General features: G+C 38.3%; 3 protein-coding genes across 8 annotated transcripts in view; 1 reads left to right on the top strand and 2 right to left on the bottom strand.

Moving 5' to 3' along the window:
* The window catches only part of LOC124409990 (5'-nucleotidase domain-containing protein 3), a 10,421-nt gene extending 10,118 nt beyond the window's left edge, over positions 1-303 (bottom strand). Inside the window, exon 1 of one of the 2 annotated variants that reach the window (XM_046888051.1) lies at positions 1-303. This exon is cut by the window's left edge and continues 170 nt beyond it. In XM_046888051.1, the coding sequence (XP_046744007.1) occupies positions 1-2 (2 nt within the window). In that variant the 5' untranslated portion in view covers positions 3-303. The other variant, XM_046888050.1, reaches the window with a different exon arrangement.
* Positions 304-26,372: 26,069 nt separating this feature from the next.
* Positions 26,373-47,969, top strand: LOC124409988 (cuticlin-4). Of its 5 annotated transcripts, none has more exons than XM_046888044.1 (6): positions 26,373-26,600; positions 37,278-37,358; positions 45,172-45,953; positions 46,080-46,406; positions 46,495-46,816; positions 47,494-47,969. In XM_046888044.1, exons 2-6 carry the CDS (start codon positions 37,293-37,295, stop codon positions 47,878-47,880), a joined length of 1,884 nt encoding a protein of 627 aa, XP_046744000.1. In that variant the 5' UTR covers positions 26,373-26,600; positions 37,278-37,292; the 3' UTR covers positions 47,881-47,969. The 5 variants fall into 5 exon arrangements, with proteins under 5 accessions (XP_046744000.1, XP_046744001.1, XP_046744004.1 ...); XM_046888045.1 differs by lacking the exon at positions 26,373-26,600 and adding an exon at positions 36,456-36,583; XM_046888048.1 differs by lacking the exon at positions 26,373-26,600 and adding an exon at positions 36,465-36,606.
* A 1,658-nt stretch (positions 47,970-49,627) lies between these two features.
* LOC124409060 lies at positions 49,628-56,721 on the bottom strand. Its single transcript, XM_046886454.1, has 10 exons — positions 56,493-56,721; positions 55,124-55,259; positions 54,663-54,808; positions 53,137-53,263; positions 52,131-52,242; positions 51,252-51,298; positions 50,910-51,020; positions 50,574-50,717; positions 50,387-50,473; positions 49,628-49,787 (listed from the first exon to the last, which is right to left on the bottom strand). Exons 1-10 carry the CDS (start codon positions 56,719-56,721, stop codon positions 49,628-49,630), a joined length of 1,299 nt encoding a protein of 432 aa, XP_046742410.1.
* Positions 56,722-62,038: the final 5,317 nt, after the last annotated feature.

The raw sequence follows: 62,038 nt of genomic DNA, 5'->3' as shown, positions 1-62,038 counted from the left end.
ATGGTGGACCGATGACGCTGCCGGGCCAACTGGTCCGATTGCTAGGGAGCTCTCTGTTCATTCGTGACGTTGAACAGAAATACGCGCGGAATACCTGCCCGGCCGGTATTCGTCCGGCGTAATGCCCTTCATTTCTCGTTGCGCAATTTTCGCCAATTCTTACCGCGGCCTTGATTTGTCAACGCTTATCGTTACGGATCTATAAAACGCGAATGCCACTCTATCTGCGATGGATATTCACTCGCGCACATGCCTCGCGATATTATTCGAAACGCTCTGCGCCGTTGCGGTGCGTGATTCTTATTTCCGGTATTTCACGTTATGTTGGCGCCTTTGCCCGCGGCGCCGTTTTCAACGATCAATCTTTCCTAATTTGTATCGGGGTTTAGAACATTTTATCAGTAAACTCAACATCGATGAGACTGTATTGTAAATAGGTGCCATGGAAGAAAATTTTTTACTTCTTTATTTCTGGCAAAAATTAATTGATCTAATCTGTGTATTATCTGATCTGACCATGTGTAATTCATACCACTAACCACATCTAATTAGTTATATAAATATATATCGTTGAACTAGATATATAATTCATAGTTATAAATAGATTTTTATATTATACATGCAGTAGATTGGACTAGATGAACAATATTTGTATGTTATAATTAGAAGTATTAACCTTTTTTTCTCAGGTTTATTCTACAGTTTTCTACCTTATTAATTACCGCGTCACGTGACCTGAATATTAGGATCGTATTACTTTCGTTCCACAGAATTTAACCGTTTCCGAACGTTCTATCACATACGAGCAAAATATTCTTTAAATGAATAAAAACTAATGTTAGTACGCGAAAAAACATAACTTAATTAATAATTTTTTTTCTTGACCTCACTTGCTACTTTGCTGTGCATGTCACATGTTCAATGAAGACATTAATGATTTTGATTCATCATCGGTTGCAAAGCACAATTCCCCTCCAAGTTGAAATTTTCTACACGGAGAGTAATTTCTAGTTATGGTTACTATACAGTCCTATAATAACTATAATAACTATAATATTCATATTTTTTTTACCAGGAAATGTGGCATAACGTATGTTACTGCTTCTTTTGATTATAGTCACACTCAATAATTACTTACTTAATTTGGAAGAATACTTAAACCTTTCTTACACCAATATCCATTTTATTAGAATTTCAGAGTAATTATAATAAATGCAATTTTTGTCAGTGCATACCATAAATACTTTCCCAAATTTCACTTTACACTGTTATACACCAGAAACTAAAGTGATTTGAGTTGGCCTGCTTTCAGAATCAATTCCGCTTACAAACTCTAACGTTTACATATTTATCAAGCAGTGTATCAAATTGATGTATAAACAAAAAGTGCTGAAAAAAATCATGGAATACGTAACAATTAACGTGATTCAGAGATTTGTGCAACAATGTAACAAATACTGAAGTATGCATGAGGCGATTTGAGCCAATGTGTGTTTAAGCATCTATTTCTCTACTTACGAAAGAGAGAACTGGACCGAGTGTTACTTACTCCGCGTGGGGGGCAACGTGCAGGAACGTAGAAAGTCACGGAAATAGAGTGAATATAGTCTTGAAGGAATTTGGCGCGAGGCACAGTCTGCCAAATAACCGCGTCTGTCAAGAAATTTAAATTCCTCGAGCAAACCCTGCTTAATTTGAGCTTGTAAACGCCTCGCTAGCAATGAATTGTCGCAATCATATTTGCGTTGCTGAATATTTCATCACACCAAATGAGCGTCACTCTAGAATGCAGATTAGCCACACAGAGTAAACCAACATCACGATCAGTGCTGTCGTTTAATTTTTTCGCGCAACGTGATCTTGACTGAAATTTTTATCCGCTACTACATTCTTCATTTTCCTTATTCCCGAAGAGAAATAAATGACTACTGATGTATAAGAGGAAATGTAAATTAATAATGTCTAATTGTTTTCAGATCATCTCAAAGTCGAGCACTTTGTGAATTTTTTAAAACACATTCGGATAAAAAATAGTCGTCTTTTGTCACGTGAAAATTGTATATATATATGTTATTGAATACGAAACTTATTACACATTTTATACCAGCTTCGTTTTCAGAATTAAAGAAAATGCCTACAAATCTACCGATCACTGCATAGCATTTGACGAAGATTATTCGTTTATTAAAAATAATGCTACATGTAGTGTTCATTCCGCAGTTTGATTCTCAGAAAATACTTACAACGCTGTCGTCTCGAAGAGTAGACATGTGCCGATGTCTCGTGCGAGAAAGCAGTGCTTTTTCGTCCTTATTTCTGGTATAATAATACACATCTACCGGGTGGAGTATTGTATGCAGAGTTCTGTAGGAGGCGTCTTCTTCGTCTTTCTAAAATTTAACTAAACGTTAACGTCCCAGCAAGTCCACTTTATATTTGTGTTATTTTTTACATTTCTGTTAGTGAATATGACACAAATTTTTTTTAATTTTAACATTTAAGTTGTCATATCAACATTGTATTTGTATTTTTTACTTTTTGTTTACTTGGCAGTGCATTAAAAAATGGTTAAATCGACCCAAATCTTTTAGTGAACCTGTTGGGACATTTTTTTTCTAATCGTGTATAGTGCCATGTAAAAAAATATTGTATTTGTGTAGTTAGAATTTCTGAATTATTCTGTGTTGTTGTTTTTTCTTACTTTGTTTTTTAACTGCCCACATTTCCCTTTTTTTTAGATTTTGTTTTATTGCAAATCTTTTCTCTTTCGAAATTGTAGTTTTGTGTACTTGGCACGTCAAGACAAAATTTACAGTACTATTCGACGGTGCTACTCTTGGAATGAAAATATCGTATGTCAGATACCATTGCATGAATTACGATTGAGAAGAGTGACGTAGAAGCTCGTTGCTGTCAGTCCGCACAAGCTTCAGCTACTCGTCTCGCTTTTCTTGATAAGTACATATCTTTAAAGTCATCAAGATATCGCGCGAACTCTCAAGGCTGGCGATGAAACATATCACGTGTCATTTTCTACCACATGGATTTCTCGATGATTTATAGTGTAATGTTATACCGAGTTTGGAGGAGTAACAATTACGTAAAGGCAAATTATGACAGCATATTTCAATTTGAATGTACAAGTTGAATATGAAAAAAAAACTGGAAAAATTATTGTATGCTAATAAAACATGTGTACCTGGAAAAAATCCTGTTCAAAAATAATTATTTCCCTTTTTTTATCAGCCAAAAGCTCAATACATTTTTTGAAGCGTGGGGCTATCAATTTATATTAGATATTTGTAGTTCACGAATGTAATGATTTGATGGATACTCAAAGCGTGTCTATATTGTGATGAGATAATTAAAAAGTATCGATTTTCGGTCAACCAACCTCTTTGAGGGTGGGCTTTGGTGAAATTCTCGTAATATCGCGTTTTTGTTTTTGAAATGACTGAAGGAGATAGAATCAAAAAATTATAGTACACGTGTTCTGAAAAAGAAAATTTCAATCTGTTGCGACGAAAGTCCATGCGCAAAAAAATATTTGGTAGCAAATGCGCAGGAAATCTTCCGCCGAAAATTCTTTGCGCAGAAGGTAATAATTTTTTTTACACGAAACACACTACCATAAGATCCAAATCTTGTAGGACGGAATTTTGGATTCCCTCTTTTGACGAAAACATCGTTTTCATCAAAATTTTACAGAAATCTCCCCTCAAGGGCATTGAGCATAGTGTCGCGTGACCGATTCAAGATGTTTAACAAAAATCTATCTCATTCGTTCGTAAAACGTAGTTGATTCAAAACATAACCTCAAAGTCTGTACGTCTCGCGACGAAATAAATAGATAAGAAATCCGCACGACATTCATTCAGCGTTAACTGACCAGAGCACACTTTCGGACAATAGCACGATCATTTTGCGAAAAATTCCAAATCGATTCAGAGTTTTACGAATGAATGAGATGGATTCCCGATGAAACTCTTAAATCGGTCACGTGACACCACGCTTAAAAAACCTTAAAAGAGTCTTCAAAGATTAAATAGCGCGTCAAGCTTATTATACGAAGTGTTGCACGTCAGCTGGGGATGGCAACTAATGATTGACGAGCGCTCTCGCAGAGAAAGAGAGAGAGGGAGAGAAAGAGAGAGAGAGATTCGGTGGTTATACACGTCTCGTCGGCATGCCGCTGCTCTCGAAGGAAGGCACGCTATGTATGTTATACGTATCTGATCATTCGTCGATCCATCGGGCTCGACAGCCACTGCGTCTCACATTAGATGAGCTGCTGACCCGGTTGTCTTCTTCTGCACATTAATCCACGTTACAAGTACCGCATTTATGCCGCCCCGCTGAACCGCAGTCGTGAAAATCTACGGGAAGAATCTCAGCTGTCATCAGTCCTCGTCGTCGTTCTTTAGCTGCACGTCTTCATATGTACCTACGCTTGCATTATTATACACTGCACTTCGTCTTATCTGACGGTTATTCACTCGGGGGAAATCAGTCAGTTTGAAATTTCCGCGTTCAAATTTACAGCCACAAATCAAACTCAATGACAACGTTTATGATTGCTGCAGGATCGAAATCCTGTTTTCTAGGTACAGGACAGCAATGAAATTCATTGTAAAAATTATACGATCACGTGGGAAATTTTGTCAATTTGAAATCATGAAATCACTGAAATATGGGAAAAAGAGTTGAGGCATTAGGAAGTTACGTTCTATATAGATTTTATCACGATCTCAGCGTTCTTTACTGTGCAATATTTCAAAATGTTTTGCCTAATTTGTCATTGGAAAGCTAAGAAACAATACAGGGTTTTATTAGCTCTGATCACAAGTTATCATTAGAATAAGTGAATTCGGATAAAATACAGAAAAGACCTAGAAAGTTTACGAGCGATGATCGTTTGAGTTATCAATTTCGTCAGCGTTGATGTGTATGTGTATTATACTTAATAAAGAAAAATGATGACAGAGCGATTAGCATTTACTGTGGTCCTTAATAAAAATTTTACGGCATAGGGTGACAATTGCGTGTTTGGAGCCTGTAATGTGCAATGAAGTAATAATGCTAATTGTGGGACCGATTAGTCTAACTGATAGACTAATGTCAGACGGATCAATAATCGTGGTTGGTTTTGACTAAAATTGAATTTCAAACATACATGAAACTTGTGAAGTAGCCGAAGAGTTATTTCACATCCTCACGTGAATCGCCAAGTATTATACAGCGTCCAGCTTAATCGACTTGCGCAATATGTGAATTCATAATATTATTAAACTGCAAAGAAAAAAAGAAGAAAAATTTAAATTGCCATGACAAAATGCAATCTTTTTTCTAAGAGTCTTTTGCATGGTCGAAACGGCCATTTTAAGATAAATGGCTTATTACGTCAGGAACTTTATACGTCCGAATTTGAAAGTGCAAAAACCCGAGAATTTTCACGATCTTATATTGTTCATACTTCAGGAATCCGATGTCTGACAAAATTCACTTTTTTGTGAAAAGTTGTTTTATTAAATATTCTTTTTCTGTTCGTCGAATGTAGAGACCGTAGAAAAGAGCGATATACTTTTCATTGGAGTTGAATTGAGAATGTATCCAGTATACATGGCATACATCCTATTTTGTACGCACACAGTTATTGGATTATCGATATATATATAAGTTTTTGTGGTTGCTGATTACGAAGCTGAGATCAGATTTTGAAAATTCATTAACGCGAATCCAATCAGCGACACCGAAAACCCCTGCATACAGTTTTTACATCGTATTCGATCAAATTTGAAATTTTCGTGCACCTTTGAGATCCGCCATTTTGAATTTTGGAAATTCGATTTCACATGCGTAATCACCGATCCCAAAAACCATGAAACAGTATGTTATTACAACATTTGAGCATAAATTTCAGCATAATAATGTGTAAGTCTCAGGGTTAATATGGTCATCGAGATACGCGTGTTCGATTTGACAGAGGCACGTGCATGCACGCGGAGATGCCGCAGTGCAGAAGCGGAACTAAGTAGGTCGGCGTCTTTGGAACTGTAACATATCGACGCTTCTCATCGGCGTTTTTCTCGCGGGAAAGCTACGCGATGTTCGGATATGGAAGTGATCACCTGATTGGCAGCTCAATTCCTGCCTCGTCGTTTCCATGCTCGTTCCGTTTTCCTGGAACGTCTGCAATGCACCGACCCGGGTCGTTGGCCCCTTCTGCAGGGCTTGAGCCACCGGTTTCCTTGCTACAATTTGCCCGCTGCTCTTGTTTACCATGGACAATGGCCCGTTACAGATTAGTACAGTGGTATTTTAGTTTTGGCAAGAAAAGATTTTTAAACATTTCTTTTTGCCGAGTCTTACCGATCAAGTGTAGAACTCTTAGCTCAAGCTTGATAGGCGCATCACAGCATCTGAATTTTACCCGAAAAAAATAACAATAATCATCCCAACTCTTTGGCAGAATTTTTCAAAATAGAAAAAAACGAATTCAAAGATAGAATCTGAACCATTGTAACGGACAATTGTCTATGTATATTTACATATATCTATGTCCTACTTCTGAAGCAATCGTAACCTAATCGCTTCCTCACTTTTCTCTCGTTCCCAAAAATTTCCCCACACGTTAACCCTGAAATACGAAACGAAGCAAATTAGGGGTTATTTACTTTGTAAAATGATCGTCTGTTGTTTATATAACTCGAAGAAGTACCGCACGAAACTATTCTGGAAGATTGGGATGAAAATCGTTTGGAACTATCGTAATCATGTGTAATCCTACAGTTGATATTTTATCATTTATAGATGCAAAAGTACCAAACCTATAAATGTTTCCTGTACAGGATGGAAATAATCAGACTTCCAGTTCAAATATAGGTATATATATTATTTAGCAGCTGAAACTATTTTTGCTTGATCTGAAAATAACATATCATTGAGAACGTTTATAGCTTTCTCAAAATCGAATCAGTAACCGCGGAAATTTCAAATAGTCGCTCACTTAAAATTGGAGCTGAAAAAGTAACGTTAGCTTGTGACAAACACGGTCACAATTCCGGGCAACAGGTATATTAAATTCTAAACTTCGCCTTTAACTTGTATCTCATTTTCATAGCAGTGGTAATCTATCAGAGTTCAAAAATACAAGTTCAGAAACACGTAGCTCGAGCTGTAAATTGGGGGGGGGGGGGGGGGGGGGGGGGCAAGAAATTGGGGACGCAGCACATCTATAGCTCTCAAGTGCCACTGGTATTAATCAACTTTATATCCGCAATCTATAATTCAAAGTAAAATAAGTATAAGCATCCATCAGTTCTCGTCTCTGCAGGTACATTTTGGCCAAATAATTCCATGCGAAACAAGCCGCAGAATCAGAGATTATCAACGGCGAATAATTTGCTAGCGATTGAAACCAGAATCAGGGTTTCGCAATTATCTGTTTTCATACGATTGAGCGTTTTTCGCGTGTCTATTGAAGGCACAGGCGTGTCGTTGTATCGTTAATAAATCGAACCTTACCCATAAGTTATAGATATCGAAGGATGCTGGGGACACGGCCGCGGCGAGATGCGAACGAACAAGGAACGCAGATTGCTCTGGGCAGTGTTCCCCTGACCCACTCTACGATTATCACAGATGTTGTGTGCTCGGCGCAGCATCCCGCCTACTGCCTCGGCTGTAGTCATAGGCATGCTCGTTCGGCGAGGATAACTAATAACGGTGGAAAAAAGGGTGGATGTAATGAAGTAGAATGGTTACACGTCAGACGGGTTATACAATTAAATTTTCAAATAGGTGGTCGTTTAGGTTGTAGAATTTTGAAAAGTGGAACCTCGTCATAGTGAAAAGTCGAAGTACAGAATTCTGGTAGATTAAATCTAAAACGTGTGCAAATATAGAATGATCGAAATAAATGTAGAAATATCTTAAAATATAGATATTTAGGTAAAAGTAGCAGAATTCATAAATTCAGGTATAAGAATATAAAACGAAACTCTAAAATCGTCGGAATGAATTTAGAAAGATAGAAAAATCTGTAAACTCAGACCGTTCTACATTTGGAGTTCGTAAATTTTCACTTTCCTACATTTTGGAATTTTACGAATAAGGTTTTTGCCTTTAAGAACATGTGATATTGCGATTCTGCCGCAGTTGTGAGCATTCTACTTTTGAACCTCTACCCGTAAAAAAGAAACTGAATTATATATAAAGACGTGAATAATCGAAAACCCGCAGCTGCTTGTACTGTTTCACCAAAACCACGCCACCGAATTATCGCGTTCGGTGCAGGGCTCGTTTTTGCGCCGAAGATTGATGGATCGCTCAGTGTGTTTTGCCCGAAGTGAATCTGTAATTTCTTCCCGCTAGAGATTGTTAGCCAAATCTCTATACTCTTGTCGATAAATCCAATGCTCCGGACAGGTCTAAGTGGGCCGAGAAACCGAGGGACGAACGGCTCGAGGCTGCTGGGATTCCATTTGGGAGTAATCCGATTTAGTTGGAGCTGATACGGATAGATTGGTACAAAATATGTGAAAGCGGAGCTGCACCAGAGTCCGGTCTAATGCCATCGCACTGATCGGTCCGGTGATATTCCAACGAACTTGAACGCGGGGAAAGGTTACAAGAATCTTGAAGGAATTGTAAAAATCGATACCTGAACTTCGCATTAACGGGTATATCTTCCACATCTGCATCGAAATCTTCGAAACACTGCTCAAAATCATTTACCGAGAGGAAATTGTGAAACTTAGCAGATTGAGCGTCTCATCGCGCATGCGCGAGATTTTGTCATTTTGTTTTACAGGCTGGCCAACTCAAGCTGCAGCAAGCTATTAAACGCCGGTTTAGGAGGTTATGAAGTGACGCGATTCTTTTAGGTTAACTACGTCTCGAATAGTTTATGCGGTGATTCAAGAAGGCTTGGTAAAATCTTATTGCTAATTCACTGACGACTGATGACTGCTACGAGTTGCGTAAAACGTAATTTCAATTCGCCACTCGAAGCGGGAGATTTTGACAACTTACGCATCGTTTCGAGTAAGTTGGCACCCCTGCCTTGTGGACGAAAATCCTCTAGGCATTGTACAGGTAATGAGAAAAATCTTTTTGCGAAACCTCCACCTTATTTTGAATGTCATTTCATTCAAGACAAAGTTTGCAGGTTGAAATTTTCACACGATTTCTGTATTATTAGTGATAATGTATAGTTTTTGTTGAATGACATTTTAGAAATGTTTCGATTGATAATATTTAAGATCTTTATGTTCCGTCATGGAATCAGCAACGTTTTTTTCTCTGCAAAATTATTGTGTCTCCCCATTTTTATACGGACATTCCCTGTGATCAAAAATTGTGAAAAAAAGGAAAAATATGGAGCAATGAACTATAGTCGATTTCAAAAAATATTACACCGCTGTGAATATCGATAAAATTCGGCCAATAAATCTGCCGAAACGATGACATTACCCAAAACGAAATGCGCTTTCTTTGCTAAAAGTGTGTCGATGGACGAGTACGAGATTCTTTTTATTCCTCCTCTATTTCATATGATTGGTTTTTTATACAACATTTGCATTAGAGACACGCGTTTTGGGTAGTTTCTACCACATATTTACCTATCTCAGTTTCATTACGATTAATTTTGATAGTCGAAAAGGGTGTAAATATATAAGTAAGTATGTGTGCCGTAAAAATCTTTAAGGAATCTGTTTGATCGACCGAAAAGTCAATTTTTATCCGCATTTTAAAATAGTGTCAAAATGTACATTGCTTCCGTTTTTCTGTGAATTTTTTCCCATTACCATTACCAGCCAACATCAGTTAACGAGTCTACCATCACCGCCGAGCTGAAAGGAGAAAAGAGAAATTAATTCAATCGCTTCGTCTGCTGCTAAGAACGTGTGCAGGATTCGAGTTAGAAAGATTATGAAGAAATTCAACGCGCTGATTGTAAAACTTCTGATTCGATTACCTTACTTCAAATTCATGACGCTGCGTTTGTACGATTCCTTTTTACAATATCCCAGCCTCCGTATCTTCTTATGTATCATACACTGATTTATTTTGAACAATTTGAAAATAAAAAAATTACAACGAGCTCAAAGTTTTCTTAAAAATGAATCTGTCTAGTCTGAATGTTTTTACACGCTCATGTATTGAAGGTTCAGAATCCTAGAGATCCAGAGTCAGCTTTGAATTCTGGATTCCTCTACAATTTTCAGATAATGATAACACGCTGTGCTTTTCACTGATACTTAATTCTTGAATAAAAAAAAGACCCACAGTGAAATTAAAAAAAATTGAATTATCGCCGTTTTCAGAGACATAATATTCTGATCGGATTAATATTTGTAAATTACAACTTTGACACATGTTCTCGAATTGAATTGACTGTGATCGCATTATACACTTTGGTAAAATTGATCACTTCCTTTTTGGCAATCGTACCATACATCTAAACATAGTAAATATAACAGCAGCTTAACTAATCAGCTCTTACTCTCAGATCGTTACATTAACAATGAAATCATACAACGACATGCGAGGATTATTAGATCACGTATGGTTGTATCTACGTGCAAACGATTATAGCATAATATCGTTACGCTAATCAAGGAGGAGAGATCTGCATTACCGAAGGTACCCGCAAGAGAGGATGAGTCACGCATCTGGTAAAACGAGGAGCTTCTGAACAGGTCTGTACAATTCGAATTAATCTGCAGAGATCTGCGATTCCGATTTCTTCGCCACTGAGAACCCGAGGTTGAACAACACTCAATTTTCATTATTTTGATCGCAGTTTGTTAATAATTTTATATGACTCGGTTGCTACACTAATTCTGAAATTTACAAACATCTCCATTCATCAGGACTTTTGCTGGCACAAACTTCTGTGAATTTTGATTTTAATTTGAAGAAGGAAAGTTGCTGTATAATTTGTGATCTTCGTGGGATTTACTAAAAAATAAGGTGTATTCGATTTAAACCAGGTGAGGTTAAATTTAATGTGTTTGTGCTTTGATTCAAATCAATACTTAATTCGTCTAATAATAACTATTCTAATCGTCAGACAATTTTTAAATCCAAAGCAGGTATTTCGATCGATCTAATAATCAGCACTTTCAATTCTTCATTTATCCGATCAATCGATTATTCGTCTTTTTCAATCAATCACATTCTCGTCAAATCGATAAATCGATCGATCAGACATTCAACAAATCGTAGTTAACGATTAATCGATTATAATTATCACACAGCCTGAATTTTCGAGGGCTTCCGAACTACAGACCAACAGATAAAGCTTTTCACGTTACACACAACGTAATAGGAATACCGAGCGATCAGCGAAGCTTATAAAAAGGTTCGTGACTCGATGTATCTATGGAAGAGATTTTCGAGCCGTTCCCTATCTAGGTTAAGGAACAGCCTTGACCCGGTGAAGCGAGGCGCACGTGCACCAGCCGGACCTCGTACCAGGAAGTGGACAGGCGATGTGCTTCTTAGGATCCTCGATAATCGAGGAACCTGCGTGGGAAGAATAAACGAGATCCGAACATTGCTGAAAACATTTTAGGAATCCTTGGAAAATTTTTTTCTTCGCTTTCCTTATCCTTTTTGTTTTTATTTGTTTTTCAGAACAGTTGTTGGAGAGTCTTAGAAAATATTCTGTTAAGACCCCACACACAATTGAATATTTTAAATAGATAAAAAATTTACTTATTTGAAAAAGATGAATTTTAGAAAATTTAACGTTCTAATTTTTGACGAATATTGATTATTTATGGAAAATTCCACGTGGAATAGACTCCAAAAATTAGGAATTCACGAAAATATTTTCCGACGCTTTCAGCAAAATTTCGTAGTCCTTTTTTTTATCACCGTCTTGTATATTGAGTTGAAAAAATTTCCAAGAGTTTAAAAGATTGCTGTTCCACAACCGAAAGTATATAAACAGAAACTTTAAAAAATTGTTGAACATGGCATTTTTCTCCAGAAATTTCTTTTTTCATAAAAATTTCACGCCGATTATCGGAGCGGGATTTCCTTCAGAATTCAGAAATCCAAACCGTTTCCAATTCATAAACAGACCAACAAATCGAGGAATACAATGGGAAGTGGGGGAGCATTTCCTCCCGAGTAGCTAAGCGGCGTTGACGGACCTTGTGCGCGGTCAAAGTCGTGGCCTACTTCACTTCCTGCCTCCAAGACTTTCTCCACGCGGTGCTCGCCCCTTCGTTCTGTTTAGCCTTTCCCACAAGTATTCGTTATTATTCACGCACACGCCAGCAGCTGCAGGCATCTACGACATCATTATAGATGTTCCAATCTCACGAATGCCTGTCTGATATAATCCGCGGTTTGAAACGCGATAAGGAGACTCTGTCGTTTACTAGGACTATTCGCAACATTCGAGTCGCTTCAAGTAGAGAATGGGAAGACTCTGTTTTATTTTATGATGAAAAAAATGCACTATGCGGAGAACCGTCTCGTATTTAATTATAAAAAATGTTTTTCAACCTGTATTTCACTGCATATCGACCTAGTGTACCTAAATAATGATCTAACCGTTTGCGCGAAGTTTTCTGTCACCTTTGATCCATCTAACTTTGCTAAAACTGTGAAGGAAACGATCAGCTGATCGCTTCCTGTGACGCCATATTGATCAACCACGAGCAGAATTTGGATCTTGAAATATCATGTTGAATGCTTCTTCAATCACACTAAAATATCTCTGACAAACAGCAAAAGGAATTCACATGAATTTCTGTACCCATTCCACAAAGTGTGAACTTTTTTCTTCTGTTGTTCGAATATTCTTATTTTTTGGAGAGTTGCAGACGCCTAAAATTAAAACGAGTTTACATCACTAATTTTTCAACGCAGTATAAAAAGCGTAAGTGTTTTTTTTTCTAGGAATAAACATGTATCGTTTTTGTGTTTCTATTTTCTTATTTGGAAACTTGACTATTCGTTTCATCAAAATCTTTACCTTGAGGATGTAAAAGATATTAATTATGGGTAAAAATTGATTACTCCAAAAAATTGTGAAACTGATAATCTAAAATCTTTAGAAATTGGAATTTTATGTTTATAAGTTTATCGAACTAATTTTTTTCATATTGAGGAAATAATGTTTTAATTGAATTCAACTTGATTGATTTCAGTCGTAACTGCTTTCGAACTTTTCTCGTGTCGTTTTTTGTACAGATTTTGTACATCCAGTAGTGCCGAATGAATATTTTGTGAAATCAATCATTTGTCGATCATTACAAACATCAATCACTTGATTTTCGATAGACCTTTCAATTGCTATTTTCAACGAATCGAATCACCAATCGTGCGCGATAATAATCAGTGGTTTCGAATAATCGTTCTTCTGATAAATTTCATTCAGTCTTGGCATAAAAAAATACGGAGCAGCAATCTCAGCTTACACATAATTAAGTTTTATGTGGCATGCAGACAGGGGCTAACTAGAGCAAAAAATTTGATACGGGCTACTGAATGCATAGAGATATCTTCTTTACACTTACACACATGCAGCGCGGATTAGTTACACGCTCGCTTATTTTTTTCTGTCTCTCCTTCTCCTCAGCTGCAGATTAATTTCCCGCTTTAAAGGAGCTCCAGCAGCGATTTGTTCAATCAACTTGTACTAGTCGAGCGCTGCACTGCCACGAAATTAATTTACTGGGTCAATACAATTGTGCCGCGGTCTTAACTTAAATGGGATTCTCAATATACAAGCCGCGTCTGCCTACGCAGAGAATAAAATCACGGTAGCTGCCTTGGCTGTAAATAAATGTTTATAAGCTGTCTTTGGCATCGTTTTATACGCATTTAATGTGCGCGTAGCCACGATCACTTCGAGTATGTATCATACGTGACCCCGATACGAAAGCGCTGCGCTGCCTGTCCAACCTGCAGGCGACACTTCCGCGTGCTCGTTAAAAAGTTGAGTAAAATTAGGAGAGGAAAATTCGCGGAGGTGAAAACTCAAGTTTATTCTTTCCTGTCTTTCGAGCTTGGGCTATAAAGACAATCAAATTATAGGACGAAGAAATAAAAGTTCTCGCGAATCATCGAATCAGCGAATCTATTATTAAGCGAATTTCTTCTATTCTAATTCAAGATCTAAGAACAGCTGGGCTAAATTTTTTCCATGAAGATATTTGAATGGAGATATGAAAATTCTATTCCTCGCTAGTTACGGTGTTCAAAATACTTAATGCAAACTTGCAGCTTGTATTTTGAACGAGTAATTATTTGAAACGTCAAATTGGTTTTGACACTGAAAATCTAGCTAGATATTGAAATTAGCTCGCATATCAATTGGCTCGAACGAAATATTGTTCTTTAATCTTTCATCATCCTGAGATACTAACCAGAGTCGAACCACATTCAGAGGTTCTTAATGTTTCTTTCTGTGATTCTGAGATTTTTTCAAAAGTATTTTTAATTCTTCGAATCTCGACGCAAGTTTTAAATTATCTGAAATCTTATTAGAGACATTTACAAAGATTTTGGAACCATATTTTAGTTTCAGTTATTTCACATTTATTAATTTCACTCATTCAAATTCATTACAGAAAATCCAGTTTGAAGCAAACTAATAACTGCTTTGAAATACAATATAATAATTTTAAAGGAATTCAGTTTCAAACATTCAAGTACATATTTTTCTTCGTAGTATTGGTTTAATGAAATTCTGATATGTTGATGTAACAATTATTGTTAAAAAATTCATCGTTACATCAAAGTTAAGAATTTCAGCCACATAATGATTAGTAGCACAAGTCGATTTGAAAACATTTGTGAATAAATTTGTTCAAAATTTTGGTAACTTCTACCTTTAACGACCCACGTGCAGTCGGATCAGCGACCTCAAAATTATACACTTTACGATTACAAAATTATGATAACTTATATAACACGACCTCAGCTTCACGTCGACTGTAACCATGACGTGAAACGTTAAACACGGTAATTCGTTCCATCCCGTTCAATTTGATTTCAATTATTATACGTATACTTGAATATGGGTTAGAAGCGAAATGGTTTTTGCGGTTCGCGAGTTCCACGAGGCAGCGCGACAGGCTCAATTTTCGTGAAAGCAATCATCAAGTAATTTGGACTCCATTGTTGTACTGCAATTTCTTATTATATTGCCTTCAAATTTATCATCATCGTGAATGATTTGTCTAGAAATTCCGCCAGGCTTATGATAAGAAAAGGGATAAATACACAGACCCTGACGTATCTGGGACGTTCCGGTGACTGGTTTTTAGAAAAAAAAAACGATTACGAGTTCCCCGAAAGACTGTTGACGGGCCCAGAGGTTGGTTTTTGGTGAAAACAAGTATTACTTCGTTGAGAATTTCATATCGAATTTATTCGGACGTGCGTAATACGTCCGAAAATATTTGGCACGTTGCTAGTTGTGAAATTCGAAATCCAGACGAGTGGACCACATGACGATCGGTATAAATGCCGGAATGAAACCGTTTCAGGCGGAATCTCGCGGTTTTACCGTAATCGCGTATTAACACAGTCTGTAAAAAATGTTCGATTTCATGAAATATTCATATTTTGTCAACTGCATCGAACTTCCTCGACTTTTTCTTGCACCGCTTCTTACACAAAAATTAGTATCCTCGATATTTCGAGTACCCATTCTATTAATTTGCTTGTTCCATATTGTAAAAATGGTGTATACCAAAAAGATATGTAAATAGAAAAGAAAAGTAAAATGTATAGCTTTGTTACGAATTAAAAAAGTGCTGTATTTTACATCGTATTGTTATTAATTTAACCACTTACTTTGGGTTTGATTTTTCAGAAACTGGGACGTATGCAAACGTTCAAGGGCTGCAGATGCTGATGACAAAGTTCACTCGGTTTTCTTTAATTTCCACTCAACATCTAAGATGTGCCTGAACACTTTTTCAAGCAATATTTGAAATCCGTTTCATCACGGCTTTAGTTTATAATTGAAAAAATTGGTTTTTACCGTTTCGTCGACAAATGTCACTCACCATGATTGACATACTATGTATAATGATGAAGTGATTCATCATACTCAAAGTATCCAATAAAAATTTTACTCTGCTAAAAAATTTTCTTACTACCAAGTCTGTCGCATCGACTATCCAAACTTACTATAACATTACCATTTTCCTAATTGCGTTTGTATAACTGAAAAATAAAAAATGACCAATTTCTGGTTTTTTTTTTTTTTTTTTTTTTAAATCCAATTTTTTTTCTTCACTGACAAGATACTCACAAATTGTATGAAAAGAATTCGACACATATTAAATCGTACAAGTACATTTATATCGCGTAAATGCAATTTTTGTCGAACATTCGTTGTACTCAGAAAAACTAATTTTCATCCATGATATGTAAAAATTTTCCAAGACCCAAAAGTAAGCCCTCAAGCATTAGAATCGGTCATAAAACAGTAACGCTCAATCATTTCCACGGTTCGAATTATAAAGCCTTTTCTGCACACTGATAAATTTTTCAAGCGGTTCTTTCTCTCCTCTCCTTAACTTTCGATTCATTGTCATACCGTCCGGCCGATTCATTCTCAAAGCTTCCAATTTCTTTTCCGTCTACCCGTATCCGGCAACCGCTACATGTATAGAGGCAAGGAGTCACGGTGCATAAGGCGAGCGGTCACACTCGACTTCTCACTTTCACCTCCCACGCGTGTCAGCGTCAAGGATACACTTTATGCTGCGAGGGAATAGGAGTGTGCGAGTAGGTACGCCATCGCCATCGCCATCGCCATCGCCATCGCCATGCCAGGTTGCCACGGGAAGTCTGCGTGTACCAACTGCCCGAGAACTCTGCCGTCTCTGAAAGAAGCTCAGGGTCACTCGAGAGCCAAGGCAGCCTTAATTCCGGGCGTTTGAGTCACTCACTTTCACCTCTGTATTGTGAGGATCCGGATTGGTCGTCGACCCTTTGTTTTTACGCTTGAATCAACTCGAGGAACCCTGATTAGAATCTATTCTTAGCCCCCTTCCGCTGCCGCCTGCAGCCTGAGTTGCACTGGTCGCTTAATTTCTTCTTTCACCATTTGAAGAAAATGAATTTTGATAAAATATTTAAGCTTTTAATTACGGATGGATTTTTTTTTTCTTACCACGAAATAACGATTTTTCGTTAAATTAAGAAAAAAATATACCCTGACGAATGAAGAAAGAATTAGAAAAGGCAAATTCGATGAATCGTTGCGATTTTTTTCTCACTCTAAATATTTAGTATTGCGTAGAATTAATGAAAATTGGTTAGTTTGAAAGAAGAAATTTCATCGGGTGCTTTCTTATTTTTCTTTCTTCAACTCGCTGCAAGTGGATTGCGCTGGATTCTCTGTAAATGGAACGAAACCGCAGTCAGCAAGGAATTCGCGCGTCTCGACACGTGTAATGGGGCACTTCAAGACTGCACGAACAATTTTTATTAACGTCCTCGAGAGAAATTCTGTTTTGGCATAGATTCAGTTGTTTCAGACTTTTCACAGTCTGAGGTCCTGGGGATGTGAAGAAAATTTCCGTCATGAGATTTTATAAAGCCGAAACGATATCTTGAAAAGAAATTTTCTGAGGTTATTGTTCAGCAGCATTTCAGTGAATTCCGGGTTCCGCAATTCAGAATATTTTTGTCAATTTCCAATCCACTATTAAAAGAAAAAACCATTCCAAAGAATCCTTTCATTGAAATACATCCGTGGTTTCTATATGATTGCTTCGATACTTCCCGATTTTTTGAAATTTGCAGACAAAATGTAATTTCAAGTACAAAATGAAACGATTAAAAAATTAAGAACTTTTATGTCTTCAATTTCCCGTTCACTCCATTTGGGGTAAAATTAGACACTGAAATATGCCAACCTGACGAAAAAAAAGTATTGCAGAAAATTTGTGGCAAATAGTCTTCTGAATAAAATAGAGTAAAATCGTACGAATTTTATAGATTTTCAATAATTTTGAAGCGATTTGAAATTACGCATCGATATTTAAGCTTTAATTTAGATTTCCAGTGTCTTCTATTACAGTGTTATCGAAAAAAACTCTCGCAGTTTAAGATTATAATAATTTGATAAACACTGACGATAACGGAGACTATCTGGTATAAACAAAATAACTAAAATTGGCGATTCTTGGCCAATCAACCTCCTTAAAAATTATTTTCAAAGTGTTCAAGCGTGTCGCGGGTTCCTCGAGCATCATGGATCTACTTTTACAATGACGCGGTTAATCCGCACGCGAGGGTATATAAATATAACGTATCCAACGTATACCTACATTGCATCGTGGCCCAGATCGGGACGATCGCACCAACGTCGGTATGTCCACCAATTAACGCCAAGTATGTACAATATAACACATACATACATTCATACATACATACATACATACATACATACATACATTAAAGTGGCAGCCGCGTCGAGTCTGTGAGAAATATACGTTGGAAGTTCGAGGTTCTCCTCGTCGTTAATTTTCTGCTAAATGTTTGACTAGCGAAAATGTACGGCTGGCATTCTGCGTGTATGCGCAGGATATATATGGTCAGGATCATTATCCTGATAGTCAGGATAATATCTGCACGACACAATGGCTACAGGGCTTTTAGCAGCTGGATCGTTGCTTCGAGTTGTACATACAGAGCTTTATTATTAATGAGTCTACTTATCGTTAATGACAGCATTGGCACATGAATAGATAGAAGAATGATCATTATAAGTCAGTAGCTCTATGTTTCTTTTTTTTTTTGTTTTTACCCAAACGAATATCATTGCATTTAATAGTATATCGTTTCAAATAAGAATAAAACGTATCAATTTGCTTAATTTTCGATCCTTCTTTGTTTCTCAAATTATTAAAATGGCTGTTTCCTAAAATTAAATTTTTTATTTGATTAACACAAATTCACACAGTTTCGAAAGAACACACCGAATTGTCTTAATTTTATTTCGAGTTTCGCTAGGTTCCATATTGTGTCTGTAAAAATAGTCAATAAAATTTATGTACAGAATACCGCAACGTTGCATTTGCTGACATATTTTTCCCTCTCCTTTCTTCAGATCTTGCAAAGCTGTGTTCACTTGTTACAGTAAATCTGAAATTTAAATTTGCCCACGATCCTGCATCTAGTAAACTAAAGCTGTATAATAAAGACGCTGAGAATTAGTGTGAAAAATTTCTATTTACACTGCACTGTCGGCAGAATGTTCCTTACCTAGCACCTAGAAGAATGCAGTGCTGGAGGCAACTGAAATTTAAGTTATACTTGTATGAACCTGCTAAAGGCTTTGTGGCAGGAAATAAGTTTAATACAATCGGAAGAAACCTTTGCTTTCTGATAAATTTGACTAAAGTTGTCAATTGCACACAAATTTCTAAGAATAAAATATTTTCATCGATTCACGTAAACGATATTTGTCTATAATAGATACAATTTGTATAAGAGCAAGCTGACTTGAAACTGAATGATTTAATTGCTCCCAACATTTAATTTCACTATATTCGAAAAAAGTAAAAAATACCCGAGTTCAAATTTTGAAACTCGTTTGAACTTCATAATCCTCTATTATTTTGTAACTCAGCTATGCCGATTCAAAGTTAGGTCTCATTTACACCCTCCAGATCCTCATAGTTCAATTTGACTCATCAGATTCTTGAATACGCGAAACTCTTGAAAAGAAAACTTCAAGGTTTTATTGAGGTCTAAAACTACCTGGAGTAGGTATTACCTGAGGGTCCAATGAATCCAAATTTTGTTTCTCATCAGAATCTAGACTTGTGCACCGTACACTTTCGAGGTTTAAATGAGTAATCTTTCATTCAGAATTCACATAAGTCTAGAAGACCTTGGAATTTTCTTAAGTTCAAAACGAGGTCCAAAATTTCGTCTAGATCATTCTACTGGATAATTCGTCGAATAGCACGTGAGGCTTTATTGACTGATGCCTCCGAAGACCTTGCCCGGTAAGGAATTCATGGCGTTCTTGACCCTGGAGTATAAAGCTATAAGAAACTCCGAAATACAGTCGACTCCATGGTCGCTAGGTTACCCGTTATGGCGCATCCATATACCGATACGCCGAAGGCAACTACACCCGAAATATCAAACTACTTTCTATACTCACGATCAATGATCGCCTTTTACCGTTAGCCTAGGTGTGCGGATACGAAGCGTAGCTTCGCGGATCTTCGACCATTCTCACACCGCCATGGATGTAGGCACGCCAATTTGCGAACGCTGACGCGTTCATCACAACTGATTAGCATATAGGCACACTGACACACTAAGATCACCAATCGATACCCCTGCCTTCTCTTTTTCTTCTGTTTTCCTTCTTCTTGACACTATATTTTCGACCGTCCCTCTGTCACTGCGTGTTGTCACCCAACTGACCTTCATTACGACAGAATCATTCGACATTAGAATTCACCTTCGTAACAACAGTTACGCCGCTTGGCGTGCGGACTATTTGGCGAATTCTAAAGAGGTTGGGTGTCCAAAGTTGTTATATGCTCGTTTCAAATTATTCAAGGGACATGAATTTTTTTGTAACAGCTGATGCCGAAGAAGAAGAAGAAGAAAGCGATGTAGCCTTACGCACGCCAATTTTACAACGGAACACAAATTGTGAAACGAGAGACAGAAAGGAGACACTGTTGATGCTGCAATTTCACACTGTACTTGTCGAACCCGATTTCACAGGCTAAATTCTCAATTTTCAGGCTTTCGTCGAAGGTGAAATCATGACCAAAATATTCTTGCCGTAATTTTGTTTGGCGTGAAACGGTGCGCGGTGATCGGTAAATGCTGGGAATTTCCGTACAGGAGAATTAAAATCGCTAGTGACACAATAGCGGCCATGTTGGTCTTATGGCGGTGTTTAGGTCAAGTTAGGTAAAGATTTTTCGCGTTCTTAGTCTAGTTTATAATTGATCTATGCTAAACATTTAGAGCTTAAATGACCAGTTCCTCGTTACAAATTTAACAAAAACTTTTTCGACCTCGAAAAATAATTTTAACGTTGATAATACGAATACTTGACAGATAATAATTACTAAGTCTATATATGCATTTACCAGAGAAGAAAACCGGAAACTTTGTATTGACTTGCACAGATTTGACCATGAAAATTCCTGATTCAATTAATATTTTACAGCATGGACGGCATCCATCGATGTTTGTTTTGAAATTCACGCACCTATAAATTGTCGACCTAGTTTGACCCGTTAAGTTATTCGCAAGTTTCAATCGCTTCCAGTAGACAGTAAATTGCCTTTGGGATTTTAGTTGTTGATATTTTCTTTTTGCCAAAAGTAAATTCTCCACGTTCCGCATTGAGAATGTCACTTGACACAAGTAGGCTTGTTAACCTGTCTTGAATATTGGTTAAAACGTGCTTCAATCTTCTCAAATTTTCCTCACACAAGTTTATAGGTATAATAATATATACATATACATAATATATAGTATATTATATGCTTTTATAATGTGTCACGTAAGATCTGGAACGTCGATGCCATTTCTCTTGTAAGAGTTGAGAGGATAGTTTATTCTCTATAACGACGTTGCAGATTTACTGTGTTTCCAGAAGATAAGAATTAACGATACACGGATCATCCATTCCGGGAGAAACTCAACCAAGGTCGAAAAGTCCATTTATTTATTTGCGTTTATTGTTATTATCATCTGAAGACAGCATCTGGTTGTATTAGAAAATGAGTTAGATCCCATGTATTCTTTTTTTATTCCCAGCTTACATGTGCGCAATTATATACAAGAAGTAAACCGTCTTCTGGACAATTTTGGGACCCTCGAACCGTGAATTGAAAAAAATTCTCAAATTTGATTCAAATAATGTTTACATTGCTCTTAAATCTAGGAATTTAATTTTCAACTGACTAAATTCAGACTATTCACCTGATCCGCATAATTTATTTAACTATTGTGCTCAATACACCTAAAATAAGAAATATTCAATGGACTAGAAAAAATGTTAATTTGATTAAAAAATATCGTGTTGTTTGAAACTTCATCAATTCAACTAAACCCGAATTGAATAAATTATCCAATCTTAATTCTATTACATTTAAAGTTTAATATAGGGAATAAAATGGCGCGTTTTCACGTGCTTTTTTTACCTTCGTTTCGTATTCGCGTTGTGCTGCGTGCGCGATGATATGTTACTATCAATTGATTGACCTAAAAAAGAAAAAAACGAAGAATATCGACACAGGCGTGACAGATGACTCGTAGTCGACGCCCTGGATGCACGACGCCCACGCTTGTATTGTCATTCGCAACAAATGAATAATAACGCACCCGATGAAAATGTGCTACCTGCCCAACGGCCACAGCATGCGTATATATGTATACTTATAATTTGTTATTGTAATTTGGTGGGTGCGGAGCGGTTTTAAAATTGAAAAAAAGTATGTCATCTTCTGTCAGCGATCGGATCGACGCCGATAGAATTCCTATGCGTCTTCTGTAGCATCTTTTACGCTGTTTAGAATTCGTTTGGGAGCTGCAGGTGGGTACCGTTTTTTTTTTTGTTGTTGTTGTTGTTGTTTTTTTTTTTTTTTTTGACAAACCAAATTCTTCGGCGTGCTCGACTGGCTCTCAACTCTTCTTTGTATCCGAGATTTCGTTATCACATACACCTCGGTTATTGCATGTACAGTATAGCGTGGTATATGGCGAAGTACATACCGTGTATGAGAAGTAAAAATAAAAAGACCGATCTGTGTCACACAATTTTCACTGCATTGGCTATGGACTTGATTTTGCCTTGGGAAAGGCGTTACGCAGCGCAAATACGTCGCCGTGTTACTTTTACACATGTATTTTTTTTTTGTTTTCATACATGCACGACTGAGGTTTTTCTTTCACGTCACACTTGTGTACTTAAATTTGAGTCGTAAAAAAGATGGAGAATAACTACATTGACTCTCCAGTAATCGATGAAATCTATATAGTTCATAGTTACGAATTTTTATGTTAAAAGAAATTTTTACACGTACAAAAAATTTTCGTAGGATTTCCTAAAGAGAATTTTCAACGCTGTATACAAAACCTATTTCGAAATATCTATGTTTCATAAATATTTCAAGATATTTTTTAGCTAAAAATAGTCTTACAGTTTTTCAGAAAAATCTTCGGGGGATGTAAAAAAATTCTCAAAATATCCTATAGGAAAGCAATATCTACTGATTCTATTTTGTGAGTATGTAAATTAGACATAACTTTTTTTTGACGTCTGAAATAAATCTTTAGTAATTTTTTTAGTATATCAGCAAAGAATCTTGTTAAACAATATGTTTGATAGCATTACATGAAAAAAGTGTCGGACGAAGCAGAATTATCCATACTTTTTACGGTTGTCAGAAACCTTTTTCTCATCTTCGTAAAATCCACTGGCATAATTTTCCCCATAACAGGTTGTTCTAATTTTATGGAAATCTAGAGAAAGTGCGTGCATGCTCTGTCTTGTATTGAGCAAATGAATTTTCTTACTGAAAGACGTGTTGCAACCGTTTCCAAAATATCGTCCATGAAATTTCTGAACGAATGAACAAACTTATAGATTATCGATCCATTCTTTGATCCGAAATACAAGGTAACAGTATATGGTTAGAAGGGTGTTTAGAAAATAGAAAACGCATAATGAGACTTCGAATTCCACATACATAGATTTGAAATGAAATCATTCCGTATGCCAGCCCTGCTTACAAACGCCTGTAACGTATGTACACGCATATAGCCCATTCCGTGCATAGTGGCCTAGATAATTAATCGTCGTTTTCCTTTACAGGAATTGAATCGGAGTTTGAGTACTTCTCTCGAGTTTCACCATTGACTGTGAAGTTGTTCGAATAACCGGGAAGAAAACCGCGTTTGCATAGCGTCATGACGTCAACAAACCGATCGACGATGCTGGGTGGCCAGCAAAAATCTGCATATTTTATTAAGTTAATTACAAGACAGTCGTGCATTGAGTATTTTATTTATTTATAAAGTCTTTACTAGGTATTCATCAGATCACAAAGTTTTTGAAATCAAAAAATTGAAAATTTCAGCCAGACTGATAAGCAAAATATTAGATAGCGATGCTCACTTTTAAATCGATTGAAAATGGTTAAAAATATGGTAGATTCCTTTGATTTCACGTTACAAATTCATATTGAATTGCAACAGTTAATTCATGATTTTTTCATAAGGACTAAAAATTATATCGTCAAAATTTTTCCCTCTAAGCTTGCATATTTTTAATTCGAAACCCGTCAAGAAACTGAAGCTGCCTCGATTGGTTCTAAACTTCAGAAACACTTTTTTTCTGATGGTTAAAACCTTGATTTTTTCTGCTGTACGAAACACTCCTGCCTACTGGCAAGCGAATCGCACCAGAAAGTTTACAAAATCGTATATTAAGTCAAGACATTCCTATTCGTTGGAAGTGAAATTGACAATCGAAAATTAAAATTTTTTTTTTCCTTTCTCGATTACACCTCACTAACGGTTCTTGTAATAAAAAATAATTTAAAAACCAAAGTTATTGTACTTTAATTGAAAAAATGAATTTCTTTTCGGTGAATTTCACCCCTCAAAATTGAAATGCCGAAAAAAAAAACAAAAAAACAAAAAAAAAAAAAACACGTACCGAATACTCTGACCCACTCTACGATCCCTTGTGAAAAATCCTTCTTTATTGCTTCGAATATACTCCCATAGGTACTTTTAGGCTTTATAAGCGAGAAGTTCAGCCTCTTCGTCCTAAAAATTTCGTCTCACCCATTTTTTCGACCTGACACTTTTACGTTCGTCACGTCTTCGGTAACCCTAACGTCGTCGCCTAGGTCTCCGGTGTTGCGTAACCTTGCGTCTTGCGGGGCAATCGAGACGAGGTAGGTGTCACGCCGGATGTAAAGTGCCTGCCGCATCACGCAAGATCCGCGAGAAAGTCGGTTTCTTTAGGCGCATGAATGGCCCGTAGTGACGTCAAGCCTTGAGGTGCGGGGGGAAATAATGTATGGACAGAGTACGCGGCTGCATTGTAATTAAATTTTTCCTCCCCGACATTCCATGCACCGAACGTCGACGGTCCATCGCTGGTTTGATTTACACTCAGACCGGAAGTCGCGATATCCGCTATGCGCTTTCTTCGATTATAATCAGTTTTCTTACCCCCGATATCTCGACACTCAATCCGCACACGGTCTGGTCTGGTACACACATTCCGCTACATCAAGCGTGACGCGGAATTTATGATGAACTAGTTTTTTGCTCATTCTTTTTCTACCTTTTTCTTTCACAGTCTCCCAGATTTCATTCAATCAGTCAATCCAGACTATTTTTCAACTTTATTTATTATTTCAAGGTCCATATCGCGAGATCGTTTTCACACCTGAATTTTGGTGTTTTTCCGAACAACAACAACAACAACAACAACAACAACAACAATAACAACTGGCGAACAATTTTTTCCGATTCATGAAAGTAAAGAAAAACAAAGGGTGGTTATTCGAGATCAGCGAAGAGCCGAATAAAAAAAAAAAGAAATTAACAACAGTAGTTTAAGCTAAGAAATATCCATAAATTCCGTGGCGAAAAATACAGTCTGCGACACCCACGGAACGAACTCTCGTCACCGGCAAGAATTGATCGCGAAAGAAAGTAAAATTTGGGTTACAACAACTTTCCATGTAACTGGAAACGAGCTGCAATCATAAAGGAGAAATTCAAATTTCTAAGATCCAGTCCAAGTCTTCAGGCAAACCCGCGAGTCCGAACAACTGCATTTCTAGATTTTGGATGATATTGTAACGCGGTTCAAACCGCACAAGATATTATACATACAAGTACGTCACAGTCAGGTAACTTTCACTAGCTGCATCACGTCGTACGTGCTATTTCCGGTTCAATACAGGAAACAGACTTGGCAAAAACCAAAGGTATACAAAAATGACTCAACCTGCTTTGTTTAAAACGGCAGGCTTGGACAGGTTGATTAATAAAAAAAGAAAGTTAATTTTTCTCTCAGTAGGTAAAATATTGACCGACTACCCCGAAAGGATTCAAAATACCCAGAATATTTCATACGTCTTCCCATCAATTTCCGCTCTCGCTTTCTCGCGAACCGAGATCACTTTTTGATATTACGTCAAGTCTTTTTTTCCTAGAATCCCGGATCGGGCGTGGATGACAATTCGAGTTCGACTCAGTCGGACAATTCCACTTCGACTTTGCCGTGTTTTTGGTGAAAGCTGTTGGTGTGGGAGGGGAGAGTATATAGACTGCGGTGTAGTCTCTTGGCTTCACAACGACCACCATCTCCAAAGTAGCATCAAGCGACTTGCATTACCATTAACATAATCTAGTACATATTTATTTATTTATTTATTTATTAATGTCTTCTTTTTAACTCGTCAGACGAGATTTTGTTATATGCGCGATACTTTCCTAAACTAGATTACCAAGTTCTAAAACCGAATATATAAAATATATTTATTTGAAGTGACAGTGTGCAAGTGCCATAGGATTATTCTACCGTTCCAAAAAAGGTTTGTAAATTTACTCAAAGTTTATAATATCATTTAGTTTCGTCGATATTTTTATCAGAGGCAAATTATCGGTGGATATTGTGTTATGAATGTGATAAAAGTGATGAAACTAAATATCAATAATAATTAATTATCGCATAAAAATTTTCCTCTCACACGCTTGAAAGTTTGTTAAAAACACATCCTTGTTCTTCATATCATTGGCTTTCATTGTTATCAACTCATCCCGCGATTTACTGAGAGTTTTTTCATCCAAAAATGAAAAAAAAATTCATCAAGCAGAGAAACAGATAATAATCAGACGATATTTTTCTTTTTCATTAAGATAAAGACATTTGGCGATGCTGTATGCAATTGAATTCCAGCAATGTCGTAACACATATATTATCTGCACATTTATAATACATACCTGTTTTCAATCTGTCGTATAATTTGATGTAATTATTTTGTAATCGAAAAAAAGGAAAAAAAAACGGTCAAATTATTTTTCGTTTCTCTGAATTAACAAACTTACCGAAACAATTAGATGTTTTCGTTTAAATACGGAATTAAAAACCCAAGTTTGGTGAAAAAACTGAATCTCATCGGGTAATGAATTTATGAGGCATAGGTTTAAAAAACCGGAAGATAAAAAACAATCGTGAAGAAGCAATAAAAGTGCATAAACGCGTATTTATGGCTTCGTAATATCGGAGTGCTAAATTGCACTCGTGATTGTGGAGGTTACCTCCCTTCTCCCTCGACGGCATGCAAGTGCCGAGCTGATATGTGGGGTAGCGAGTCAGTGTGTCAGCAGCGCCTGTTCTTTTTCTCTCTCCCTTTCTCCTCTCTCTCTCTCTCTCTCTCTCCTCTCCTTAGGCTCGTCTTGTGCCTGGAATACAGCAGTGCTCAAAAGAAATCAGCAGGCGGTTAGAGGAGGGAGAAACACAAAGAGAGAGGCAGAGATCCCAACTTCCAAGTTCCGGGCGACCAGGAAAGATTCAGGGCCATGCAATGAACGATGCGCTTTTTTTTATTTTTCCTTTGCCATCCACACCCGCAACTCCAAAATGCGGCGGTAAAACTGCGGTTCAAGTTACACTTTATCCAGAAGAATTGAATTCTGCTTACACCGAGAGGAACAGGTGAAAATTACGATTAGCAGGCTAAACGACAGATTGCGCATGCGCAAAATAATTGAATTCTATTGGCCGGCGAGATCCAAATGCGGTCATTTTTTCATCTTCAGAGCAGGGGTGCCAACTTACTCAAGACTGGGCGTGACGTGTTAAACTTTGCCGATTCGAGTGATGCGATAAAATTATACGTAGTTACAATGACTCGTAGATGTCATCAGCCGTCAGTCACTTGACAATAAAAGTTTTCCTAGCCTTCTCAAATCAATACGTACGCTATTTGAGATCTACCTAACCTAAAAAACCGCGTTTGACGGTTGTGGCTTATGAGGTGGCCAGTCTGTTTGAAACTTCGACAAGTTCGCTCATGCGCAATAGAATGCTCAATTTGCTAAGTTTCACCGCTTCCTCTTGGCATTATACTCATTTCACGGCTCTGAGCGAGGATATAACTTTGACCTGGAAATAATAATTCCATGTACCAACGTTAATTGCGGGTTGAAGCCAGCGTTTGATGACTTCTCTTTTTTCTATGATTAATAAAGCTCTTCGCCGCGTTAAAATCGAATCCAACAACTGTCTTTTACCGGTTTTCTCGATTCGTCGCACAATTGTAGCAGCCAGAAACTAAACGAATAGCTTGTGATTTTCACTTTCGACTGAAAAACGGATAAACATACTAAACATTTAATTTTGGTGTCGCATCTTTGAGATCAAATTTGAGGAAATCAGCGCGTGACTGTTGATTTCGAATAATGTATTTGTAAGAAATTCACAAGCTTTTCCAAAATAAGGTTGATTTCAGGAGGCAAAAAACAATGCCCAAAATGCTTGCGCCGGTGCTTTTGAATCGAATGAACGCCATGCGGTAACTTTTTCCGTTATTCTTGAGCGTCACCATCGCTTCAATGAAGCTCGTATACCTAAATAAATTCAAAGAGAAGTCACGAGCCTCTGAATCTTACGCTAAACCGGTTGTAACGTGTACCGGACAAGTTATGCGTTTACGGTCCTCACATATATCGCTTACATTAAACATGGATTCTACGTACATACTTGCAACTGCGACCAGCATATTGCCGAGTTTTTTAAAGTCCAACTTCCTTCGACTATCGTACACACATATCATAGGATGCGAATCGTAATCTAGTCCGCGAGAAAGTTTCACCGATCATATAGTTGCGGAGTTAAATTAGACGTGACCAATTTCCCAGGCTGCTGCACGGATTCTTAGTTTCATCATTCTCGACCGGAATGACATGATGGAGGAATTCATTAGTACCCTGCTCTTTGGGTTCACGTAACTTTTTCAGACTACAGGGTGATGTGTACTTATTCAATGAAAGAAGGTACAAACAAAACTCCCGAAGTTCAGGGTTTTGGATGAAGTCGAAGAGGTTCTTCCTCAAAACCTACGGCTCACACCTTGTTCTAGCAAAATGAACACAAGTATTGCCCTAATTTAAAAGAGTCTAGTAATTACATTCAGCAAAAACTGCTAGACGGCAAGCATTGTTCGCGCACGCGAGTCTCATGGATGGTGGTAAAAACCATCCTGGAGATCATCATCATCCAACAATCTCTCTCTCTATACGGGTTTTAGAATAATGGGCGTTACGTGCGGTGCGTGATCCCATGGACTTACGCATAATTCCTTCCACGTCTTCGTCTCTCTCTCTCTCTCTCTCTCTCTCTCTCTCTCTCTCTCTCTCTCTCTCTCTCTCTCTCTCTTTCTCTTTTGTGTTCTCTATTTTCCTCGTATTCATTACTCAACTGGTTGTAATGAAGAAGTCACGCGTCCATACGCGTCCACCTTGACGCACCAGGCACGGTGCATCTTTTTTGGGGTTTCGCGCGACATATGGCTGCCAGTGTAACGGGACTTTGTGCCCTCACGTCATACTGTGCACCTGTCCCAAGTACAAAGGTACAAAGGGTTGAATGGGGGAGTCTTGGGCTTCCTGCACGGAAGAAACGGATTCTCTTTGCAGCAAGGTGAGTTATAACGGGCTGACTCGATGCTCTGCAGACCGATTCGCAAAGAGAGTGTCTAGCTATTGAGTACCACCAACTACACATAGAATGTTTGGAATTTCATCTGACGTCGAGAAAACTGTAGTGAAAATATAATATTACACAAAGCTTGGAAATTTGATGTATATAAGTCCGACTGTTTTTTATCAGGATAAATAAAAAGCAAACAAATAACGAAAAATTTGTCCAGAGGTAGCTAAGAATTCAAACGATAAAGATATGAAATTTAGATCATTTTTTATTCTCCTGTCCAGAAATGAATCCATGACAGAGACTTTGAGGAAACCGTTAATTTCGTTTTTCTTTTGAAAGCTGATAGTTTTCATCTGTTCATTTTATACAGCTGTTGAATCGATTTTTATGAAAAATACACATTTAATCTTGGCTTTGTGAAAATTTTTACATACTTTTTATAAAAGTTTTATTCAAGATCATTTTATAACTAAAGCGTAGTCATGTGGTATTTCTTATACGCAAAGAATGTTGAGGACTGAGACTTTGAAAGAACTTGCTTTATTGAATCACTGTTTAACTGAGAATTGTCGACTAGGGTATCAAATAAAATCAGACTGAAATGACATGCCAAAACACAATATAAAAACCGATAAATCATCTTTCTGTAATTCTTGAAGACTAAAAGTACAATTGAACTTTTGAACAAATTCAAATTCAATTCAAAGTTCTTAGTCTCGTGTATAAATTTTTATTTTCTCTCATTTATAAAACGTATATGACCATCTAAATACTCAAACTATCTTCAAAAATGATGATGACTTGTTCAAATTTCCAAGATCCAGGAAAACAAATCTGTCATTATTCAAATTCAAAACGAAGTCAGTCCAACTGTCAAATTCTATACATACAGTTACAGTAATTTCATAAAAATTTTGTGTAGAAACTGGCACAAGTGTACATCCTAACAAGTTATTTCATCGGAAAAAAGTAACATGTATATGAGGCGTCTTCTTAATTGGGCAATAACCAAGAAGTGTACCTCAATTAATCCATAAAAAACATTTGCCCAATCTGAAAGAGTCCAACACATTTAAACCCAATTAATCCGTGCCGTTTAAACTTCGTGGCCAACTTAGGGGAAAACTTCAAGAATGTAACAATGTCTTTTCGAACTGCATTGAAAGCAGTGCAGGATACAGACGCAGCGTGTAATCCGTGTCGTTGCTTTTAAGCGGAGGTAGCGAAACCGACACAGAAATCCGCCATATAGGCGATGCTTTGGAAAGTTATCCACGAGCTGTTAGCCAGAAAAATTCGGTCTGCGACTTACCGAACTTAGATACCTGCAGTCAGCTTCCACGATCAGCCGCCCGTAACGTTCACACATTCATCAGCTTTGGGCCTGACGGTCCCAGCCTCGATTAGTGCGTGACTCTGCGTACTCGACGTCGATCCGAAACCCGATGCACGAGGAGGATTTCGGTACGCTTTCTCCCGGCCATTTCTTCTCCGCCTTCTCGTCGATCCTCATTCTCGTTTCCTCGCCATATTTAACGTTCGAATCCGGCCCAGATATCTCGACGAGTACGGCGGCTCGTGAGCTCCACGGTTTTATGGATTGTACATTACACGCCGGCTATATGCCGTATTAATTATTGCCCAACTGCTCGACGAACAGTCGCGATAAGGGCATGGCGCCAACTTGATACGGAGATTATATTGAACCGATCTTTGCATCTATACTTTGTAATCATGCCGGAGGGTGAATAAAAACAACTTGCTTCTGGCCGAGCAGCTCAGACGCGATGATACGTACGACGAAAAATGAGAACGATTTTACTTCCGTGTGCTGGAAGAATTTTATTTTCGATTTTTGGCTTTGTAAAATTCTCTGTAACCTATGTTTTGCAAAAAAGTATGAAACTCTGTGATATCTTTCTTGAAAATTTTGGGATTCACATTTTGATTACAAATTTTGTTTACCTGTGAAAGAACTGCTGATTCTTAATCATTTTCAGAGGAATGCGGATATTGGAAAAATGATATTATAAAGATTTCAATTAAGAGTCGCACTGTTATTGCGCGGAATAATATCTTACAGGAAATAAAAATAAACTAATTCCGAAATCTGACTCGATTTCCGTATGAAAATAATTGCATAAACAAAAGGGATGATTTTTTGATCGAATGATTCGAAATTTGTCCGAACAATTTATTTGTTTGCATGGTTATGATAAAAAATCTGAGACATATTTCGCAATAAGATTATCATCGAAAAATGCCTATCGCCATTTTTCAAGGTTGAAGTATTGACGCAAGAATTAATCAGATATTTCGAAATTATTTCTCATGCAATTTTCTACCAGCATCAAGTTCACTATTTCTTATTTTCTTCTTGTAAATAATTGCAAATCTACTTGACCAGATCCTTCTTTTTTATATTGTTCTCATTTTGGCTAATTTAATTAAAGCGCCTTCGGTGCCAATTTTGGTATAATTACCACGAATGAACAGTCCATTCGCGAACCTTCTTTCAGCGAAGAAATTTGCCCGTGGCGTCCAATGATTAGGCGCCTTTTTCTAAGAGCGGTGACAAAGTAGAAAAGAGATTTAAAAGGGTCAACGTCTCAATTCCGTTGCGCAATGGTCCCTCGGCCGCAGGCGTCGGAGAGATTTGAATTATTAATGAAAGGTATACTGAGGGAGAAATCCCGAGAATAAGTTCGCGATGACTTGGACTATATTTGGACTAAAGTCAGGCTTGAACTACATAATAAATATAGATATTTTCACGTGGCTTAGACGCGTAACTGACTTTGATTTACCAATGTAAAGGTCAGGTGAAATTTTTCCTTTATAGTGATTTTGAAAAGGTTACAAGTCCAGCACAAAATCGTAGAGTTCATTTTAAAGAGGAGAATAACATTCTTCGCTCCGCACGAAGTTTCCCTACAACAATTTTAATGCTTTGGAAAAGTGAAAAAATATATAATCATATCATTTTTCAATACCTGCAGAGTATTTTCCTCGAACGAATAAATCAGAGAAAGTTTCGATGTAACGTAGACGAATAGTTTGCAATAACAGCGAAACAATTGCGTAGGCACGTTTAATAAAATATGCATATTTCTATCAAATACATTTTTTCACGTTCGTTCGACGGCAATTTTGGTCTTTAAATTACCCTCGAAAATGGTCTCGGATTTTCTCCGGATAAAAATCCGTAAAATTAAGCGCATTGAAAGTTATTTATAAAACTATGAAGCAGAGAAATTGCAGTTTGAAGTAATTATTAAATCGTAAAATTCTTGTTTATGCATAAATAAAAGAAGGAAAGTAAATTCGGAGTTTGGTTGACAGTAACTCGCAGATTTCGTCAAAATTATACGCGAAAAAAAATAATAATACATTGAAAAAAGCAAAAGCAAATGCAAAATTTCTTCAAGACGTAACGTGTTAAATAACCGGAAAGCGCGAGCCGACGCGTTATTACTCAATTCTCGCGATATATGAAAAAGGCTGATCCGTTTGGCGGGTCAACGCCGTTTGCCAGCAACTCAGCTGGTCGGACGAGTCGCAAATATTTGAATAAAAATGCAAGGTTGTCGGCAGATCCAGCTATCCGATCGCTGGGCCTGATGACGCGTCTTTGCGGAGTAATTCTGGCTGAATTTTTATACTTATTTTAGCCCCTCGCTGTCGGTGATTTCTTCCCCTCCTCCCCGCCACTCCTCGACTAGTTCCCTAATCTCAGATCTGCGAGTTTGACCCGGCAAGCGGGACTTCCGTGTCTAGCGGAAATATTCGTCCTACCGCAAAGTGTTCTCGCAAATAAAGCCTCGAGAATATCCGTCGCGTTGGGCCCGAAACATCGGAGAATCGGGCCCCGTGAAAAATCTCACGCAATCCTGAAGTAACCAGGGCCAAGGATTTTCCTCAAAGAAGTCTCACCGTCTCGAATAAAACTCGGATGACCACCTGGAGCCGACGACTGGGCCTTGGGCCCACTTTCGCCCCTCTTAGGTCCCGGTATTTTATTTGCCCGGGTCCTGTCCGCTGCTGGTTCATCTTGTGAAAGACTGCGGGGCAGGTCGGGGATCCGGAATGCCAATGAGTGAGAGAGAGAGAAGACGGGGGCAATTTTTTGGGCCGGTTTAGATTTGGGCCGCAGTTAAAGACGGGGGCAAAAGGGCGCGCGACGGGGGCGGCTGTTCTCTCGGCCAGGTAAAAACGGATAAAACGGATTACACCGGCATTCCCAGACGCCACCCTTGTACCGATGGTCGGTCGGCCTTCATCCTTCTGCAGGATTTTATACGCCGAGAAAGAAAATTCGTGAGATATAGTTACCAGTAAATTCTTGTCCACCGAGTATTGTTACAGTTCAAGTTAGCATTCCATATACTGTTCGAATTTCAAGAAAGTTTTGCACAAGTAATTATTTATTCTAATTATTCTAATGTTCATCATCATTATCACTTCTTAGGTTTTATAATTACAGCTGTGCAAAACTAATAATTTTCCAATTTGTACTCAGAATAATATTATTTGGTTACACTGAAAAATAAAAATGAGTCAAGTATCTGAAATTTCTTAAAACAAGTGATAATAATTATCCAGGCATTAAATAACAGTCATATCTTTTCATTCCCACCTTATTTTTTTTGCTATTCCTAAAAATTTTACATCAAATTACGCGACTCAGCCTTTTATGCTTGATTAGAAAAATTTTTCCATTTGTATAATTGATAATTCTGGTCTGAACTTTCATCGGCGTGACTGCGTGACACGGTGTAAAAATTCTCAACACCCCAAATTTTTCAATACTTGATTTGGATCTGAAACCGCCATTGTTGACTGGCAAAAATTCTGTAAAAGTGTAGACGTGATATGAACGCAGGAAAATAGTTGCAAAAAATACCGAACTAAGAACATGACGTGTAGATAATGACGACAAAGAGAAGAAAAAAAAAATATACAGGCAACGCGGAAGAAAAAAGCAACTTGTCACATTAAGAAACTTGTTCGCATTAATGATTTACCGCGTAGATATAAGAGCCGTTGAAGCCAGTCATACCTTGAGGGCATATGTTTGAATTGGCCTGTTTTGACGGTTTTTTACGGACCGTAACTTCGAATTTAGGTACTCAATATTCGAGCAGCTGTAGATGAGAAAGTGTACCGATTGCCTGAATTATTTGTCAACAATTTCTGAACTCGAGAATGTCAGCATTAATTTGTGCTTTTCTAAAGTACACTCATGTATTTTTGAAGACCCTCTAAAATGATTTGAAAATCATTTATAATCTCTTATTAAAATATGCACCGATCGAAATTCGCGGAAACAATGTTAAATAAGATAAGCAACGTCGACAGAGCGAGGCAGAGAATTCACCTGATGACTGCTGTCAGGATTCAAATTGCACTTACTCATTTCGCCGTGAAATGAAATCTGAAATGTGAAATCTGTTTCCTGACACTTTCACGTTCCACATTTTTAACGTTATCTGAGCACAGGCTCTTTGCGTAAAAGCTCTGCTTCCGCCTTGGGTGGTCGTTGGGTCGGTTAGTGGTTCCAATAATTACGCGATATGGTCTCACATATGCGGGTGGCAATGTGGGTCAGTTCGTTTTCACCTACGATAAGTACTTGCATTTATGCATTCTGTACTGCACGCGTTGCGCGAACTAATTACGTAACAATATTTCTCAGAAATTTGCAACGATTCCAGAAAATTTTCGTATCCTTTAATCATTCGATTGAACACCTACCGTATGATAAAATGTGTAGATCGTTTAACACAATCTTCAAGTGCAACCACATAATCCGATAAAATATGTGATAATCCATTTATTCAAATGAAATACATATGAATACCAATCAGGATATTGATAGTGATCAAACTTCCCGAAAGTGACTCGAGGCACAAATTGAAATACGACTGTTATTCAGCCAGTCGTGTTTACCCGAAACCAAAATAAGTATTCAGAGTGTCAAGTGAACAGGCGGATGTACAGGAATAAAACAAACACTAGTTGGATTAGACATCGGCACCTCATTTCAAATCGCGTCGAAACGGTAAAAAAGTGTAATAGATTTCTTCAATTTCACTCTACGATAGCTCATTTCATTCACAATACTATTTTATACTAAATCACTGAAACATATTTTCTTTTTTTCCCTCATCCAAATTTAATATTCAACGATGCCAAATTGATGTGAAAAAATTGTTCGAGTGAATTATGTAAAATAAGGTCTACTCAGAAAAACAAGCCATCGTAGAATAAAATTGAACGAATTTACTACATTTTTTAAACAATTTTTAAGTGTTTCAAAATGAAACATCGATATACGCTCCTGTTTACAATTCTAGTATGTTCTATATACCTATGTATCCTGCAATATATCCTCGCAATTTACGAACATAATTATTCGATAAATACCCAATTCGCGGTTATCTCTTCGTAAAATGATTTGAAAAAAAAGCCGATTTTTGGCTCACGACCGGCAACCTCTTTATGATGGGTATAATACGCGCTAGGTGGCGCCCCTCCCATTCCCCGGAGAAAGACGGGCCCGCTTGATTGCGGGCCCGCGACGTCTTTCACCTGTAGCACCGCGAGACGCGCGCGGCGATGGCACAGGTATACACGAGGTGATGGGGGGTGGCGAAGGGGGGGGGGGAGGGGGAGGAAGAGGGGCCCGACAGTAGGTCACTGGGACATGCCTCGAAGCTGCACTTCGCGCCTCTTCGCCGTTCAGTCACTTCCCGGCGGTCAAGAAAGCCACTTTGGGCCTTAGTCCCCTTCTGGGCCCTGAATCAACGCGTGCTTGACTCGATGAACGCTAAAAATTAGTGATACGTATCTATCAAAAGTGCAAGTATCGTGTTCAAAATACAGTAAACTTTATTGTCTTATGTAAATTAACAACGCACGCACGTTACTATACAGTTCAGTGAAGAAAACTAAAGAATAAATAAATAAATAAATACAATCAGCACGATCGTCTCGACTGGGTTTTTTTTTTTCTTATATTGGATGATATTAATCAGCTTCCTTAATTCCGCTACCCCATTTTTGTAACCCCTGCATCGTAGTGAGTGGACTCATTGACTGCACGCACAGACGACGGACTGCGGACGAAGATATACGTTCGACTTTGGACGGAAGTTCGTTTCCAAGTGGACCATATTTATCCAGACAGTTTGTGAAAATTACTCTCATTATTCGCCCTTCACTCATCATTTCCATCGTTCAAATATCATCAACCGCTGTTCAGATTAATTAGTCCCCGGATTCCGATGCGTTTAAAAAATAGCGTTCAAAGAAAAACTCGTACGCAGAGGAATGAACGATTTTTCATACCTATTTTCGAATTGATAAATCGTTGCTGTAACCGCGTGACAGTCTTTCGGCGATCAGCTGTTTCACCTCGAGATTACCTAACGAAAAACAGGAATGCATGAATGAATCTTTAATTGGTTTTAGTGAATATTAAAAACTGTATCAAACCCAATTTTAACGACTCAATTTTAAGTTTTGTATCATTTATTTTCTTATTTCGTTATAGACAGACGTGTACACGATGGACAGGACGCGGCGGTCCATACGGAAGACAGCACTGTCTCTTCTTCTACCACTTCTGTTTGCTGTAAGTATGACGACGTGAAAAAACGACTCTCTCGCGACCCTACTGAGTAAGGCCCCCCCCCCCCCCCCCACACCGCCAATTTTCGGCGCGGGGCCTTTTCCTCCGGAATCCAGTGTATCTGCCGTAATTTCCGACTTCGTTACCTCGCCGCGATTCCTCATCGCGATAAAAATTCGAACCCTGATATCCACGTACGTCGCCTGCAGTTGACGGAGCGAAGATTGTAGGTCAGACCGCCACGCCGGACGCAGCGCCCTCCTTCGGCTCTCCTCTATGCACTTTCCAGCCGGGGCCTGATTCCAGGCTTCGCCTCGCGGGGCCCGTCGAATGGATGAGAACCGCCGTTCGCCGTTGGGACTTGGGACTAGTCGAACCTGCGGTCTCGGCGACACTCGCGCGTTTCTCGATCACCGGTGCAGCTTTCTTTCCCGAGAAATGTATCTTCGCCGTGTTTACTGCGTCGCCGTTGATCCGGCCCAGACTTGACTTTGCTTTATCCGGATAATCACGCCTTGTTCATCGTACTGGTGATCGACCAAGAATCTCGCTCAGAAGCCCGCGCTTCTCGTCGTTCAGGCAATTTTCATTGAAACTCCGTAACTTCCTACGAGCTGATTTCTCGCCTCGATCACCTCGCGTTATACGATACTTTTCAGATTGAAGATCGCTATGCAATTTCTGAAAGCTGGGATCCCCGAAGGCGGAAAGTTATTGGGAGTCTGAATTCTTTGTGTCAATTCTTTGACTTTTTTCAATTGACCATACATTTTTCTTGTTACATTTTTATCACTTCTTTTCGTCTATAGACATAATTCTGGATTCGTTTGACAATCAGATGCTTTGTCAGAAATCGCACGATTTTTAATATTTATACGTCGCAAAAGTTCTCTGTTATTCTGTAATTGCAGATAACTTGAGGGTAGGAATAATATTCAGTACAGAATATTAGAAAAATGTATGGGTCAGTAACATATTTTTAACTACTTTCAACTGAATCTTACGCTCAATTCCCATATAGGTTAGACTCGAAATCGATTATACATCTCTGACATAATACAGACATTCCATTAAAGGATAAAAAATATTAAAAAATTCGGATTTCAACGAAATTGGAAGGTATTGATCAGAAACAAGACTAGGAAAAGTCCCAGAGACGTTTAAATACTCAGACGTGAGATAAAAATCGGGTTCAATATGTTCTACTGAAAGTATTTAAAAAAATAGACTGTCTACATAGAAAAATTCTATAATATCTCGACAGTTCTCAGGCATTGCAGAGAAAGTCATACATAAGATGTCATAAAATGTATGAATTCTCTGAAGACCGCAACACTATGTTTAGAATAATTTCTAAATAAACGGTTTCAATTTTTTTTCTTTTTTTTTTTTTAACTCAGAGAATCACAAAATTTTCTCCATAATTTTTTATCCGGAAAAACTATTCAGGCACATGTCCACACGGTCCATTAAGCGATTTGGGTTTCATTTAAGCCGATTTATCTTTCTCCACGTCGTTAGGAGCGGGTTAAGTTTTCGAAGTCAAGTCACGCGCTGGGATCTTGCGAGTGTCGAGTTTGCCGGAGGGTTTGAGTTTCTCGTCAAGGCTAAGAGACTTGGGAAAACTTTTTTTCACATCCCCGAGCGATTATGAAAATTGGAAAACAACAGATGCTTTTCGAGAAGCGTTTTCCTGGGACATCGCAAAAAGAGCGAAAGAAGAATAGAAAAAAGAAAGAAACACCTGTAGCCCCGATTCTTTTCGCTCTTTCGTCTTCTTCTCACATTCGCCTCGCAGCTGGTCCCCCCCCCCCCCCCCGCCCATTTTCTTGCGATCCTAATCTCCGTTTTCCGGGCAACGAGGGCGATTCGGAAGACCGATTTTTGAAGGAACGCGCTGGTAATTCAAGTCACTCGAACATCGATCTCAGCTGTATCTTGTTACATTTTTCATACGGAGGTTAAGGTTGACCAAAAATTGGTACTTTTTAATAATTTCATTAAGATACAGTCCTGTATAGAGTATTTTTCAAATCATTATACTCGTCAACTCAGAAGGTCTCCTTAAAACTAAAACAATGAAAAAGATCGGAATATCGAGCTTAAGAATTTGTCAAATTTAGATTAGTCTTCTAAATAAAATAAACCGTCCCAGTTCGAAATCAAATCAATCTCCTAAATTTTTGACTATTGTAAAACTTTATCGCATAATTCCAGTATTTCCTATTTCTCTGTTTTTTTTTTTAATAGATCGTTGTAGCTTACTGATACCTATAATAATTTGATAAATACTAAACCTTCATCTATGCCATGATAAGATTATTGAAAAGTATAGAAAAAATATTTGCAAAATGTTTCTCTCTTCCATCAGGAGTGGCAGGGGTTAAAAAATTATCGCTGAAATAAATTGAAAAAATTGTCAACTGTCAGGCGTTGAATGGATTTTTGGGTCACTGTTTTGAGCTTAAGAGTTTCGCTCATTGCCAGGCGTATAAATAAGCCGGCAAACTAGTCCAATGGTGAATTAAAAGGCGGATAGGTTGCCGTAACCCACAATAAGTGAGTCTAGAACGCGCCCTGCCAGTTAAAGTGGGCACGATTCCACACCGTCGCGTACTTGGCGAGGTTACCGGATTTATTCCCAGCCTAATTCTCACGACTCATCTTACACTCGACTTCAGGCAACGTGTATAACGAGTTGCTGAATGGAACCTCGCTGGTCTCAGCTCAATTATTACACGTATATACTTCGATTTAATTACGCACCGTGCAGTGGCTAGATTCAAAACGCCAATATACCGTTTGCATTATCCTCTGTGTTTTATTCCGTTATAGAAATTTGCGTTTAGAATATACAGGCCATTCCAGGGCACGCGAGTTGCGTTTAACTCTGGCAATCTCGGATTTAACCCCCATTTGTTTGTGTCGCAGTTCAAACTTTTCGGCAAATTTTTTTCTCTCACTCATGTTTCACTTTTCGCAATTTTTTTTGAGGTCAACGTGAATCTGAACTGGTTTTTATGAAAAATTCTCTAGTTGATAATGATGATTCCGAATTCTTTCTTTCATTAATGAAATGGGTCAATTTTTTAAGATTTAATCAAGTGAATGTTGCACTAACTTGGATTTTACGATTTTTTAGACATTCACAAATTTTTGAGGAAAGCATTTCTGAAAGGAATCGGTCAAAAATTGATTTAATTCATTTTAAAAATTACGGATCACGAAAAATAATCGGTTGATTTACTTCCCGTCTTAACTTCTTTTACTGGCTTGAGTTGCAGGAATAATAACGAGAAATAAATTTATTCAGTTTCTCAAAAAAGCCCTAAAATATTGGGTCGTGAATTTGCTTAAATCAATTCCTGCCTTCGAATAGATTTTCTCAGGAGCTTGTCAAACTAAACTGACAATTCCCGTTCTTAATTATCCCCAGTTGGTTTGAAGCGTATCCATTAATATTCCCTTCAAAACGAATCCTATAATAAGCTGTAGTAATCTGGAAGGCGGAATAAAAAATTACATATTATAAAATATTTTTTTGAGACGAGTAGAATTCACGTTACAGGCGCTTGAAAGTTCCTTCGTGAAACTTTACTTCCTACACTTATGAAACGCGTTCTACTTAACGCCGTCACGCGTTCTTTGCCCGGACAAATGAGTAATTACCTTCATCGTAGGTACATTCAAAGCGTACTGGCATATATGCGAGATGCGACTAAATTGAAACAGCCTCGCCATTTCTTCATTCTTTTGCTTTTTACTACAAAACAATTGAAAAAGAGCATCCATTAAATTTTTATATGACTGTTAAATTTTTTTCTTATTTTATTTACAGCAAATAACTCAACTTGTGACAACTCAAATCTTTGGAATTGTGTTGAATCATAAAATCTTTAATTTATTGAACACCGAGTGACACATTCCGTGTAACATTCTGGACATCACCGGCATGAAAACTGAGGAATTTTGAAATTTCGTAGAAAAAAAAAACAAAATTCTCCGAGTTTTAGCGAGATAACAAACCTCGAAGAACCCTTAGATAATATTGCTGTTGGGTAAATTCCAGGGTCCAGAGGTAGAGTTTTCCGTGAAACTCGCGGCTCTGCGCCAGCAGACAGGCAACCAAAGCTAAATCTTATATCTGTTCTGCCATTTTGGCTGCCTATCTTCCGGCGCTAAGCGGTGAGTTTCACCGAAACTCCCGGAATAATGAATAAAGAAAAAAGCGCATTATAAAAACGGGCCGTACAAAAAACTACGAACAAATTTCTCGCCGCGATTTTCTCAAATTTAACTTAAACGTTCGTCGAGCCGGATGCAAGGCGGCTCGCTTTCTAACCGCGAGGCAAAGTGACGGGGGACCAGCGGGGCCTTATCAGCCCGTATTATCGCGCGCTTTTACCGAGAACAATTACTGTATAGCTGGTGAAAAGGTGTCTCCGGAATCGTCGTCGACTGAGTGAAAGTGTCCGCGTGTTCGTTGCCCGCCTCGGCTTGCTGGTTACGGGATAAGCGACAATGGAAAAGTGAAATCAAACCGGAGCTAAGGCTGGCCCAAACCCTCCGACGATTTCCATTGTCCCAGGCGTGAGGCAATTCGTTCTGCTTGTACCCACCCGGTACACCGATTTGCTTGTGCTGTCTTTCCTAATTCGCGTCCTCTTCGCGCGTTCTCGAAGACAAATAAGCGACGTGACCTGCACCATGGATCAGAATTCACCTGATTTTCTTACACGTCTTTACGACTCGAACGCTGTTGTGCCAGTTGAAAACCTTAATTCTTTAATTTAAATTTAAATGACTGTAATCTTAAAGCGTTTCGGAAATAAAAAATAATGTGGCTTTGTATTGATTTGTATATCGGGTTTCGAGAATTGTTTTGTGGAGTAAAATTAATTGCAATGAATTCGAAGTTTTTTCAAACAGTGATGAAATATTAATATGTGATTAGTATTTTTGTAAGGAGTTGGCCGGAATAATAAATTTACATTACTACCTCAATAATCGATCTCTCATTCAAATCTTCAATTTCAAATTATTAGTAAATATTTTTTTCCGTTTAGTGGTTCAATCATTTATACCACTTTCATTTGAAAATATTCTTCATAAACAATTCACATGTATTACGAAAATCACGAGATGGATTAATTTTACTCTGTTTATTGAATGAAATATATATTCCAATTGGTTCAGGAAATCCGAAACATATCGAGTTGAGACAATCAACAATAATTCGAATGCCGGAAAAGTTTGACGTTTCAACGAGTAAAAATACTCTCAATAAAAAGGCAACCAATAATGCTTCAGCGGGGTCTATGGTGAACAAAACTTCGGTCACACCTGTTAAAATTAATTTCCACATGGATGAGCGGCATAACAAGGATCGAGTTTTGGAGCAATCCGCGTTACCGAGTCCGTGGCGAGTTCGACATGCAAACGACCCCCGATAAACACGAGAAATGCGGGGGCAAAGGTTCTGACCAGGGGAGCAAAAGCGTGCCCGAATGGAGAAGGTGTATATCTAATAGCTAGAGTCAGAGTGGCGAACGACGTGTGTGGTGTTAAAAAGACGAAAAGTAGCCGGACCAGGTTTTGAAACGATGCCCAAAAGTAATTGAGTACAGTTATGCTCATAACGCGTGATCGCACCTTGTTTACCTTACTACTTTCGACAGTCTACTAGCTCGCTCGTCGACTCCCGTTTCTCTCTATCCGATTCTATAACCGATTTGCAATAACGTTTTGCACGAGGATCGGAGATCGGATGTGAACGGTTTCATCTAGCTGTACATCTCGCGGGGTTGATCTTCGCCTCGCAAGTTTTGAACCGATTATGTTAATTATCTTCAATTATATCCTCTCTCGCGATAATCCGCTGTGTGAATGGTCAGATGCCGATACTCGTGAGTATGCAAAAAACAGTTTCTTGCTCTCTCATCACGTGTCTCGATGTACCTATTTATCCTAAAGAATTTTCACTCGGAGAATGTCATGTATCAAGAATCATTTCTATCTACGGTTCAAGGTTCAATTTACAACCTCATGAAACCTTTGGTCGTTTGTCACAGATTCGAATAACGTTTTGAAAAATCAAACGAGGACGACGAGAAGGTCGCCGCTGCAGCGTAATGAACACTCAAGTTTACCTTACAGTAAAATAGGTGTAAGAAACAGTTAATACTGCGTTACCAGTCGTCTCTTGAAATTAACGAACACACGCAATTTATGAATATGTATTCAATAGTTTGCGACGCCGCAGGCAGGTGGATACGCTCGTTCCACTCTCTCGTAGTAAAGGTTATAAACGATCTATCTTTCCGGTTGCGCCAGTAAGCGCCACTCAATGCAAAACTTCGTTACTCATTGACCACTTCTGTTTCCAAATATATAAAATTCAATTCAGTTTCAAACATTAAACGGATTGGATGAACAAACTTCAAAATCCAATTCATAAAGCTGTACATGTGTTATCAGTTTCTGTTCATCAAAAATTGGTACAGCAAATACTGATAAAAATTTCGTTAAAAACTCGAGGAGAGGTCAGATAAGAAAATATAGCTATACACTAAGACCACAGCTATTCGCGAGTAAATTTTTATTTTGGAGAAAGTCGTTCCAAATTACAGGTACAAAACCGTTTCAGCTGAATTATAAAGTTCGGTTAGAATCGATGAATTAGGTTAATTTGGGCGGTACCTCAGGCCAAAAAATTATTATACCGATTTGAGAGAATCGGACGGCCCCGTGTGTAGGAAAACATTACTAGCGTCTGGTCAGACAGTCTTCATGGACTTCTTCGTGACTCGCGCGCCTATCGCCTTAGGCTATAAGCCGCATTCTGGGTTAACGTAACAGATAACTCTGAAGTTATCCATCCATCTAGCATTCTCTATGCGCACTATACAGCAACGTCTCAATCCGTACTGTACTAACTCCCACTTTTTTGCTTTTTGTAACGTCGGAATATTGACTCGTCAAAATCGGTTCGTCCTCAGCCAAGCATTGAAACAGAAAAGAAATTCGGTTCTTCAGTTTCGTTGTGAATTTATAGACACAATATTGAAATGACATGAGTTGCAAAAAATTGTCTCTTTTCAACAAACGAAATTCATTACGTGTATCGCAGTTGAAGACACATCAACACTGCAAGTATTAATGTGAATCTTCGATGGTAATTTGAAATCTAGCTTCTGTAAATTTCTTCGTGACAAATCGGCGAAGAAACAGAATTGCTACCTTGAACTGCTGCTGATGTACAGTGAACTTGGCGCTTCGTTTTTTATTATCGAAGGAATTCATTCGTTCATTGTATTTCTCGTAATACCGGATCTGCGCGGTACCGTTGCGTTGGGTCTGCTTTTGAAGTGGCTATTTTGACGAAGACAACGAAGAAAGAAAAAAAAAAAAAAAACGAAAAAAAAAGAACGATTCCAAGTTATAACGTTTGACCGAAGCTCGACTCGGTGCGGCAAGACTCGAACAGGTCAACCAGAAGACACTTGGTAATAACGCGTGCGTCCGTTACGCCGGGTTCGTTTCGCCACCGTGATACAAACACGTGTTGCTCAAGCTTGTCCTCATGTTCACCTAGAAAGATAGGTATGCCCAAGTACTTGGTACTTGCGAGGTATTTCCACAGCACCGGATGTGCGCGTGTGTAAATTTCGACAGGTATTGCATCGGTCCCTCCAAGGTCCATAAATGAAAAACTCTGTTGATCAAAAACATTTCTTCATGAATGAACTAAAACAAAAAAAAACAAAAAAAAATTTATGTGACCCGAAGTCAAGACGTGGATACGTTTGTTTTCCAGAGCGTGAGGTGCGAGGCACCCCTCGTCGATAGCAGCGCTCTTCCCCTTGAGCACAGATCGGTTTATGGTCCCCCGGCGCAATATGGGCCCCCGCAGTCCCACGCGGCGGAGGAGAACTGGCCCCTGGCGTCGCCAGACACGCCGCAGATAAAGCACCTCCAGGTTCAGTGCGAGAAGACGCACATGCGAGTCAACATCGAATTCGACAGGCCGTTCTACGGGATGATATTCAGCAAGGGTTTCTACTCGGACCCTCGTTGCGTGCACTTGAAGCCAGGCACGGGTCACCTCAGCGCGACCTTCGAGATCTACCTAAAATCTTGCGGCATGAGCTCATCCGCCAATCACAACGTCGCCGCATACGGAGCGCCGACGCCCTCGGGCAGCTACGTCGAGAACACGATAATCATCCAGTACGATCACTACGTCCAGGAGGTCTGGGACCAGGCCCGCAAGCTCCGCTGCACGTGGTACGACTTCTACGAGAAGGCCGTCACCTTCAGGCCCTTCCAGGTCGACATGCTTAACGCCGTCACGGCCAACTTCCTCGGGGACAATCTTCAGTGCTGGATGCAGATCCAGGTCGGCAAGGGACCCTGGGCTTCTGAAGTATCCGGTATCGTCAAGATCGGACAGACCATGACCATGGTTCTAGCTATCAAAGATGATGAGAATAAGTTTGACATGCTTGTAAGGAATTGCGTGGCTCACGACGGCAAAAGGGCTCCGATTCAACTCGTTGATCAATACGGATGCGTCGTTCGACCCAAGATTATGTCCAGGTAAGAGCATCTTTCGTAAAATTCTCCAGCACGGTCTAGCAGTTCTACTGTGAGGCAGTTTCGAACGGCAATTCTCGAAAAAAAAAGTTGCAACGCGACACGACTATATAAACCATTCACCCCCAGGTTCCAAAAGATAAAGAACTTCGGTCCGAGTGCATCCGTAGTCAGTTTCGCCTACTTCCAAGCGTTCAAGTTCCCGGACAGTATGAACGTCCATTTCCAGTGCGTGATTCAAGTCTGTCGCTACAACTGCCCCGAGCCCAAGTGCGGTCATCCTGGTCTTGAGTACGGAGCCCCAGCCGGCCTCACTCAGGAATATGGCGTGCCTGTCGGTCCCCAGAGTCTAGGCCAGATCAACTCCGATTATGGAGCGCCTCCGGTGCCAGAGTACGGCGTTCCTCCGGCTTATCCAGACCCGAGGCATCCTAGTGGCCCTGCAGGAGCGTTCAGGTGAGACAAGCACTTCCTTTCATTGGTCATTGGTGAGCAGAATTACTTGGCCGAATTCTTTGTAACGTTTCTTACCTTTTGATCACAGCGAGCCAAGTCCTGACGTCGTACCTGCACCGCAGGCTCAGGCCTCGTCTTCATCCCCGAGCTCGACACCCGGAGATTCTACGTCGAGCAGCGTACCCCAGAATTCGCAGGATGACCGCATCCACCTTCCACCACCTCCGCCACCTGGACACCCTGCAGCTGCGTACCAGACTGTCAAGAGGAAAGGAACCGTCGGCCCCGACGAACTCGAGGGCAATCTTGCCACTCTTGGAGGTCGCCCGAGGTCCGTTGAAGGACTTCCTGCTGAACTCAGAGGAGCCCGAAGGCGAAGAGATATGCACGCCAATGAAGATGATTTCTCTGTAAGTTTATCGCTTGTCACTTTCTCGTCAGTGTTATATAAAATAATGACTATTACTGTTTAGAGATGAAGATTGGAAGATTATTCCTAAAGATAGTTTAAAAAAAGATGTGAAAAAAGATATGTCGAGTCAAAAAAATATTCTTCAGCGACAAGTTGTTGCAAAGTCGAATTTAGTGTTCTACTTGATTATAGCTAGAATTTTGGAGAAATTAGACTAAATTTTAAAACTAGCAACGTGACTAAAATAGCGTTATCAGCAAAGTTTGATAAACCACGGAACAGTCAATCAAGCTCGAGCACTTTAGACAGATAAACGCATTTCGGGCGGAGCCCCGCAACTCTAGGAGTTTGAACAAGTTACGAGTTATTTAAACTGTCTTAAGTGAAGCTGTTATATAGTAACTCTTGGTGAATTTCCCCCACGTGCCTGAAGCGAAGCAGGAATCTAATATAACCCAAATTCTAGAATCTAAATAATCTAATATAAGCCCATACGAGGTGTTAAGCTTGATTTTCACTACGTTGCTTGAATTTGGGGTTACTACATTGGCATTGAAACAATAAAATCGTCTTTAACATTTTCAAATACTCTCGAAGAATTCTCTTAAAAAATCTTCAAGAGACTCCATTTCCGAATTCCCATGAGTAACAAAAACCGTTGACGCCATGTTTCAGGACATCTACCATACGGTGAGCTTGGGTGTTTCCCACGTCTACAAGCGTGCGGCTCAGGAAATGACGGACGTTAACACATCCAGGATAATCCAAGTTGTTGCACCCGGAGACGTGAACTTCGCGTTGGGAACTACCGCGGGCAACGACTCAACGGTGGTCATACAGAACGCCGATCCGGAAACGATCTGCATGTCGCTGCCAGGCTTCGTCGCTGGCTTAGTGATGCTGTTGTTGGTCGTAGTGGTCGCTTCCCTGGTGGCAGCTTTCCTCTTCGTCAGAGTGCGCGCCGTCGACCGGAAGAACGGAAACGCGTCACCGAGTTTCGTGCACCCAGCATTCGCAGAGAACTGCAATGTCAACCCGGAGTTCGTCAAGGTCGCGAACTGAGGATCCCTTGAGGAAGCGAAACGATCACGAGATCAAACGATTAGCGATCTACGACCCCTTCGGGCCCCCAAAAACCATCCACTGCGCTCTCGGCCATTATTAGTTTTCTTTTATCGTATAATCAGAATATCATTACGACGAGGCTAAGTAGCATAGGAATTTGTATTTGTGCTTGACCTCGTTAGCCTCTCGATAAAAGTCCGCCGTAGGGGCTGTAGGAGTGAGAACTATTCGGAATCGGGCTCTTAACGAGAGGCTACTTCGCGCGTTGGATCGGCCGAATGAGGAGAGAATTCTAAACGATATTTAGGGCTCGATATAAAAATGTATATATTTATATATGATAAATTCACACTTCGCGTTACGGTGCTCGCTGTCGTCTCGAGGGGCGAGTTGTACATATACATTAACATGCACAATTGTACATGACAATGATACACAAGTGACATTTCTTACGCCCTCTGAGATGACAGTTGACGTCTCCTTTTGATTATTTTCCTCCTTTCTCTTCGTGACAATCACCGTGAGCTCACTCCTTTCTTTTCTCTTCAAGCTGAACGCTTATCAACATTACGTCATTATTCATACCTCATTTATTTACGCCCGCGTCTTCCTTGTCGAGTTGTCATTTACTTCTATGGTCAATGGCTGGCTGGATTGATGTAAGAGAAACGTTGACAAGAAAGATGAGTGGGTGTATCACCGCAGCAGTCTGACCAAGATAATTATATTTATAATAATATTACATATTTATTTAACTTTTCATACATACTGTGTAGGTATGTATACTAACTATAAAACGTTACGCGATCATTTTTTCCATTCGTTACTTTCAACGAGTAGCAAGCTCTAACCCTAACTTATTTATCCGTGAAAAAAATAACGAAGAAAAAGAATCAAATTGTGGGTTTTTTTTTCTCTTCGTCTTCATATATGTATGTAACTTTTTCCTGTATATTAATTTTAAGTATATACGTAAACTGTATGTATACACATATACGATACAAGTATATGGAAAAGAATGAAGCAAATGAAAAAATATCGCAAAAAAAAAAAAAAAAAAAATTTTATATATTTCCGTTTCACACGGGAATATGTCTTACGTACGTGCCTTGAGCACACAAAAATTGTCTTATATACATAATTGATGTTATGATACTTTGATAATCATTAATTAATTATATGGTAATTTTATTTATATAACTGTTTCGACTCGTTAATTTTTTTACATCCACATTCTCTCACCCTGACCCTTGAAGTTTCGCTCCTGCTCATCCGTTTTACCGAGACACAGTGCTGTAACTTCGGTTGTCAAGCGTAAAGGAAACGCCAAAATGACGGATTAATTTTCAAAGGCATATTTTCATTGATATGATTCGAAATTAATTTGATTTCATGCGAACAAACAAATGCCAAAAAACTTTGATTATGATTTAAATCTGATTTCGTTGTTTTTGTTTCGCTGCATTTTAACGAGAATTACTGCATTCGATCTCTAATGGTCAATTAATCCAAACAATAGTTTTTAGAAAGCCACGATTGAATCGATGCAAACTTCTGCAACTTTATTGTAGATTTGCACATGGATGAAAGGTTTTCCAGTAATATATAATAGCAGACAATGAATCAAGAAAGTTGTTGGAGTTTCGTGTGAAGCACAAAAACCGCAAATAAATTATCTCCGTCGATGTGTGTCTAGTAGAAAGTATTCATTCCAGGTCTCGTGTGATTTCATATCGACGTTGTATCACTTATCAATCAAGTAAGGTCTGTATTTGGCAATCATATGTCGCCTCGAATTCGCTTCGGTTTTCACGCGTTCAATTTCTTTAGCTATTTCGACGAGACTATCTTCTGCTTTTGACGGATCAAACTTCGCCAGATTCGAATCCATGTCATACTTACTCCTTACAAAATCATAATTCATATAGTTTAACCAACTTCACGTTGTCCTACGTTAACTAAAATAATCTGATTGTATTGGTGAAAAAAAGCTAGGACTTTGAAAATGCAGAATTCGCTGACGTAACTATTTTTAGTCCAATAACTCAGCGGGAAAAATTCTAGATTGTTGATTGTGACAGAGTTTAAAATAGTAGCCTTCGTTTACTCTTTTACAAAATTCGGAATCAGAGTTATCGGCTTTTATGTGTCGTGAAATGTAGTTCCAACGACATTACTTCCCGTAACTTATCTTCGTCTTGACACAGTTTCGTTAAGAACGTTGCTACAAATTTCAAAAAATTAAAATTCATTAAAAATCATCGTGACTGTGAGCAGTTATAGCTAGATAGTCGATCGTCGTTTATACCATTTTCAACGCATAATAGCCAATAGTTTCTATTCCTAATTTCGTAGGGATATGAACAGGAGGCTAATTGAACGCAAAAGTATCTAATCTTTCACACGCTTCCACAGTCAATGCTTCAGCACTTTTTTCCCCTGAGTTGGGATGGTGATATGTAAATTTTCACTTTTTTGTGCAATACGGAAGATCGTAATTTACTTAGTCATTTTCGCGGTCCAGTCGTTGCGGTCTACTAGCTCCGAGTTGATCTGCACGTTCGGATTTACCTCTGTTCCCAATTCGATTCTGGAAAAGAAAGGCGCTGAAAGTGTAGCGAGGCAGTTATAATACCAGATCAGTCACGACTTGGTCTCGATCAAACGCGGCCTCAATATTTCCTTATTACCGTATACTCTTCGGCCCGGCAAAGAATTGAAGGTTTATATTTTTCCGGTCGAGTATTCGGAGACTCAGATATTTGTTCATTTTCAGACATATTGGCTTCAGCGGCGCGATCACTTTACGCTCTACCACTTTGCTCGGTTCGTTCCTTGACAAAAAAACGATAATTTGAATTTGGTACATCTTTAAGTTGGTAGAGCAATTTATCATTCATTTTTGGAAGTCTTGAATAAAGTTATAACTCTGCAATTCTAGTAAGGATAAAACGCGTTGCAAGAAACTGTAAAAGAGGTAGCAAAAAACAAAACAGGTGCGGCCAGTTACAACCGGAACAACTCACGTTTCCGACTTTTGATTTGATGCCATGTTTCCGTTTTCACTCAGCTTCCAACAGCTCGTAACCTTAGATGATTTCGATCTCTTTGAACTTTTACTACCGCTGTTAGTTGGTCTGTCAAATATCGAATATGTGAACTCGTATTGGTATGGAAAGCTATTCAAAATTCTAAATGATTTGGCTGATTTATAAGTTTGAATTATTTGCATTTTGAATGACGAATTCATGCAGAAGAATTTGAAGATGTTAAGTTCGACTTTTAGGCTTATGATGCCGTGTGAATTCCGCAAGCCCACTAAAAATAGTATACGAGAATATTTTTCAACTATTGAACAAAGAACTCACTCTTTTACTGAAATCAGTTCCGGTGGCAATCGGAAGGTGGGAGGTTCCTGCAATTTTGTATTTTGACGTATATATGTGTCATCATAAAATTATGAACTGATATGTTTTTTCGTACTACAAAATTATGATTTTCACGAATAAGAAATTCGTTTCAAGATAAATCCTCAGAATCTGCGAGGCTCCGAAAATGAATTGTGTTTACTTTCTTATATGAAAAAGTAGACATTATGAAGTATATCTTGAAATTTTCAAAGTCGCATGAAAATGGGATCACAATAAATCTTTATAAATATTGTACTAACGTATACTTTCTAGGAAGAATCCTTGGGTGTTATCGATGCGAACAACGCCTCGCCGGTAGACAGGCAACTTACGTTACATTCATGGTACTTACTGCGTATAAACTGTAACTTCGGTTGCCTATCTGCCGGTGCAGCGTTATCAGCATCATCGACTCCCAAGTAATTTTCCCGGTACGTTAGAATATATTTAGAAAATTCGAGACGTCTGGAATATTTATACCTATTTAATTATCACCTCGCTCTAAACATTTCAGAATATACTTCAAGACGACTACTTTTTCATACAAGAAAAGAAAAACAATATTTCTTCCCTACATATGCGGGACTAAAAATGTAGAAAAAAGCTGTTTTTCAAATAACACTAGTAAAGATGAGATTCTTTCAGGCACAAAACATGATAACATGTTTAATTTTTCCTACGCCAGAAAGTGGTGAAATTCAGTAGAGAAATCTCAACTTCAAAATGCCAGCCAAGAGTTGGTGGATCGGCTCATATATTCAGGGATTGGAACTTGGGACTTGAACTGCAGCCATCGGGATTCGGTTGAAACAACGCGGTAAGTAAATACGAACAAACCTCGTGTACGAGTTGGTCGATTGGGGGAGTCTGAAAGTTGTTCCAAATCCAAGAGAAGGGAACTTTGGATGGATTTTCGGGGAAAACGCCGCCGTTCTGGTTGTAGCTCAACCTGAAATACCCGGTGCTAACAATTAGAGATTCACTAGGGCACATAATTACAGTTAATAATGAGTACCTCCTTGGCTCGGAGTTGGAAACAATTAAACTTATTTACGGCCTGCAACAATGTTTCCGCCGTGACATTCCGCAATTTATATTGGGAATTTGAAATTATGGAGGTATGCAAGTGCTTAATGCGTTCATCTATCCACGTATAATGCATTCGAGCGAGGTATGCTAATTCTCATTAAAGCCAATTAAGGCTTTTACACTTACAGTACACAATCGTGTCTGCAAAACCGAAATTATATCAATCTCCATAATATTACATATTCATTATGTATTGACATAATTCTAATACTTCTTTATGGAAAAGTCAGTAAAGTTCATTCAATTTTAAAGAACAATCGTCTACTTGTTTTACAATGACTATACTATACGAGTCGTACGAGACAAGTTCTTTCTTTTTTACCTCGTCGGATGGTTGAACAAACCCGATATGAATAATGAATATAATTTACAGCTGTTAAACCAACCCAAAAATTAACTCTAACGATCTATACTGGAGAATTCCGACACGAAGGAAATTCCCTGTTGCTAAACTGAATCGAACAAGCAAAGTGAACTTTTCAGTGAAAAAATAATAGGCCAACGTTAATTGTCTGAAGTTTTCAGTGTAATGTCATCTTAAAATTTGTGTTGAAAATTCAGTGCAGTAAAATTCTGTCCTGTTTTACCAGAATTATTTCAGTTACATACGCAAGTAGATTAGCAACAGTGAGACCTCGATCCATCGCGTTTTTGTTTTACATAATTTGTTGACCCAATTTTACGCTGTAAGTTAAAAGTCTCATTTCGAAACAAATGAGTTAATGAATAACATTGGAGCCTTGCTGATAATTACCGTACTTTGCAGTTCTCATCGTAGACGACGCCGTTGCCCATCGAGTCGAATACCCCCATCAGCCAAGGGGCTCGAATAACCCCCATAAGGTCTCTGCCTCCTTCGGAGTACACCTTGTAGGTCTCGTCTTTAATTATATATGCACAAAGTATTTTCACGTTGAATCTACAAACGATGTACGAGCCTTGTTTCGGGTATAAGGTAGGTGAGTTTATTTGTTCTTGGTACACCGGTTCAACGCACAGCCGAAATAATTGACAAGGAAAGTTTGGCAGGCTACGGATAACGGAGGTGGGCCACGTGTACCCTATTATCCTCGGAGTCGACTTACTACTTTACAAGCGTAGGATCTGTCAAAACGTTTTACAGCAACGTGGGGTAAATGGGATCCCCTGTATATATGAAACTCGCAAAATCTTACGTATCTCAAAATTTCTCAGCCAACTGGGACTCGGAGAATTGATACTAAATTCAAATTTTGTTTGTATAAATGCTATCTGAGGCAATTTTTAATGGTAAAAATTTATACGAATCGTTGGGAGCAGAAGGATTTGCAAAAATTGTGGTAACATTGAGCAACTTTTGCTAAATATTTACCGGATTTTTTCATAGAATTACATTCAAGGTATATGTTTTAAGCCGATAACCTGGGGAATTGCAACCGCTAAATCATTCCAGATAAATCCTTAAATTTCTTTTAATATTCACAGATATTTAAATGCCTTTTGGAGAGTATATTTCCCGAAAAACTCTAAGTAAAATAATTGAACAAGCTTTAATCTCGGTAGTTCAGTTTTTCACATTTTCAATACCTTAAGTGATCGATAAAAAATGATTGAAAACCGATTCTACCCTGCCGTAAATTTTTATCACTTACATGGGATAAAAGTAGGGAATTGCAGGGTGTTTCACCGTATCTCAAGTGAAAGAAAATAATTGCAAACGTTGATTCATTTTTATCATCATGCTTTATGGTATTCCCGAGAGCCCTTGTCTGCTTCAGTTACCGATGGATCGCAGCCGAAGTTAATTGGACTGTGTGCACATAAATCCTTAGTACTGCGCAACAAGATTTCCGCGGCAAATCAATCGGTGTATCGATACGCGTCTTTGGCGGCACTTAGGTACTGATCGGTCTTCGGGTTTATAGATTCCGACTACTTAACCGCCTGGACATTCACCTCACGTTCTCCTATTAGGACGCGTTCGGGATATATATTGACTCACGGGATGATATAACAAGCCCGTTTCCCAAAATTGTATATCGGCCCTTCGGCTCTTTACGAGTGTTGCGGCCGATCGCAAATAACTAGTGCCTTTATCAATATACAGAGTGTTTCGTACTTCGCGGTTGTAAAAATAAGGGAAGAGTGGGAAGAAGCGATAAATTCACCGCCCTATCCAAACTACATTTTCTCTAAGAATTTTACTGCAAACGCAAATGCCAGAGATGTGCGATAATCGAATGGCTTGATATTATAGACGGAACGAGCTATAGGAAAAACAAAAGAAATTGGCTTACTCACGAGTTTCCTCCTTAGAAATGTGTCCCGCAATCGCAATTTTTCCGTCGGGATAGTAAACGTGACCCGTACCGTCCTCGAGGAAGTTGAGAAATACCGTATTTCCGTCAGGATAGTATTGCTTACCGTAGATTCGGTTGTTTTTAAACCTGGGCACGATTCGGACAACTGCTGTTATTTACTTTATTCGGAACAATTTACTGCACATCGTACGGATCAATTTTCCCCCTGCTGCAGAATAGGTTTCGATGTCGTCTAACCAATTCAATATGTTTTTTTTTTTTACAAAATCAGATATTCCGTTACACAAACGACGTATTTTGTAAGGCAATATATATGAAAAATTCTCACCTGCTATCGACTAGAAAATTTTTTTAAACTTGGGACTACCAAGTTTTCAACTATATATCGTTACTATTAATAGAGCCCATGTGATGTGTAAAGTAGTTTTTATTGCGACTTACCAATTCATGCGGGGTTTTGCTGGCTCAGTCTCGAATTCGACAACCCTTCGCATTACCGTATCCTTGGGAAGTATCGTCCAGCCAAGTTCGATGAACAACTTGTTCGACCGGCGATACTCAATTATATTTTCACCATCTGTTGATTAATACAGCTATCACTTAATAGGAATTTTTTAGGCTGTTTGAATGACCGATCGATTTTTTATTCTCTTGTTTTTTCATTTGGTCAATGAAGATTGATTCATTTTTTATAGAGTTTAGTGCGGATGCTTCGAAGAGAATAATTGGGTTTATTTTATAAGCAGGAAAGAAAATATTTCACTAATCACTATAGATAATGGGTTATTAACTTGAGATCGTATTCACTAAATTTTATTACGCCTTTCTTCACTCAAGTATTCGACAAGACTGACGAATAAGAATCAAGTTATTCATTCACACCTGTCGCTCTAGAGACATAAAAGCGTAATATAAACATAAACAGTTTGGGTTCGAAAGATCGTCTTTGTATACAACAGAGATTAGTTTTTGTACAAACACCTCTCTATACGTTACGTATATGAAACCAACAATCATAATATTCCACATAATTCGTTCATGTGGAAGTCTTCTAGCATGAAATTTTGCAAAGTGTTTTAGAAATATATTTTACACATGATTTGGTGACACTTCAAATTGAGTGCTTTGAAATGAACGATTATAGAAGTATTTTTGACAGATTTGGTCGGGTTAGGAATGTAATAAAATTAGTCACTTTGAGAAGAAAATTAGACCATTTATAAATTTGTAAGTACTCCAGATTTCGAGATTTCGAAGAGTCCGAATGACTTCATATGAAATTCTACACAGGCAGGATATGGATTTCAAAATTTTTTTAAGGGGCTTCAAAGGACTGCTTAATGTTTTGAACAATTTCAGATGGCTTCAAAAGAATTTCAAAAGATTTCATTCGACAAAGATTTCGAAAGATTTCACATTATTTCGAAGGGTTTCACAGAATCTCAACAGATTTTTCGAAGAGTTTTTGAATTCGAAATGATTTCAAAGGATTTCACGAGAATTCATGAGATTTCAATGATGACCAACTCCTCGCTTCGGCTGAGATACAATATCTACAAAGTTTCTACGAGTTTCTTTGCACTTCGAAGAAAATTTCGAGAATTTCATTAAAATTTGATTCGTTACTGCTATTGTTCCCTTCATCCTGTGGCGAATGAGGCGTTTGGAGTGCTTATATAACAGATCTGAGTATCCAGAGAGGACGGCGTAAAAATATTTTCACCGCAGTTTTCTCCCTGCGTGACTAATAATACTAGCTTAATGGGCATACGCGAGTGAACGAGGCGTTGTAATATCCCCAAGGAATCACCCTCGCGAGTCCCGTATCCAGATTTCCGTCCTTTCCCTTCTCCCACAGGCCCACGTTTCTCGTCAACATCGCGGCCGTACTTCTCGCGAGTCTTCATATCCGAGAGAATGTTCAATTTCTCATTTTTTTCACACTCGTGATGTACTCGCTTTTTTATGTTTCGAGCTCCGGTAAATTGTAACTGGCAAGATTCCCTTGAGCCCGATTTCGCGACGACTAGCCAAAGCATGCTCTTACGTCAGATTAAAAAATAATAATAATAACAAGAATAAATGGAAATAAAACGATGGAATTGGAATTCCATTTGTTAAAAAAAAAAAAAAATCTCATTATGAAGAAAGAAATTAAAAAGCGCAGCTGGTTCAAGTCGATAAAAAAAGATTTGGATCAAATTATTGTTCCATTCCTTCAATGCCAAAATCGTATTGCTGTGCCAATTTTTATGAATCTATAAACTGCCTTCGTCTACGAATAAATTGTTTATAAATCGTATAACTCAATTTTATCGGTTGTCCAACAACTGTGTTGTACAATAATCAATTGATCAGCTTTGATAGATAACTGATGTCACAAAATTTGTAGATAATTCGTGGGCCATCAAATGAACTATTATTCATAAAAATTAGTAGAGCAGTTGGTTTTGGGTAGCGAAAAAATTAAACGATAACGTAATCACTTAAATTGATTACGAACGAACTTGCTTTCAGTTGAAATTCGCTTACAATTTTTATTCTTTTTTTTTTATGCCAACGAGATATTTCATCAGCGAAATTCAATTGCATCGAATTCAATAACGGTTTTAAAAATTTTGTTAAATCCCGTTCGTGACTTTTCGTTTGCTGTTTACATGTTGCATCCCGATTTCCCAAATTCTGTTCAGCGTAAAATCTATGAATACTTTCCGAACGTACCGGATCCAACTTTGAACCAAAGAGATACTTGCTCTTTGAGAAAACCTGCGATCCTTCGATCACCAGCGCGAGTATTTCACCAATTATTAGTGACTATAATGCGCATTAGACTCACCCTTCGTTATGCCAGACCATCCTTCTTTGGGTCCACCGCTTTTCGAGCCGGTTTGATCACCTGAATCATCAAAGAGATCAATAATTGTTTGTGTCAAATGTGGTGATGCACGTGAGGCTAATCTTACTCGTCAAAGAAAATGAAACGTTTCAAGACCGTAAATTTGGAGATTTGAAAAGTTAATTCGTAGAGTTAAAATAATGTTTATGTCTCGTGGTTGAACAAAAGTTTTGTAACACTAAAATCGGTTATTAGTGTGTTTTACAGAACATTTCTTTTTTCATTTCTAAAACATAGAATATATTGAATTCGTGACGAGGACCAACTTAAGGATGCATCAATAGCTAGGAAATAAGAATTATTGTTTACCATCATTCGCGCAAATTACATTGCTGGATATATTTTAAACGATTTTTCTCTCTCTTCCAAACTTTTGATTCAGAGGTTTCGACCTATTCATCCATAATCTTAGCTACCGTAAAAATTTTAAACCTGAAACAGGTTTCTCAACCCACTTTTCATCAACGAAAAAATGCATTATTCATGCCTGATGCTCTTAGGCGAGTTCAACTATGCATACAAAAAGTAGGGTCGGCCGTTTCATTCGAACCTTTTCGATTGCGAGAGGAGCTCGCAGCGTCATCATCCAGCTCCTGACGGTGCTTGGCGATTTTTCCCTCTGCAAAAATGAGAGAATTCTTTCATAACTTTTTTTTTCCGAGTTATTCGAAGGGTTTCTCACCTCGTCTCTTCCTACCGGATTCCGGACCACCGGGCTTATCCCCGCTTCCGGTTTCGCGATCGCCACTGTCGTCAACGGGATCCCCTTGAGAAAAGACACAGATATGCATAAACTTTTATAGAAGCAATTCCACTTCAAATCGGACGGATTTACAGTGTTTTGACCTCATATTTCTCAAATTCGTGAATTACTATTTATGCTAAAAAATAGATATACGTCAAAAGAAGAAAGAAAGAAACAGACATTTTTAACTTGTTTCAAATATTTTTCTTCCGAAAATGACCGGACACTGAAGATTTTCAAAAACATTTTCACTTGTTTAAGCTTGGTGCAAAAAAATTTTCAATCGATTTAAGAAATACTAGATCACTTGTCCGATTCGACGCGGAATTGTCCATAAGTATGACGACTTATTATGCGGACGGCTAGCAATTCGCCGGTATCACCTTGCCCATCGGATTACTGTAGTCATTCCTACCTTCCTTTTTCGGGTAGGATTTTCCCCGGCGCTTATCCGCCGAGCCGTCACCTTCCGCCCTTTTGCGATCTTGAATTAATATCGATAAGTATCAATTTCAAGTTTGTATGTATTGAATTATACCGGGGATCAGCCGTGGTACCTGACCCTCCTCTGTCGTTTTTCCTCGTCCCTTTCTTGCGACCCTCGAATCGGTGGCTCTCGTCTTCGATGCTCAAATCTGCTTCAACTGCGCCTGATTCAGGGGTATTTTTTTTTTTAATTGAATGGGAAAGGAGAGACGGATAATTGCGTTTGACGCTGAACATTTCAGCGAAAAAGTGTGTATAATTGCGTAACTACAGATCTGTAGTCACGTTTTTTCCATGGAGTTCTGTCACGCGGACAGTGATGAGAAAAATGAAATAACTTTGAATGTACCGAATTTCCACGATCTGCGGACCTAATTCATGGTGAAATTGATCAAGAACGTTTCTATAAGGACTTTTATACTATCGTATAATTTTTTTTCACCGAAGAAATATGTATGTGTCACTGTTAGTTTAAATTATTCAATATCACAGACAGTAAGGTTTGTTGTCAGAACCAAAAAATCAATTTCAGAAAAGTGAAGACACTTTTAGAGAAGATGCTAGAATTTTTCTACAAAATTACGAAAAAATCAACGCATTACATCGCAAGTTTCTGAAGCAAAATAATAAAATATCTTGTAAAATAATCTATTTTCTGTAAAAATTGTCTCCATCAATCCCGATAAAATCAAATCTCTCTGTGCATGAAGAAGAAAACAATAAAAAAAAAAACCACATTCCGTATTTTAGGTGAATTTCTGAAAACAGTCGCACCTTTTTTCCATCCCTTTTTCCGTTTTTTCTTATCTACATCAGACGATTCACCGACGCCTAGTTTCGCGCCATCACTTCGACTGGTTAGACTGTGCCGACGGAGTTCTCGTCCTTTTCTATCTCTGGTTTGGCCGTGTTCAAAACGATCCTTGCTCCTCCGTCTTCCGCCAACCTTCGTCCGACTTTCATCGTCTCGCGATCTGCGACCCCGAGAGCTGCTGTCAACCTCCCGGCGGTGATTTCCGATTCGGAGTGGATCAGACAAGGTTTTTGTTCCGTTTTGACCGCGCTCGTCCTTTCCGCGTAGAATTTTCTCAGCGTTGCCTGAGGACAGGTGACGGGAATTTCTATTTTTATTTTTTTTGGTCGTGTCAATTTAAACTGATTCATGTTTAGCAATTTCCAGATCCAATAATAGGTATCAATAGAATTACATGTGATTTCTAATATTTTTTTCAAGAATCCAAAGTCTTTCACATGCCTTTCACAAGATTTTACAAAATTTTAAAGGATTTCCAAGAATTTGGACAATTTATGAAATGGTCTAGCGAATTTCAAAGATTTCATACCATTTCACAAATTTCACACGATTTCAGAGAATTTTAATTCATGATTTCATAAAACTCCACGGGAATTCAAATTATTCGATAATTTTGAGACAATTTTAGGTAATTTGTGTAATTTCAAAGATTTCAAATATTTTAGATGGCTTATTTTTCTATCGATTATTTTAATTTGAATCGATTCAGAGTCGACCAGACGATATGCATAACTCTAGAACTGGCGACAATTTAATCAGTGAAAACTACCCCGTAACGAATAACCTGCACGTTTCATCACGTTGGGCTGTAGAGTATGGGCTCAGCCAGATCTGAAAGTTTAGATTAATAAATGACTGGAATAACTTTTAGTTCAGAGGATAGAAAAGAGCGGCAGTATAGTCGAACTACCGGGCCGTAAATCTGTCCACACGTGCGGGTGTTCCAGGAGTATGTAACTTAATTATAACTGCTTTCCAGCCTAGCCACTGAGGGAAAAGTTACGGATTTCATACGAGCCAGCTTTTACGAATGGCTCTTAATTACAGGTGTGGACTGAAATTGAACCACCGTTGGACGATAGCGCAATTGTCTCCAGGCTTCTTTACAATACTCAGATTCGTACGATGTGAAGAATAATGATATGAAGAGAGACGGGTGTTCCTTCAAAATAGCAAAATCGAAGTATTTTTAAGTAATACTCGAACGAAGTTTACAGACAAATACGATAAACTTATTAGCACATAAATTTTGGAGATTTTGAGTGCATTAGGTTAGAAAAATTTCTGATAGATGTTCCATTATTATTCCACATCTGAAATTATCGAAAAATTTTCTTCGAAATCAGTCTCCGAAAGCTATGGTTTGTAGAAAATTCGAAAAAAAATTGGAATATTTTGTGCACTGCATATATATATATATATATATATATATATATATATATATATATATATACGAATAGAAATGGGACGATTTCCATTAAATTAATTTCCATGACATTAAGAGGATACGATTTCACAGATTCCGATAAAAATGAAATTCCAATAGATCGCCTGCATTATTTTCAGTGAGAAAATGTATGAAGCTCATAAATCGGAGTTACATCGAAATCAATTTACAGTTATAACAACTGCACGGTACTTGACTATTTTTATTGTTCAAAACTGAATAAAAACATGAAATAAAAACAGAAAAATATAGATCTGGATACAAAATGAAGATGAGTTTTGAAGCTGTAACCGGAAAATCTAACATATTGTAATTATTATTTATTTGGACTGGAGTTCCTACTACTATATTTTTTTATAACTATTACTAAAAGATTCCTGTAACCACGCGAATAAAATTTTTCTCAATATACCTTCACCGTCTTGGCCATCTGCAGGATTCGAACCCAGTTGTCGACTTCTGCATAAATCAGCACATGGGCCGTCAGGTCGACATCTATTTCCACCAACTAAGCCACCCTTGAAGGAGTCTACGATTGAAGCAATGGTATCTTCGTCCTTTATACGATAGAATTAATGCATATGTAGAAAACAAAATGCGTCAACTGACGTTAACGGTTTGGCTAATTTAATTTTGTTTCATAATTTTTGTTCCACTTCTAAAATCACCGTTTTTTTTCCTAATTTTTGTATTACGCGGATTTCAAATAATCGTATTATGAAACGATTGGTGAAATTTTATTAAAGGACTACCACGTTTTTGATCTGTAACGTAGGTATTTTGAAAAAGGAAAAATTAGCCAATAATTTGAAATGGCCCACATGTATATTATTAATTAGGAAGTGAACACAGTCTCACCCATTTGGCAACACCCTTCACTGTGTTCTGCTTCATCCACTGTTTCCACAAAAAGTTCAACTGCCTGGCTTTTTCGCAGCAGAAAACATCCTGCCCGATCAATTCCACAT

The sequence above is a fragment of the Diprion similis genome, chromosome 8 (assembly GCF_021155765.1).
Source record: "Diprion similis isolate iyDipSimi1 chromosome 8, iyDipSimi1.1, whole genome shotgun sequence".
Classification (NCBI taxonomy): Eukaryota; Metazoa; Arthropoda; class Insecta; order Hymenoptera; family Diprionidae; genus Diprion; species Diprion similis.
This window is presented reverse-complemented; position numbering and strand designations above follow the sequence as displayed.

Bases quoted from the DNA above. Each gene is read 5' to 3' on its own strand.
- LOC124409988 (XM_046888044.1), top strand. From the start codon at position 37,293: ATGGACAGGACGCGGCGGTCCATACGGAAGACAGCACTGTCTCTTCTT. The intron at 45,954-46,079 runs GTAAGAGCATCT...ATTCACCCCCAG, and splicing joins CGACCCAAGATTATGTCCAG to GTTCCAAAAGATAAAGAACT. The intron at 46,817-47,493 runs GTAAGTTTATCG...GCCATGTTTCAG, and splicing joins CCAATGAAGATGATTTCTCT to GACATCTACCATACGGTGAG.
- LOC124409060 (XM_046886454.1), bottom strand. From the start codon at position 56,721: ATGCTTTGGCTAGTCGTCGCGAAATCGGGCTCAAGGGAATCTTGCCAG. The intron at 52,243-53,136 runs GTAATTATCAGC...CGGGTATTTCAG, and splicing joins GATGAGAACTGCAAAGTACG to GTTGAGCTACAACCAGAACG. The intron at 50,474-50,573 runs GTAATAAGGAAA...TTTCTTTTCCAG, and splicing joins GCCGGGCCGAAGAGTATACG to AATCGAATTGGGAACAGAGG.